Raw genomic sequence first — 64,209 nt, forward strand, 5'->3', positions numbered from 1 at the left:
TCAGTGAGTGAACGTGTGTATGTGTGAGCAGGTGTGTGTGTGTGCATGTATGTGTGTGCACGAGTGCGTGCGTGAGTGAGTGAGTGAGTGTGTGTGTGCGCGTATGAGCGTGTGCGTGCGTGAGCGCTTGCATCTATGTAAGTGTGAGTGAGAGAGTGTTTATGTGTGAGTGAGTGATTGAGTGTATGTGTGTGTGAGAGTGTGAACGAACACCCCCACCAGAGACTCCAATGCTGTTGTCAAGTCAAGTAATGGCTGGTAAAAGTGGGTGTTCAACAGACACTGCAGCTGTTGGGGAAAGTTTATTTCCCACACTACTCATATGTGTATCCACTTCTATTGTGAACTTCGACCTGTGGCTGCGTTCCACTCCACTTCCAGACACACACTCGTGAACTTCCCTAAGCACTTCCCCCTTCATGAAGTGGACAAGTTTATATGGACAGACCCTCGACCCCTCGATTTTGACAGAGGGAGTCTACTCCGATGTACTCTTCAAGCAGCTCTATATCCCACAATTCAACTTGATTGTGACGTCACAGCAGATCGCGGTTAACTGAAGTGCAGGATATATTAATTGCATTGAGATTTAATCGCATAATACTTGCAGCTAACTTATGTTCACAGTCAAAGTTTATACTACTGATATTTTTTTCCGTTTGTGCATGTTATTTCCCTCCAACAGCTCATATACCAATAGGATGTAATGTGGACTCATGCATTTTCTGTAAAGCTGCTTTGAAACGATGTGTATTGTGAAAAGCACTATACAAACAAATGTGAATTGAATCAAGGGCTTAGTGCGTCTCGTTTAAACCTCATGCAATAGCTCCGCCAGTAGTGGCCACTCATGCAACGTAAGCAATAATGCACATCCGAGTGAACGAGGGAAGTTCGTGAGTGAAGGGCATACTAATTGGGAGTGGAACGCAGCCTTGGTTCACGACTAGAGAAAAAGGAAGTAAAAACCTAGCAGGAAGCAAGTGACGTACCTTGATCTGGACCAGGAAGTCCCTGAGGTGCTCTTTAAAGGCAGCAATGTCCTGATTCAAGCTGAACAGACCCGTGACAAACACCTTCACCTGGGCGCTGAAAAACACCATGGAGATTAACACATGACACGAACACATCCTGAAGACACAGACACAAACACCATGTTGTGGGCTCTTCTTACTCTTGCAGGTGTGGGAAGGCCGTCTTCAGCAGGTTGGCCACGTACTCCTGCACGTAGCCTTGATTGTTGCCCGCGTTGCCTGCGTTCAGAGCTACGCTGATTTTACCCTCTTCCACCAGGTTGAACATGTAGGCGAGGATGGAGGCGTGCATCGTCAGACCTGCCCGTCACAAACCACACAGATCAGTCATCAAATACACACACACTCAATGAATCAATAATTAGCATTACAGCAGTACAATATTTTTAGTGTTTAATTTAAATTTAGCATAAATAAAAGGCAGTAAAACTTGCTTTAAATGTTATAAACTTTTTTCCTTTTTTTGCATTACGGTAATGAGAATTTGGGAGCAAAATATGTGCAATTATAATGATAATTGTAAAAATTATTGCCAAAATGAAAGGAAAAGAAAAACTTCCCTTCATATTTTGCTTAATTTTTTCCCCCTTTTAATTTTCGGTAAAAATGAGCTGATTGTGTTTTCGACAGTGTTTGCGAGATGTGAAGCCTTTTTGTGCAAAATAACAGTTCCATTAGTTACACTGTAAACATGTCATTATCTCTCTGCCTAGCAACTGACCAGCCGTATGAGAAGTATCCGTGACGACGGAGAAAATGTGCTGCAGGATGTCACAGAAGTAGGTTTGATAGAAGCTTTGAGCTGCTCCCTCCTCCTGTGCGATGTTCTGCAGCATCGTGAACAGGACCTGAAGCCCTGGAGACGCACAAACACACACAGACGCCTTTTTTATTTGTGTTGCATGTGACACGAGTAAACCTAATGTCAGAAACGTACTGAGCAACCACACAAATCCAGGGCACAAATCACAAATTGCATTCAGAAACATTTATGAATTAAGTGTAGCTAGAAGCCTTTTGCACTCACATAGTGTATAGTTGGTATATTTGTTCAAGCACAAATTAGCTAAAAGCTAAATGCAACTGTAGCCCTAACTCTAGTCCTCCACCCACCTGTGTCGGCCACATTCCTCATGGTGTGTTTGAAGGCCCAGATGATGGAGTCCAGGACCAGTTTGAACTGTGCCGGAGGGATGGACAGGAATGCTGGGAAACACTGGGAGTTGACGGCTTGCAGCAGGTAGAAGAAATGCGTCCTGTGCTCGGGATACTCCTCAAAGTTCTGAGACAGAGAAATAAAGATCATTAAAGTAGGGCTGCATGATTTCGGGATTCTACGGGCCCCATTGACTTCCATAGTATGGTTTTTCAGTCAAGGGCTCCATCAACTGATTGGTTACCCAGATTCAGCAGAAGAAACTCAAAGCATAAGGCGTTCTAGGCTAGTTTTTAACAGCATGTGGCGTTCTAGGCTAGTTTTTAACAGCATGTGGCGTTCTAGGCTAGTTTTTAACCCTTTTAAACTGGCTGTGTCGTCGCCGACACATACCAGCAAGCTGTATTCATTTTACTGTAACTCTTCAACTGTTTGCACTATCAAAACCATTCAAATTGCCCCTGACAGTATACGGCTTGTTACGGTAATTTCATTCTTTCCGTCAGCAAATGACAGTAGCTTTCTGGCAGAGTGGGAAGGAAGGATTTGAACAGAGAGATACGAAGCGCGGCTGGTTCAAGTGTTTTGGATTGAATAAAATAATAAAAGAAACGAACAAATACATGGCGAAAGAAGTGGTAGACAGCAGAAGAGGGGATTGGGAGGATTTTTAAAGGGTAACTAAACCCCTGGTCAGAGCCTGACTCCACCCACTGGCAATATTTGAAAAATGCTAGAAAAGTGGGCAGACCCCAGCGGAGATAGAGGGGATGAACCGTGAGCGGAAGGGCGTGCACCTGAGAACTGCTGTCAGACTCTCTAAAATAAAGAGTGACTCACAGGGTCGCAAGACGACGTAAAGTACATGATGCATCTGATGAGTTTTATCGAGTTGATGTCAATAGCGCGCGCTCTCTATAGGCATATTCATATTTTGCCGCTATGTGAAAAAATCCAGCAAAATGCGCCAACGCGTTTGTCGACCCCAGAGGATTAACTTTAGCCTAACCATAAATTGTGATTAAAATATATATAATCACTCACATCAAGACGCCGCTGCGGTGGTGGAGTCCATGCAGGATCGAGGAGCAGCGTTTGGCACTGCGTCGCTGTTCAGCGCGAGCTGTGTGGAGAAGCCAATTTCCACCTCTATTGCGTTGGAAAAGCAATTCCGCGTAAAATGCAGGTTTTACACTCACGGTCTTCCAGGCCAAGTGCATGCAAACACTGGCGCCTAATTTCCAAGTCTGCTGGAAAGCTATGCAGTCCAGCAGTGCAGTTGCACCCAGCAACAGTACACCTACCACTGTACTAAATACAGATAAATCTACGCTAGCTCATCCAAGGGCGTGGTGAGCTCGTACCAAGGGAGGGCGTGGTGAGCTGGAACCTGCCTACGTCACGCAGTACCGCTTACGTCACGCAGTACCGCAACATCCAATAGGAAAATTCAACTGCAGTAGCCACCGTTCAACCTGAAGAGGGCAGCACTCAGACGTTTTTACACCATATATTGTAGAATTAAAACACTTTATACCCAAATGTCAAAAAAGTTACTCGAATCAATGAACAGCACTAATAAAGCCCCATTCTTACAGATCATTAACTAAAAAAAGTTGGTTTAGGGTTTAGTTACCCTTTAATGAAACTTGGGAGGCGGATGGCCATTACTCTTTCACATATCTTAGCATGTGGTGTGTGCATGCGTATATGCCTATGTATGCATGCATTTGTATATGTGTGTGCGCATGTATGGGAAAAAAAGTGTCCTAAATGAAAACTGTGCAACCCATTGTCACAAAAAAAGACTTGTATATGAGTATTATAGTTCATTTTTTAACTTTAAAGTGTTAGTTTCTTTCGTTCATGATTTTTCAGTTTTAATGTAAATAAAAATCAGTAAATTTATTCTCGCTTTTTTATTTTTGTCTATTTAAATTCTAATTTACAATCTCACCACACACAGTAATGGTCAATAACTGTAATTTGTTGAAAGCTAATTTTTTTTCTGAGAAAGATGACACCTTGCACATGAAGATAGCACATTGTTTTAGAATTTTACAGTAAAAAAAAATCTAAATGTGTGAAAAACACTTATTTTAGCTTCAGGTTCTAAAAGGGTTAACCGCATGCTCAAATGCTCACGAAGAAGAGCGCTCGTGCTTACGGCTGAGTCTGAGAATGTACTTGCACCTCAGAATGCTTTTATGGCATGAGATTAATGTAAACAGCCCACTGCAAACACCCTTGTAATTCGCTTCAACCTTTTTGAACTTTATGAATGATTATTGTATAGAAGGTTCAAGTGGTGTGTGTAAGGCATTGGAAGCAAGCAGAGTACGGCTGTTTCTAGAGCACGCAGTGCCGTCTGCTGTTAAAAACTAAAGCTCAGAACCGTTTCGAGAGAAAAATTCGGAAAATCTCCGAATCGATCCAGAATCATTTCTCGATTCACGCTGCATCGATGTATTGTCCCAGCCCTAGTATTCACACTATCAGACTTGCATTGGGTTGATGCTGACAATCTGAGATGTTAAACAAAAAGACGTGGACTAACCTTATTGATCATGTCGAGGGTGCACTCGAACACAGCATCGAATATCTTCGGGATCTCTCCTGTTATGTGGGCGCCAAGCTTGTTGACAATGGTTGCCATAGTGCTGAGCACCTCTGGTTCTCGAGCGGCCGGGACGTTCCTTTGGTAGTCGATGAGAACCGCCTCCAGCAAAGGTGGAACGAAGTTCTCTCCAACCTAAAGAGACAATAACAACAATGCTTTGTACTGCTGTCAAACCCGGCGTATTATTGTGGCATGAGCGCACACTGATCCAGGATCAGCAGAACTAACCATCTGTGGGTCGTTGGAGCGGCTGACCCATCCTGAGATGAGCTTCAGAGTCTCTCTCTTCACGGTCCGCATGCTACGTATCAGAGGCTGCTTCGTCACCATCTCACCTGCAGAGAAACAGCAAAGAGTTAAACGTGAGCTATTATCGTTAACATGTTATTAACACTTCGGCACAGGGTATTTCTACACTATTCAATACAGCATGTTGGGCTGGAGGGTGAGCGCATGCGCAGGGTGCTGTTCTGTTGGTGTGTGTCGTAATGGCGGTTATGCGAAACGTTGCTGTGCACTAAATAAAGTGTGTCAACTATATAAACGTTGCGTTTATTTCGAGCAACAATTACGTGGGTCACGTGCTCCATGCCAGGTGTGCTTGGCTCACCGTTGCTCTGGATGGCAGAAGAGATGTTCTCGCTCAGGCACTTGTAGACGTTGAGCATGTCCAGGTAAATGCGGCCCAGCTGCAAGACGAAGGGGTGACCCACGGCTTTACACGCCCTCACGTTGGTCTTCAAGATGCTGCCTAGCTGACGCACCGTCTCCGGGTCCTTCAGGATGTCCACGTTCTGATTGAAGAGAGACATCATGTGCTTTGAGTTTTGAGGTGCCGTTCTGTTTCAATCTTAACAATGGAGCATAAACCCTTAAAGCCACAGTATGCAAGTTTCATTGCTAGAGGTCGTTTTCTTTTTTTCAAAACAATTAATGTGTATCTTGATGACGCAGTGAATGAGTGTGGAATCATGGGAGTTGTTGTCTTCACCTCCACAGTCAATGGAAATCAATCCGACGGGGAAGTTTTCCTGGCGTTATTGTGGTATGATCAGGGCGGGGTCGAGAGCCTGGGACATTTTACATTGCTCTTTTATAATTGCCTGAAAGCCCCAGTCAGTGCCACTCCTTTCATGTTTTGGTTTATTTGCGATTAAAGTTACGTTTAACATGCAAGCTCCTCCTTCCATGAACTTAAACTTTGGTACAGTTACATTTGATCACTTAAATTCACATTTTATTTCATTCTAATGAAATAGCCACAAGTGCTGAATTACTACTCGTACTGGTCAGTTTATCTGATGAATTGAAATTGTGGGGAACGCAGAACGCTGTTTTACTTGGTCACAACAATCATACTAAAATAGATTTGAGTGTTGAAAGTTGTTATAATGTTACTCTGTGTGTTCGCTCGGTGGCTGGTATGAGACACTACAGTATGCTAGATCGAAAACGCAAGATAATTTTAATAAAAGCTGAATGACTTGTGCTGCTAAATGGCATGCAATTCGTTTTAAAATATATTGTATGGTAGAGAAAATGCTGTATTACTGTCGCTACAAACAAACAAAGGTCTTTCTGATTTTGCTATGTTAGCCACTTGACAAAATAGTGTTGTCAGAGGCGTTGGTCAATGCAGTAAAATCAAGGAAACGAGAGGTTCTGTGTTGAGCTAAATAACGATGATTCAGTTTCTGTCGATAAAAGTGTCCAAACAGTTAAATAACCAGTCTAATAAAAAGCATAATATATATTAAAGCATCTTTGGTGTTTCCATGGTTTCTACTGAAAAAAACGGAAATCGAGGGTAGCGCGGATATGACATCACTGACAGGTGACGTAATGATGCGGTCCGTTACACTGGTTAAAACAGCTGACTTCTCTGTGTTTAAATATTGGGGATTACAAAATATATAACATGGTTTTTGGATATTTTAATTGTGCCTTTAAAAGTGCAAGAAAAAATCTTGTTCCCTTTTGGTTTGGAAAGATAAAATAAACACTATAATAGTTTCTCAGTGAGGCTAGAATAGCACTGCTTCTCACCTTGGTGGCCTGCTGGATGATGCTGTCCCACACCTGGTTGGGAAGGAGCATGTATTTCTCAATGAGCCGCTCCTGGACGGTCTGGTCCGTCTGCGCTCCGATCATGTAGCCCACGGCCTCGTAGAACGTGTGCACCTGCTGCGGCTGCAGGTCACAGATGATGGTGTTGATGTTGTTGAGGATCTCGTCGATGAAGGGCATCACCTCGCCCACCTGCACCTGCACAAAATGCCTCCGGCACTTCTGAGCGATCTTGATAAACGTGTCACAGGCCATGTCCTGCACGCCATCATGGGTCTCTGAAAGACAGAGAGAGACTTTCCAATTAACATAAACCTTCAGATAAAATGTGCACTTTAGCAAAAAACATGCATGACCAGACAAAAGGTCAAATACAAAGCGTTCCTCACCATGCATGAACTCAAAGAGCTTGTTGACGACGGTCTTGAGGAACTTCCAGTGGGCCCTGAGGAACCGTGGGTATTGGCCGACGATGTACATGATGTTGGAGGCGATGATGGCCTTGTTGTCTTTCCCTCTTTTCTGTTCACACAGACCCAGCAGATCCTGAGACAGAAATATATGGATTTTACTGACAAACATTTACGTAGACAAACACTAGGCATCATACAATTGCTGAATTTATAAATGGTTCATACACCTGCACGACTCTGGATAAACTGAGAATCACACTTTTTTTTTTTTTCAAATAGACATCACATTTCTCCCACGATTCTGAACAGACAATTACTGTTAATTGCAGTGTTTTTTTTATCAGTTTGAATGAATGATTAAATGACTCACTCATAAAGACTTCACTTGTTTCATTACTGAATGAATCAGCATTTTTGAACGAATTGTTGAATGAATGATTAATGACAAATAAACTTTTTACAGTCACTTGTCGCCACCTGGTGGTGTAACGATGCTACTTTCAAAAGGTGATTTGTTCTTTTAATCGCTTCCGTTGACAACAGTGTCTATATCTGAAATATAAACTTTTATCCAATACTTCTGTGATAATATGATTATGTGTTACACAGAAATAATGATATTGTGTGGTTGAAAAAGGTATAACAGACACAGGCAAATCGATGTCATTTAGGAATAAGATCGTGTGGGTGTTTGAATCAAGATTGCTTTGTTTTTTTAATGATTAATCATGCAGCTCTAATGGTTACAGAGAAATATTAGGCATCATTCTCTACCAGACCTTCAAATTATTTCAAACACAAACTCACACAGCCTCATTGCTAAGAGACACATTACAGATTAAACAAACGTGGATGTGCAGGAGATGACCACAGAAGTTGTTGTTGTGAAAAAGAAAAAGGAGCCAAGAGCATTTTTTGGATGGGTCAGTTAGAGGCGAGTGCCACAGTGAGTCAGATATTGAGGCTAATTTGTTACGCATGTTCTGTTACTTTTGTATTGTTATTATATTTCATTGCTAAACTGACAGATAGAGGACAGCTTTTTATCATAAACTATGATAAGAGTTCTAAAATCTAAAAACACATCCTCTGATTGGACGGAATCATAGTCTGAAGTAAAAAAAAAAACAATTAAAATCGGAATCTGTGCCCATCATACACTACGCGATTTGAAATCTTTATCCATGTAAACATTTCCTGATAAACTCAAACACATGCTGAATAAACACCTTAATGACGGTGACGAGGAACCTCTTCTCGTCCTCCTCATGCATGGCCCCACTGATGGAGCCGATGGCCCAGCATAGCGTGTTCAGGTTCCTCCAGGACCACTCGGTACCGTTCACCTGATTGTGAAGCTTCTCGGTCATGATCCGCTCCGTATCAGCATAGTCCAGATGAGTCAAGTAGACTGGACGAGAAAAAGAGATCATTATGAAGCTTTCTCCAGAAAGATAAGCCGCGTGCTGTTGACAGAAGCTGCATGTGGAATCGCATATTTCCCTACTAGGCCGAAAAAAAGTATGAGACAAAACAAGTATGTCTGAATTCACAGCACTCATTAGGACAAGAGTAGGCACAAAGAACCCGGATGCCTTCTGAAGAGTGCGTAGGATGGACACTTTACTATCCCATGAGGCAACGGGAGAGGATTTGTGAATGGCCGTGAAGTGACACGACTGATGCTGGTTGATCACATGATGACGACAACATGGCGAAAGAAGTACGTGCGGATTGCTTTCATTCTACACACATTCATACTAAACAGAACATACTTTTTTTAGCGCTCGCAAAAGTACGTACTTATTCAAAATAAGTACCTACTCAAGAGAGTATGTGATTTCATATGCAGCCCTAGACTTTTTTTTAAATGCATTATAAGCCCGTCGTGATTACCCAGAGTCTCTCTCATGTTTTTGTAGAGGTTAATGGAGTCTGTGTCCTTCATGAATTCTCTCACCACCTCGCCCTGATCGTTCTCCACCACCAGAACCTCCTCCGGTTTGGCCATGCGACTCACCATCAGCAGACGCACCTGAGACCGGTCAAGAACACAGACGGTTTTTCTCCTGCTACCAACATTTTGAGGTGCACTTGCTGTACACTTGAGACTGACTGACCTTGGAGAGCACAGGCAGGTAAAGGTGTCGGCGGGGCGGCACGTCAAAGTGTTGGCTGGTTGAGAGCATTGGAGAGGTAGAGGTAGAGAAGGGACTCTCTCTGTAGAGCTCGGCGGCCAGATGGTTCCAGTACTCCAGGCAGATCTTGAAGATCTCCGTCTCCTCCACCTCAGACACCAGCAGCATGTAATGAAGAGCCTGAGCACATGGGAGTCAATGCATGAGTGAGTGTGTGTGTGTGTGTCACAAGGTTATAATCGTTAACGAAAACGAACGAAAAAACGAAAACTAGGTGGGAAAAAACATTGTCGTTAACTGAAATAAAAATAAAAACGAGGCATTACAAAAAAACGATAACTAACTAAAACTGTAATGTGTGTTTGGCAAAACTAACTAAAATAAAATAAAATTATAGAGTAAACGTCCTTAGTTTTCGTCTTTGTCAAGGTCTTTAATTTTTTAACGCTATTTAAAACACGCAGCGTAATCTTTCAGCTGCATTTCCTTTCCCCATGCGTCTCTCTGTCACTCATGCGTCTCTCACATGCGCGCACACACACACACACACACACAGCCCCTCCCCTCCGTGCACACCGCATCTCCATGAGAACGTGTGTTCGTTCGACGTTGAAAGCAAGTTCGCGAAAGGTTGGTATCTCTATCTCGTGAACACCTTTACACAATCACACATTCAAAAGTGGTATAAAAATATTTAAAATTCTGAATATAATTCAGTGTGTTAATGTCGACCCGAGAAGCGATTGCGCCTTCTTTAGAAACTGAACTAGTCGCAAGTTTGAGGTAAAATGCACTTTTTGGTTGTGGTTGTCGATGTCAAAACAGTATAAGCTGTATTAAATAATGTTATGTCATTTTTTTACTTTTACACTGAATGTTTGCTGCTTCAATCCAGATGAGTAGGCTATTGACTGTATAGGGTAAATTTAGAGTGAAAATTGTACAGCTGTGGTATTTGTAGCTATAGGGTGTGAATTCTGTAGAAGATCTGTAGATTTTTGGTACGGCGTGTGGATTTTGTAAGAGGTAAAGGAATTTCAAATGGGGTGTGAATTTTTTTCTAAAATTGTATAATATTTTTGTTGAGTTATTATTATTACACAATACCTTTTCTGACCTTTTTGAATCTTGCCCCTGACAAATAACCCAAATTACAAAAAAAGACTAAAACTAACACTAAAACTAATAAAAACTAAACTAAAACTAAGCATTTTCTAAAAATAAAAACTAAACTAAACTAGCAAACCCACTTTAAAAACTAATTAAAACTAAACTGAATTTGAAAACAAAAAGTCAAAACGAAATAAAAATAAAAACTGATGAAAAATGCAAAACTATAATAACCCTGGTGTGTCACTATCACATCATCTCTATACCTTTCACTGTGTGTGTGTGTACCTCCATGAGTGTCTCTCTGAGGTTCAGTCTCTTCTCTATCAGCTGTCCGTGCTCTTTGAGGAAGGTGCAGAGGAACAGACTGAGGTTCTGGATGAAGTTCTGCTCATCGTCTTTCCCATTTGCATACGCCAGACGGATATTTGTGTTCAGTGGAAGCATCTGTCGAGTAGAATAATGAGGGTTTAGTTTAAAAACGAATAGTTGTAGGTTTGTTATAGTTTTTGTTTTCATACTTTGCAACACTCAAGCAGAAACTGCACTGTTCACAAAATAATCACGAGTTTAATTAGTGAAATTCAAGGCACATAATACTGCAGACTTTTGCATAGACGGCGTTGACATCAAGAGGTCATCCAACCAGATCTAGTAACATGGTCATGCGCTACCATTCAAACATTTGGCTATATTTACTTAACCAAAAATACAGTAAAAACAGTAATAGTGGAATATTATTAAAATGTCAAACAACTGTTTTGTAATGTAATTTATTCCTGTGTTGGCAAAGCATCATTACTCCAGTCTTCAGTGTCACATGATCCTTCAGAAATCATTCTAATATGATGATCTGATGCTCAAGAAACATTTCATTTCTGAAAACAGCATTTATTTGAAAAATAAATCCTTTGTAACATTATAAATATCTTTACTGTCACTTTTAATCAATCCTTGCTGAATAAAAGTAATAATTTCTTTAAAAAAAATTAAAAAATCTTCCTGCCCCTGAACATTTGAAGACTAGTATATATGCGTGCGAGCTGTACCTGTTTGAGCTGCATCATGGTGAGAGTGAACAGGTTGACAAACTGCTCCTCGTACTGACTGACACTGACGCCCGCGATCTCCGTCAGACACTTCAGAGTGACGTTCCGGAACATCGGAACATTCAGAAACTGTGGAATAAGTCGGAACACAAATGATAAACTTTCTGGAACACAAGACATGCGAAAGAGCATAAATGTAGGAGCACCAGCTCGGACACAAAGCCTTAAGGCAGAGGGCCCATGAGAACAGCCAGCGCTCCCAATCAATCTTCCTCTCTTTCTTACGCACTGGCAAGCTGAACCAATGACAGTGCGCCTTTGTGAGAGGAGTGAGCGTATCACACAATCAAATAATTACAATTTTATTTAGATGCTACATAAGAAACCCCTCGTGTCTTGTTACCTTGTACACCAGTGTGCTGATGAGTTTGGTCTCAAATATGTAGCCCAGAGGAATCCAGTTCAGGAAACGAAGGAGTGTCTCTAATGTGGCGTGGACCAGAGGGGCATTCTGGGAATTTTCCTGAAAAAACAAACAAAAAAAAAACAGAATGATATCCAGGTTAAAAATGACAGGCCGAAGAATACTGTACTAAACTTATCAAAATAATGACGGTCACTACTGTGATATTCTGCTTCGTACGTACCATGACAAACTGGCAGAGCTGGAATATTTGGGAAAATTCGTTGCACATACTGCAAGAGGTAAGAGAGAGAGGTTGAGTAAATATTACTGTAATCATTGTCCCAACTACACCTACAGCTCTACTGACACGGTCTGTAACGGTCACACGCGTACCTGTCCTTCAGGTGTTTGGCTTTGACCTGAGTCATCTGGCCGCTGGAGAAGTCAAACACCTCCTCACTGAGGAGCTTCAGGATGATCATGTTGTTCTGACACAGGCTCTCACTGGTGCGACTCGCTCCCACGATGTCACTGATGAACGTGGGCCAGTGCTTCGGCCACTCCTGCTTCAGGATCTACACACAAACAGGAACACAGTGAGCCATACACCGTCACAAAATCATGACAACAAAAAAAATCCTGAAATGATGCTCACCTGCACCAGGATCATGTTGAGCTTTGCTATGTAAACCCCCTCTTTCTGTAAGAGCAAAAACACGAGTCGGTAAGGATGCGTTCAGTGCCGTGACAAGTACAAATCAGGGTTATTACAGTTAACTAAAATTAAAGGTATAGTGGAGGATCTTTCCGAATTTTAGATAAGACCCGCCCTCTCCACTTTTTGAATAAGTTTGATTGATTCACCAGAATGATTGACAATTAGGAGGACCAATAGTATAAGTGATCCACCCGGAAGTAAAAAATCCTCCATTATACCTTTAATACGTTTAATATGGGTTTTAAAGTTTTCATATTTCTTCAAGTTGTTCATTTCATTGAATCAATTGAAATTGACTAATTAATTGAAATGAAAAAAACTGAATTGAAATGAAAACATGAATTGAAAAAACTTAAACCTATATTATAGGGATGCACGATATATCGGCCAATGTCAGTATCAGCTGATATATGTAAATTTTGAAGAAGAAAATTTGGCGGATATATTAAAGCAGATAAATAATGTATTATTTCAGTTTTGAATTGCTTGAAATATGATTCAAATCACTTGAAAATACAGTTCAGTGCAACATGTGCAGCTACCGGCTACATAAAATCACAATGAGAACATTATAATTGTGTGCTTGGGACATGGATTTTAATAGTACGACTTTTGTTTTTGTAATCAGGCTCTCAAAAATTATATTACATTTTGGATTTAGATTTATCGGCCAACATATCGGTTGTCGGCTTTCAGATACGAAGAATTATCGGTATCGACCAACATTTTCATATCGGTGCATCCCTACTATATTTCAGTCAGTTTGTCAAAGCAACATTTCTCATTTTTGTTTAGATTAAGTTGAAGTACTACTTCAGAAAAAAATTTTAAATTAAAAAATTAAAAAATAAATAAAACCTTTAGTAAAATGAAAAAGGAAAATTACAAAAAACCTTTTTTTTTTATATTTATAAAACCATAATAGGACATTATACTTAAATAACACTGGTGCAATTGGTAGAAGATAAAATATCTGAATATCTAATATCATTTTTATTACCTCTACGCTGTTGGCATCAGAGGAAGTCTTGATAATCAGCCCAACGACATATTTCTTAATTCCTGTGAACAGAAAGAGCTGTCAGTTTTTTTGTGCAGTCCTTGCGCAAGAAGTCATAACGTTTTCATATGACAGTATAGTCATATAATGTGGAGGGGTGTGGTAGATTCTCCACAGAGCAAGGGTCCTCAACTCTGACCCTCGAAATCTACTGTCCTGCAGAGTTTAGCCCCAACCTGGATCAAACACACCAGCCAAATAACTTCCAGAAGACCTTGATTAGCTTGTTCAGGCGTGTTTGATTCAGGTTGGAGTAAAACTCTGCAGGAAAGTGGATCTTGAGGGCCAGAGTTGGGATAGAGACAAAGATCAGTGTCGTCACACATTCCCTCACCTTCACATTGGTTTCGTGGAAGAATCTTCCAGCGTGTTTTGATCACTGTCTCCAGTATCTGAAGGGCGTAGTACTGCAATACAGATAACAAAATGATTAAACAAGAAAAGAAAAAATTACCATTTTTGACAAACACAGTCATCCACACACACACACACACACACACACTCCCCATGTGAACTGTGAGCCTAGTACTGACAATAAATCCAAAAATGTATATTTAAAAATTCTGTATGTAAAAAAGTTGGTGAGGGACGGATATGAAAAGTTTGTAATACAATGAACAAAGTAGCACATTACATAGAAAAAGTGGCAGGTCTATTATTTTGCATATGCACTCCAAGACTTGACGCACATATTGTTTGACATACAGTCTCAGAACAGTACTAGAGTTCACACCATATGTAGACTTGGGTAATGTTCGCAAATGCGCACCCGAGTTCAGAAAGCAGCGTTCACATCATCCAAACAAGCTGAACTCTGACGTCAATCAAACCTGTGCGCGCACCACAAGTGCCACCCTATGGTTGACATTTGCCTGGCAAAATGTAGAAAGGCATTAGCGTTGACATACTTTTGTCTTCATGTTCTGTGAGAACTCCAGTATGGTGTCCACTCTGGTCCAGGCATCTGGGTGGTCCTTCAGGTTGGTGAGAACTTCTTGTGCAAGCCTTTGCTAAAATAACGACAAGAAAGCACTTTTGATGCACTGTACGTGTCTGGCAAACACCAAACAACGACCTGAAGTGTTCAAAACTTCAGAAATTAACACATACCTGAGATCCCACATCATAGTACATGGAGTTGACGACATTGTCCAGAAGGTTGATGTCTAGCTTCTGACTGAAGTCCAGCAACTGTCGTGCTGTGTGATCCGCCAACATGGTCATGTCTGCCGGCATAGAGCTGCAGGAGACCGGGAAACAAGACGGGCCACATCTTTTAGATATCAAACGTCGAGTGACAGTTCTTTGACTCCTCATCCCATTACCAAGTTGATCATTTCAGTTAATGAAAATTTTTTTTGGGTAGTTTTAGCTTCAATTGACTGAAATTGGTTAGTTAACTGAAATTAAATACTATTTTATTTCAGTTAGTTGTCAATGCCATGTTGCTCATTTTCGTTTGTTTAAATTGAAGTACTACTTCAACTCCTAAAACTCGAAAAAATAACTAATAAAAATGTCAAAAACAACAAAAAAATTACTACAATTTTAACTAAAATGAAAAAACTACAGTTTTAAATATGAACAATGTTTGTTCAATGATACACTGGTACAAAATGAGTACTAATATCACTACTAGTTGATTTCTGATATTAAAAGTTAGACACTAAACCAGTGGCTCACACCACGTGTGTCCACAAAACATGCATTTTACACTGAAATACAACCTATAATGACACCGAGTGCAGTTTTGCTGAGATCACTGATATTAGTTCTCCATGCAAAAGAAGTGCTAACATGGCAGATCAACATATTAACTGTGTGTACAGCTATAAAAATGAAAAAAAATTAACAATTTGAATTAAAATATCATAATATAGACTCGTTAAACTTTTTAGAAAGCAGCCCACATGGATTCAAGCTGAGCTTCTGCAGCTATGGGCAGCGAGAAGGAACAAAACGCGTTTTTGTTTCTGTTTCACATCAGGCAATGTCAGCAAACTAGCACTTCATTCAACTCGCGCTTATCTTAGTTGTTAATATTTATAACACATAACCATCTCACCGAACACCTTTAACTTACCTGTTTTAATCAAAACTCCTCTTTTCGCTGAAAACAAAACAAAACAATGCTAACGTGGTTCAGGAACCTGGAACTGGGTTTAGTGTCGTGGAAATTTGCGTCGCGTCAAAACAAGATCAAGACGTCAGGTGTAAAAAAAAAAAAAAAAAAAAAAAGTATGTTTGATCTATCTCATTTTAAACGATAGCGTGTGTACAAATATTCAAAAGGCAATCTGAGTATAAAGCAAGTTCACTTTAAATGCTAACTAGCTGGTTACCTCAATGTATAGTCATACACACTACAGTGCAGAGAAAACGATACATGAAAACCCCCCGAAACACACAATTTCGGTGTTATTTTTAATTATTGTCTTCAGTAATTGAGTCCGGGTCCTCTTTCAGTCAGCAGCTCGTGTTAGTTCATCTGTCTCTCTGTATGACGGTTTACAGCTCGCTTTAACAACTCAGTCCGTTTTATAACAACAGCATCAAAGCAATCGTTAGTTTATTCTTTTGTCTATTGCAGAAAAAAACGTTGTTTTATATCAAATATCTGCGAGAGACTGTGACCCAGCTCCTCTCCAGTCTCATGCATCACACGCAAGACCGGTTGAAACCGGTTCAGACTGGCATATTCCATCTCGGTTTAGTTTTCAGCCCGTAGCGCCGCGTAAAATTCGGACTGTGGACACGCCCTGCGCTGCAGCTGATTGGCTGGAGGGAGAGCAGGGCGGACACCTTGCTCGCATGTGATTGGCTAGAGTTGCTGTCCGTCAGGATTGACCCCTCCCAGCGCGCATTTTGCCCTTGGTCTCATGTATGAGGCGGGTTTTGCATCACAGCGTGAGCGTGAGGTGGGCTGGACCGCGTGGAGCATGGAAAATTACTGAGATGTTGCCCGTGATCTACAAACGGTAACTGACCATGCTGTGCGGTTTTAGGCTGTGGCTCATGTTTGAAATGCTCTATATGCTCGTATTTATAGTTAAAAAGTAAAAAAACAAACACATAAATATTAGAATTGTAATAATAAAGTTTATTTTCACATATTAAGTTTCATTTTCACCCATTAATAATCACACACATACAAACACAGTCATTTAATTTGTAACATATTCAATAATTTAGTGTTTTGGGCCCTTTGTTAAATATGTCTGACTAGGGGATAGACATTATGTCCACATGTATGCAACATTCATTACTGCTTATTGAATAAATGTCATGTAAACATGTCCAGGTCACACTCTTCCTAATATAAACAATAAGAAATTATACATTTAGCAAATTAAGATCATCATTAAGATTTGTTGCATTGCATGATTATTTTCAAGATAATTCAGCAAATTCCCTTTACTATAATGCATATATTATATTTTTGAGGGTTTTTCTTTTGTTTTTCGCTAAATCTCTTTGTTGTCAGTGGTGATTCTCAGTAGGCCTACTAATGTTTTTTCTTTTGGTTTTTTTTTTTTACAATTTTAATATGTTTTTTATTATTATTTAATGTAGGCTACTTTAAGACTCCTATGATGTATGAATACCTAATTTAATTTAATTTAAATATAAATATAAAATATACATATATATAATAGTTGAATTTAGAAAATTTTATTTTACATATTTTTATTATTACTTTAAGGTGAAATGTGACCTGGACATGTTCTTAACAAGGTTTTTAAGATTCAATCTATTATACATGTATCCAACAACAATTTACTATGGAGGTTTGCTCAGTTCAAAAACACATCAAATACCCAGAAGCAAATGACATATCTTAGGAAAATACCAGTCTTCTCCACTAGGGTCATTTCTGTTTCTCATCACTTCTCTGATCTTTTCATTTTTCTTAGTGAATTAACTAATTAACACTACCTGTTCTGCTCCTGTTGCTATGCTGACTGCTATTACTTTCGCTACCCCTTCTGCTTTGGCTGTGCTTACTGATGATGTCATCGTCCTCATGACGTTCATCCTGTTCATCGTCATCCTCAAAATCCAACTCGTCACCATGTGAGTGTCCTTCATCATTGCCCTTTTCCTCATCACTGTCATGATACACATTGAGTTTCTCATCCCCATCTCTGTCTATGTGTCCTGCCTCCATGTCGTGGTCATACTCCTCATAATCATCTGGATAATCATCGAGAAGAGAATCCCGCGAGTTTGGAAGGTCCTCGTGATCTTCATGTCTGCTTTTACTATGGAAAAATGAATGAAAACAATTCAGAGGCTCTGAGAAAGATAATAATTCCTTTAAATATGCTCTTAAAATGCATCACAGAATAGGTTTTATGTCGAACATCAATGAACAAACAGGAAAACAGGTCTCATTGCATCCGCTTGAGGGAGAAAGTGTAAACGGCAGTATGAACTGATGGTGATATCTATGGACATATCTATCAGTCTGCATATGTGATGGACATCGGTTATGCTCATCTTTGCTCGCTCCTTATATCTTGAGTAAAACAGCTCTATATATAACAAAGCATATACAACAAAGATGGAAGTGATGCAAACTGTTTTACAGAATACGGAAGTTTATTGCACATTCCTGTATGTGTCACACCTCATACCTGTGTGTGAGTGATATCTCACCTGTCATACCTGTATGTGGGAGGAGTCTGGCTGCCAGAGTGGGCAGGGCTTGGAGTCTGTCTGTATGTCCAGGCTTTAGGAGCTTTACTGCTGATGAAGGACTCACTCAGACCACATCCATGCAAAGTGGCAGAATAGAGCTTTTCTGCTGCTCTCTTAGCATTCATCTGAGAGAGAGAGAGAGAGAGGGAGCTTTACATTATAATTTTCATCAACATAATTTGTAGATATCTTTGAGATGCTTGTCCTCTCACTTAATATTCAACAGTATTATTGATCTGACTGTACTGAATCTGAGCTGGACGATGGCATAATTTTTTGCAGAACTGCTTTATAGATGAAATGAACTAATTTAATGTTTGATGATCTTTACAACGGAACTGAATCAACACTGAACTGACTTCAGCTGAGCAACAGCCAAAATGCATCTTTTACCAGTTTATCACTGTAAAGCTGCTTTGAAACCATCTGTATTGTATAAAGCGCTATATGAATAAAGGTGACTTGACTTAAAGAGCTGCACAAAACATTTCCAGAAAATGTATTAGTAAAAAAAATAATTTATTAATTTATTAGTAAAATAAATTAATTATTATTTTTTAAATAATCAAATCAAAAAAATCTGCACAAAAAAAAATCCAAAAAGGAAACTTTTTCTTAGTCATTTTTTTTAAATGTAAAAAACAAACAAACAAACAAACAAACAAACACGCGCTCTTCACCTGTGCAACCTGCTCCAGTAGCAGAGGTCTTCCCTTCACTCTTTCCTGGATTCCTCTCATCTCTTGCTGGAACTCTCTCTGTCTCTGGAGATCTTGTTTCCTGGTCCCATGAGCACATGTACAGTATATAAGCATTGATATGAATAAATGCAAATTTCAAGTCCTGAAAAGTGAAGCCAAAGCCCCATGGTGGCTGGCTGTGGTATAGGTCTTAAACCCCACCCTCTCCATGTAATTCAATGGGAGACCAAAAAAAAAAAATCCAATTACATGTCAAGTATTATTTTCCCAAAGATTCAAAAGTATTTTTTTTATGAATATACTTCATAAAAAATAAAATGGTTTCTGTCAATTTAGGTAGTTTTCATCATGTGGACATATGTTCAAGTGGTCAATTAGTATGGGTATATACAGTAAATGCATAATTCTGAGCAAAACCTGTTTTGAAATCGGTTGCACTTTATTTGACAGTACATGCACTTACCTAAGAAAGTACTTGGTAATAAGGTAGCTACATGAGTTAAGGTTAGGGGTAGGTTAACAGTGGGGAGAACAAGTATTTGATACACTGCCGATTTTGCAGGTTCTCTCACTTACAAAGCATGTAGAAGTCTGTAATTTTTATCATAGGTACTCTTCAACTGTGAGTGACGGAATCTAAAACAAAAATCCAGAAAATCACATTGTATGATTTTTAAGTAATTAATGTGCATTTTATTGCATGACATAAGTATTTGATACATCAGAAAAGCAGAACTTAATATTTGGTACAGAAACCTTTGTTTGCAATTACAGAGATCATACGTTTCCTGTAGTTCTTGACCAGGTTTGCACACACTGCAGCAGGGATTTTGGCCCACTCCTCCATACAGACCTTCTCCAGATCCTTCAGGTTTCGGGGCTGTCGCTGGGCAATACGGACTTTCAGCTCCCTCCAAAGATTTTCTATTGGGTTCAGGTCTGGAGACTGGCTAGGCCACTCCAGGACCTTGAGATGCTTCTTACAGAGCCACTCCTTAGTTGCCCTGGCTGTGTGTTTCGGGTCATTGACATGCTGGAAAACCCAGCCACGACCCATCTTCAATGCTCTTACTGAGGGAAGGAGGTTGTTGGCCAAGATCTCGCGATACATGGCCCCATCCATCCTCCCCTCAGTACGGTGCAGTCGTCCTGTCCCCTTTGCAGAAAAGCATCCCCAAAGAATGAGGTTTCCACCTCCATGCTTCACGGTTGGGATGGTGTTCTTGGGGTTGTACTCATCCTTCTTCTTCCTCCAAACACGGCCAGTGGAGTTTAGAACCAAAAAGCTCTATTTCTGTCTCATCAGACCACATGACCTTCTCCCATTCCTCCTCTGGATCATCCAGATGGTCATTGGCAAACTTCAGACGGGCCTGAACATGCGCTGGCTTGAGCAGGGGGACCTTGCGTGCGCTGCAGGATTTTAATCCATGACGGCGTAGTGTGTTACTAATGGTTTTCTTTGAGACTGTGGTCCCAGCTCTCTTCAGGTCATTGACCAGGTCCTGCCGAGTAGTTCTGGGCTGATCCCTCACCTTCCTCATGATCATTGATGCCCCACGAGGTGAGATCTTGCATGGTGCCCCAGACCGAACTTGAACTTCTTCCATTTTCTAATAATTGCGCCAACAGTTGTTGCCTTCTCACCAAGCTGCTTGCCTATTGTCCTGTAGCCCATCCCAGCCTTGTGCAGGTCTACAATTTTATTAGGGCTGCACGATTAATCGCAATAAAACCGCACGCGATTTGGCAAAGGCTGCGATTATTTTAAGCGCAGCTTGTCAGTGGAGTGCGGCTGATCGGTAGTAAACACTGCCCCATTTGAACACCAGAGGGCGCTCTCACGCAAACACGCTAAATATGCCCCGCCGCAGAAGTACAATAACGGCGCATCATTCCAGGAAATCCCTGTCGCTGTAGCTGAATAGTGAGAAGATTGAAACGCTTTGATTAAACATGACTTATAAATGCACAACTGCCTTATTCTGTGTCAGAAGCTCATCATCTCACAGAAGGAGGAGCTCAACTGTCCTTATGAAGTGAGTTTGGAGTAAATGCATGTTATTAAATGTTGCATGTTATTAAAACGAGGTTCATAAATGATTCTCGTGTTTGGAAAGATATTTGACTCTTGTTGTTTTTTTCAAATGCACGTTATAAGTGACTCAAACTCACAGTGCTTTCAGATGGAGCAGCGTTTACAGAGCCGTACATCAATGACAAACTGCGCATAAAAAATAATCGCAGCCTTTGCGATTTTAAAATCGCGATAAGCGATCTCGATTTAAGTGCGATTACATGGAAATTGCGATTAATCGTGCAGCCCTAAATTTTATCCCTGATGTCCTTACACAGCTCTCTGGTCTTGGCCATTGTGGAGAGGTTGGAGTCTGTTTGATTGAGTGTGGACAGGTGTCTTTTATACAGGTAACGAGTTCAAACAGGTGCAGTTAATACAGGTAATGAGTGGAGAACAGGAGGGCTTCTAAAAGAAAAACTAACAGGTCTGTGAGAGCCGGAATTCTTACTGGTTGGTAGGTGATCAAATACTTATGTCATGCAATAAAATGTAAATTAATTATTTAAAAATCATACAATGTGATTTTCTGGATTTTTGTTGAAGTGTACCTATGATAAAAATTACAGACCTCTACATGCTTTGTAAGTGGGAAAACCTGCAAAATCAGCAGTGTATCAAATACTTGTTCTCCCCACTGTAGGTTATTATACCCAGTTATTGCAATTATTATAAGTAGTACATAGTATGTACATGGGGAACAGGACTGTAAAATAAAGTGCTACCATTTAAATGAATCATTTGATACAATGCACTTATTGTGTACAGACATAAATACCTGAATGTAATTACAGCTGTGTTTACCTAAACTCTTTTAGTTTGGACGGGCAGGTCTGAGCCAGGGCCACATGCGGATCGTTTGCCTGGGCTCTCTTTGTGATCACTTTTTGCAGTCTCTTCTCTCTTTGTTTTTGCTTCTCCTTCCATTTCTCCTCTTCGTCTTCGGTCTGCTTTCTTTGCTCGAGAACTTTTCTACTCGTAGGAGTAAAGAGCTGTCAGAACTGAACTTTTGAAGGAGGGACTCCACTCATGGGATGACGGCGCTATGGGAAGGGACAGGGTTTGGGCTAAATGCTGCCTTCAAGTCACGTCACAGTGACTGTATTTTTTAACATGCACACACATCTGTGCCACCATTATGTAATGCTTTATAGTGGGAAACTCTTTGAGTGCCAAAATAAGTGCCAAACAAGTTGGGAGTTGTCAATTGATTGGACATTGTAAATAGTCGATTTACTGATTAGTTTTGTACTATTGATAAAGAGTTGCTCTAAAGCTTGCTAGAAAGTACTACTTATTTACCTGGATTATGAATTGATGAGCTTGCATGACAAAACTACACGTTCTCTCATTCCCTCTGCATTTCCATCATATCATTTGTGCTTCATTTTGTCTAAATTCATAAAAGCATGTTACTCTTATTAGTATTAATTTTTTTTGCCATATGGCAGCAATAGAGTCCGTCAGTGGCCGTCCACTTTTTCAGCAGCCTTGGTTCCAGAAGTATTTCTCCAATAGGGATTTTAAAAAAGTCTTTGTGATTTCTACACTTTGGACCAAAATCAATCCTATTGAACCTCCTAGGAGGACTTGAAGGCAGCGAAAGGATTCAGGGGCATCTACATCTCAGTAAAGTCTTTTACTGTTCATGGGGTTATTAACGGGACACACACTGGCAGGGAAAGTCAAATTCCAGCTTTGGAATTCCCAAAAGCCGGAGACACAGGATTTCACTTGGAAAGCTCTAGCGGGATTCGGGTGTAAAGCAGGGTTGGGCATCATGGTTACCTCACAGCTTCTTGCCGTTTCTTGGCTGTATCCGTGATCTTAGCGGTCAAGCACTCCTGGCTTCCGGACAGCGAGGAGCAACGGGATGAGGAAGGCGAGAGGACGCGTGGGCTCACAAACGGCCAGCGGGACAGTTTCGGACTCTGTATCTCTGCTTCGATTTCTGCCACGATGCGTTCTTTGTGCGAGGCAATGTCAGCCGTACGCAGCTGGAAGGGTTTGCATGCCGTCACGGGCCGCACTTCTCTGGTCTTCTCCAGCTGCTTACGAAACCTCCTGTAGCTGGCGTCAAAGTCTGGAACTTCAGTGTTGATTTTGGGTTGGTGGGCCGGTTCGTTGTCCTGGACGGCCTTCGACGTCTGTTTCTCGCTGAGATGCCGTGCTAGCATGCTAGGAGGCATGGATGCGTTGTGAAGCAGTTCTCTCGCCCGCATCTGCATCTTTATCGCCCTGTAGAGCTCCTCCTCTTTCTGCTGCTCACCCGACGCTGCTTCCCTGACCGCCCGCGGGACGGGTTTAGCCTTAAACGGGCACTTTTTCCTCTCCTCTTCCTCTTTGACGTGCTTGAGCATTTTCTCGTGGAGCTTGGCCTCCTTCCGCTCTTTCTTCAGGCGCTCGCGCTCCAGGAAGCTGAAGGGTCTCTGCGAGGCGTGTAGGCGTTTCTGCTCCATGTCCCGATGGAGCCGCCGGCGCTCCTCGTCGCGCTCCTGCTGTTCCTCGTAGAGCGCGAGACGCACGTGCGCGGGCATCGGACTGGCACGAAACTTTCTCTGGCACTCGGTAAGCTCGTCTAACTGGCGTCGGAGATCCTCGTTCTCTCGTTCGATCTCAGAGCGGGATTTCACGCCCTTCTTGCGCAGTTCAAGCTCACGAAGGGTCATCTGGAAAGGCTTGGGAACCGTGACTCTCGGATGCGAATAATCGTCTGCGGTTTGCTTGCGTTTATTTAGCCGTTGACCCCTAATCGTTCTTTTGGGTTTGCAGTCAGTCTGGCAGTCAGCGGGCAAGCTCCGCAGGGATGATGAAAACGGCTGCCGTTGAGGCGGAGAAAGATTTTTGACACTGAAGTCATGCCACATGTTCTTAATGTGCTCTTTAGGCGAGACAAGAAGGCCTTTCTCTGTGTTGCCATCTCTTTGGCCGTTTTCATCAATGCACTCTTCATCAGAAAGGTCAGAGGAGTCTGAAGTCCTCCGCAGCTCTAGAGCAGACTGGGCTTTTTTCAGACCACCGGTTCTATCTGGGGAACTGTATAAAAAAAATCTGAATAAATATCTCATTTTCATTCTGTTAATAAGCTGAAGGAATGTTGTGTTATACACTACTATTTAAAAATTTGGGGTCACTACAAATGTATTTATGAAAAGATGTATAAACTCACAGATTGATCCGATCAGTGTTGTCCGCATCGCTCACCCCTTTGAGGTCCAGTTTCTTGCGATACATGTGTTCGAGTTCAGCCATGGTTTGGAGATGAGCCGTCTTCAGCTGCTCTAGTTTACGGTAGTACTCCTGGTTTGAGAAGTAGAACTCCCTGAGGTCGATGTGATCGCCCGTTACACGGTAGTCTTTGATCAGCAGAGCATTGCTGTCTTTAGCTGGAGCATCATCAGCCAACAGCTCCGATCCAGAGTCATACTCCATCTATCAAGATACACACAACGACCACTGGCTGATTTGCTTACATACATCTTCTCACTGAAGTCCATATAGCAGGTTAAGAATAAATGTAAATACATACCTATTTCATTGATATTTGGGGCAAAAAATACTTTTTGGTAGGCCTACTATATGCCTTGCTCTTACATAGAGTTAATGTAAGATATCTCGCCAATTCTTAAAGATTTTGATCCTTTGACTGACAAACAAAAGTGTATGCTTTGAAATCAAGGAGTGTAGATTGAGATTCAAGTGTTTTCATACGTCAGACTCTTTTTCATGAAATTCTTCTCTGGAAAACAGTTGTGTGCGGTCGGTATAATTGTGTGTGTGTGTGTAAGCTGTTAATCTGCAGGTCTGTCGTCTTTAGGGCCAGATGGCAGATTGTTCTTCATTCATGCATTATATTGTCTCACGGTTCTTCACCATATTTGAGAAGAAACCTACAGCATATTACACATGTGTAGCTAAATTAGGACATGTATGTTGGCTTTATTGCAAAAATAAAAAATAAAAAAATAAAACGTTTACTTGTGAATATTTGTTCCCCTTAAGTGTTTATTTATTTAGTATACTTATACAAGTAAATTCAGTCATAACAATCACATCAGGTCAATTGATTTTTCCTACTGATGTCCTTAGCATAACATGCTTATTGAACCTCGATACAACTAAAGGAGGTTAATCTCTCTTCTTCATCATTAGTGAGATGCTTAACCACCCCCTAGTCTGTTACACAACTATTACTTTCAACATTGTGTAAATAAATAATGTTTAAGCCCAAACGATGGATATTGCCAGGAAGACATTGACTGAAAACCTCTGAATTAGCGTGTTTCGCTTTGTGAAATATCTCTAATGTATGTTGTGCAATATTGGCCCTAAAGCAAAACCCCAAAAATATAATTAAAAGGACTTTCTTTCATACTTTAGTCAATAATAAATGCAGTTCAGTATGTTTTTTTAGTCACCTCTTTCTCATAGTGCCTGTTGTCCAGTGCTCGCTCCCTCTCATACTGGGCTAACGGGACTTTAGTGTGCGGGTCCACCGGCGTCTTCAGACAGGACGTCACCAGGACATTCGTTCGGTGGGACTTCTCCATATCTGTCTCTCTTCCCAGACTGGTAGATTTAATAACAGTATAATTTAACAAGTAAAGACTGACTGCTTCCCTGACTGTAACAGGTGCGCGTCTCCTTGACGACCGCGTAGCGTCGGGAAGCCGCAGTGACGTCGCTGAGCCGCGGGAGCGCGCATCTAGAAAAGCAGTTTATTTCTGAGGCTTGAAAACAGAGCGATGTGTTTGAGTTATACGTCTATTTACATCTATCTATAAATTACAGAATGGTCTGTCTGTCTGTGTGTCTGTGTGTGTGTGTGTGTGTCTGTTAACCGCATATCTCTCGAACCGTTAGTCCGATGGATTTCAAATTCGACAGGTGTCTTGCCACGGGCACGAGTAAGTGCAGTGCCAAGTTTGATGTTGTTTGGATGAGAAATGCAAAAGATATCGTTAAATATATCATTTTTATAAGGTTGTGGTTTAAAAATAAACATTCTGACATTAGAGGGTTGAATCGGTCAAAGAAGCCCCAATAAGGTTGTGGTTTAAAAATAAACATTCTGACATAAACACTCAGTCAGCTACACTGTTTACTTCTGAATATTATAGTTTGGTTCCAGAACGTGATAAATCCATTTTGATTAATTTGAGTAAAAATGTGTTTTCTTTACCAAGAAAGTGGCAAGATGAAAACCACTATTTTCTGTTTCAAACTTTCACATAGCATCTTTAGGTTATAATAACATAACAAATGCAAATATTTTTTTCCCAAAAAATGCAATAATTTCCCCCAAAAAATGCAATAAATTCATGACACTTTTTTTTTTTTCAAAATGCAATTAATCCATTGAATCAATATAAAAGTTATTTTTTATCATATTGAAACTGTTGAAATCAGCCATCACTAAGAAATATCTTCTGAACTTTTTTGACGGCAATCAGCTCACAAAAACTGATTTTGCACGGGCACTTTGCACTGCTCCCTGAATCGAGGCGCTTATTCATTTGTGGATGTTAAGTGAATCTGTAAGTCAGCTATGCTGTTTACTTCTGAATATTATATTTCATTCTGGTGTGCTTAACGCTATCGCTACTGTGTAAACTACTAAGCCTATGCTATTCACCAACTAAACATATCCTATTCAATGCGTTCACAGTCTCTTTCACGGGCATCATTTGTAGTTGCCTATTCACAAACTGTTTGCTCAAGCATAGCGTTTTCTCAGAGTTCACTTTGTGCTTTCTACCATGCACAAATAAAATTGTCACTGAACTTTTGCTGTGTAATTGTAACAATGAGCACTCAAACACACCAAACCAACAATTACTAAAAACACACACAAAAACTGATTTTTCACGGGTATTTTGCACTAGTCTATCTATAAATTACAGAAACGTCTGTCTGTGTGTGTGTCTGTTAACCGCATATCTCTCGAACCGTTAGTCCGATTGATTTCAAACTCGACAGGTGTCTCGCTACGGGCACGAGTAAGTGCAGTGCCAAGTTTGATGTTGTTTGGATGAGAAATGCAAAAGATATCGTTAAAAATATCATTTTTATAAGGTTGTGGTTTAAAAATAAACATCGGTCAAAGAAGCCCCAAGAAGGTTGTGGTTTAAAAATAAACATTCTGACAATCTGTCAGCTACACTGTTTACTTCTGAATATTATAGTTTGGTTCCAAAACGTGATAAATCCATTTTGATTAATTTGAGTAAAAATGTGTTTTCTTTACCAAGAAACCAACAATTACTAAAAACACACACAAAAACGTACTCGGTTACTAACGTAACCTCGGTTCTCTCTAGAGAGGGAACGAGTATTGCGTAAGCTAGCTTACGCTGCGGGAAAGTCTCCTTTCACGAGATACTGAAGCCAAAAATTATCCAAATTTTTTTAAAACTTGTCAACGCAGTGCGGCAGCCTGCAGACCTAGGGCAAGCGAATCGCGTGCCCATTGGCTGCTCTGCGGCAACTGCAGCAGCCTATGGCTGAGCCTTGCGCGTGACGTCACGTCCAATGAGCGCGCTTGGCGCGCTTAGTGCGTCACAGCCCGTCATTAGGGGTGTGGCTTAGCGTATATAAGCAAGGAACAGAGGCTGCTTCGCTGGTTTCTGTCGCATGAAGCGAAAATGAGCTCGTGGCGAGAGCACGGCGGGTTACGCAATACTCGTTCCCTCTCTAGAGAGAACCGAGGTTACGTTAGTAACCGAGTACGTTCTCTTACGAGAGGTTCTCTCGTATTGCGTAAGCTAGCTTACGCTGCGGGAACACCTTTGTCAACGCCGTGCGCGCGCCCAGCATCCTGAATGAGTCCCATGGGGAGCCCAGGGAACGCGAAGCGGAGCTGGGCGGCCAAGATACCACAGTACACAAGCACATAATATGGGGCAGGGAGCGGCACAGCCGGTCCAACTAACACTTCCATATAGTGCAGCTCAACCAGTAGAGCTAAATCAGCAGCGTAGCCCGCGCACAGACAGTGGGCTGGCTTACGCGAGACTTAGACTGATAGCACTTCGGCCTGCAAGGCGGGAACTTCCAGGTTGTAAAACCTAACAAATGTGGAGGGGGAGGCCCAGCCTGCCGCTGCACAAATGTCATGAATGGGAATCCCACTGGACCACGCCCACGATGAGGCCATGCCTCTGGTGGAGTGTGCCCGAATGCCCAAGGGGCACTGCAGGTTTTTAGATGCGTAAGCAGCTGCGATAGCATCGACTATCCATCTGGACAGAGTGTGTTTCGAGGCGGCGAGACCCTTGGTGCGCCCACCAAACGAAACAAAAAGCTGCTCTGAACGCCTGAAGGCGGCGGAGCGCGAAATATAGCTTCTCAGCGCCCTAACTGGGCAGAGGAGGTGACTATCTGCCTCGCAGCCAGTATTCGGCAGGGCTGAAAGGGAAATGACCTGCGCTCTGAAGGGAGTGCCCAAAGTTTTTGGGACGTACCCATGCCTCGGTCTGAGAATAACTTTGGAGTCATTGGGTCCGAACTCGAGGCACGCAGCGTTAGTGGATAACGCGTGAAGGTCTCCCACACGTTTTACTGAAGACAGTGCTATCAGAAAAACGGTTTTGAGCGTGAGGTATTTCATATCCACAGTTTCTAAGGGTTCAAAGGGATGTGCTTTCAGTGCGTCTAAGACCAGTGAAAGATCCCACATAGGAACCGAAGGGGGTCGCGGGGGGTTCATCCTCCTCGCTCCTCTAAGGAAGCGGATGACAAACTCGTTCCTTCCTAATGCGCGGCCCGGCTCTGAAACAGAGAGCGCTGAAATGGCCGCGACATAGACTTTGAGCGTGGAGGGGGACCTGCCCGCGTCCAGTAGCTCTTGAAGGAAGCACAATACTTGCGAGACCCCACATGTCTGTGGATTGAGCCCTTTGGTAGTGCACCATTTGTTAAACACAGACCATTTAGACGTGTAGAGCCGCCTCGTGGAGGGGGCTCTAGATTGTATGATCGTGTTCATCACCCCTTCTGGTAGATCAGCATGTAATTGTTGAGGCTCCACGCATGCAGAGACCAGTGCTCTGGGTGGGGATGCCAAATCGAGCCGCGGGCTTGAGAGAGAAGGTCTCTCCGCACCGGAATCGGCCAAGGGGCTGAGTCTGCCAATTGTATGAGTTCCGGGAACCAAGCTTGGTTCTCCCAGAACGGGGCTATGAGGAGCACTGTGTGGCGCGCTTTCCTGACTCTCTCGATAACCTGAGGCAGCAGAGAGACTGGTGGAAAGGCATATAGCGGGCCGCTGGGCCAAGACTGGGCCAGCGCGTCCTCGCTCTTTGAAAAGAACGCTGGGCAGTGCGCGTTGTCTTTTGACGCAAAGAGGTCGACTTTCGCTCTGCCAAAGCGGCGCCACAGCGACTGGACTGTTTGGGGGTGTAGAGACCACTCCCCAGGGGGAACATTGTCCCTGGACAGTCTGTCGGGGCCCTCGTTCAGATGGCCAGGCACATGCGATGCTCTCAGAGAGCGCAGAGAGTGCTGAGCCCATACGAGGAGGCGTTCCGTCAGGGCGCAGAGTTGCTTTGATCTGACACCGCCCTGGCGGTTCACATAGGCCACTACTGAAGTGTTGTCCGTGCGGACTAGAACATGGTGACCATGGAGGAAAGGGAGGAAGTGTATGAGCGCTTTCTCGACCGCGAGCATCTCTAGACAGTTTATGTGTAGGAGATTCTCCTGGTCTGACCAGTGGCCAAAGACCGGTCTGCCTTCGAAGAGCGCTCCCCAACCTAGGTTGGACGCGTCTGTCGAGACAACTTTCCGGTGTGAAACCACTCCCATATTCACTCCTGTGTGATACCATTCGGCTGCTAGCCAGGGCTGCAGGGCTGAGACACAGACCTGAGTCACTCTGATTAGCGAGCCGCCGGTCGCCCAGGCTCGATGGGATACGCGCGTTCTCAGCCAGCGTTGAAGCGGGCGCATGCGCAGTAAACCCAGCTGAAGAACCGCTGCAGCTGAGGCCATATGCCCCAGAATGCGCTGGAATGCCTTCAGGGGAACCCGGTTGCCTTCTTTGAAGGATGCAGCGAGGCGCTGGATGCGGCGCGCGCGCTGCTCCGACAATCTGGCCGTCATCGCCACCGAGTCCAGTTCTATTCCGAGAAAGGAAATCGACTGCCGGGGCGAGAGCGAGCTCTTGGTCCAGTTGACCGCTAGACCCAGACCCTCCAGGTGGTCGAGTAACGCTGTTCTGTGAGACACAAGTTCTGTCTCTGACTGCGCTAGAACGAGCCAATCGTCCAAGTAGTTCAGAATTCGCATTCCCTGACTCCTCAGGGGAGCGAGAGCCGTGTCCATGCATTTCGTAAATGTACGGGGTGCTAAAGACAGGCCGAACGGCAGGACTGTGTATTGATAAGCTCGACCGTCGAAGGCGAATCTCAAAAATGGCCTGTGACGGGGAGTTATCTGGATCTGGAAATAAGCGTCTTTCAGATCGAGAGAGATAAACCAGTCTCCTGGGCGAATTTGCGCGAGGATCTGTCTGGTTGTAATCATCCTGAACGGCCGTCTCATGAGAGCCTTGTTCAGATGTCTCAGATCTAAAATAGGTCTTAATGCTCCGTCCTTCTTGGGAACGAGGAAGTAACGGCTGTAAAAGCCTGACTCGCTCAGGGAAGGATGTACCTGTTCTATGGCCCCTTTTCGCAGCAGCTTTGTTATCTCTGCTTGAAGCAGATGTGCTGTTTCCAAACTCACTTTCGTTTCCGTCTGCGCTAGAAAGCGCGGAGGGCGACGAGCAAATTGGAGCGAATAACCGTGTCTTATGGTGTTGAGCACCCATTCTGACGCGCCCTGAATAGCCTCCCATGCTTTTGCATGCATGGCTAGGGGTCGAATGGTCTCTGGGTTCAGATCGCCGCGTTGCGCGGGATGGGGAACCTGTATCAGAGAAGACGGGGCGGCGCGCGCGCCGCCGATGCTCGGACACGAGGGCAGAAGAACAGGGCTGGCCGACTGTGCAGAATTTAGTAGCTCGATCTCGGACGATGGAGCGTGAACTGCTGTCAAACATCCCAGGCGCGAGAGCGGCGTGGGGATTATGGTGTCTGAAAGTGGACGCGCGTGCTCGTGAGCTGGCGCGGGATTTGCACTTATGACACGGCCAGTGTTTGGGGGCTTTATGAGGTTTGCAACCTGTCTGGCAGAGCGGGCAGTGGGCAGGTGTGAGCACAGGGCTGTGGGCACATTTCCTACACTTGATGCTCGAGCGGAAAGTTTCCGCTTTAAGAGATAGCGCTCTGGACGCGTTGCCATGGGAACCTGGTCTGTGTGAGGCAGTGAGCACACGGGAGTGGGCACTTTTTCTATACTTAATACCCCTGCGGCTTGAGCCGTGGCAAATTGAGGTAACTGAGTGACAGAGCGAGCAGCGAGTAGTTGTGAGCACGGAAGTGTGGGCACATTTACTACATTTAGAACTCGAGCGGTGTGTGGCCGCTTTATGAGAGAGCGCTCTGGGCGCGTTACCATGGGGATTGTACTTGTGTGAAGCAGTGAGCACATGGGTGTGGGCACATTTTCTACACTTAAAGCACTTATACTCTTTTTGAGATTTATCTGGGTCGCCGTGAAAACGGCGTTTGTGTGCAGGCGAGCGAGTGTTAATACTGGCTCGTTGGCTGCGGTGTGTGCTGCTGCAGTAGCCTGAACATAGGGGACTGACAGAGCTGTGCGTTTTGATGGCGGTCCGGCCGTAGCGGGACTCAACCATCTTTTCCTCCTTGCGGATGCTAGGAGGACTTCGCGGGCTCGGGCTTCAACACGATCTTGGACCGCGGGCCCCGTGGGGGCGGCGGTCTGTGACGGCTGGTCGAGCGCGACCTGGGGCGATTGCCCTGGCGTCGCTGCGAAGCGCTGGGAGGCTTGGAAGAGCGCTGGTTAGAGCTGCGCACAGGAGGCTGAGTTTGAGGGCGGCCTGTGGCTGAGCTCGAACGGCGGGGCAGGAAGAGGTCCATCGCCTGCGAAGCCTTCTGTACTTCAGAGAACCGATCCACAATTCCGCTGACCGCAGGGCCAAAGAGGCCGGTGGGCGAGAGTGGTGCGTTGAGAAACACAGCGCGCTCTGACTCACTCATGTCCGCGAGCGTCAACCAGAGATGTCTGTCGATGACGGTGAGCGCGGCCATGGATCTGCCGATGGCTTGAGCAGCGGTCTTGGTAGCGCGCAGCGCGAGATCCGTAGCGCTGCGCAGATCGGTAAAGGCAGACTGATCCGAGCCCTTCTCGTCCAGTTCACGGAGGAGGTCGGCTTGAAGGATCTGAAGAATAGCCATTGAGTGCAGGGCGGAAGCAGCCTGGCCGGAGGCGGCGAAAGTGCGGCCGGCGAGAGCTGAGGTGGTCCTGCAGGCTTTAGACGGCAGGGCAGACTTTGAGCGTCATCTAGCAGACGGCGGGCAAAGGTGCGTTGCCACAGCATCCTCAACGGCGGGGATGCCGTTATAGCCGTTCTCGGCGGCTCCGTCCACCTGGGAGAGAGCCGAGGAGACTGGCGAGCGGAGTCTGGTGGAGAACGGAGCGTTCCAGGACTTAGAGAGCTCGGCGTGGAGCTCAGGCAGGAAGGGTGCTGACCTAGAGGCAGGCGCAGGGCGGCGGCTAGGCAGAAAAAACCCGTCGAGGCGATTGGGCTCCGGCTCCTTAGGTGGGGACCAATCCAGTCCCATTCTCTCGACCGCTAAAGTGAGGAGGCGGAGAAGCTCTGCGTCAACACTAGCGCGGGTTCGAGAAGACTCCAGAGTCGAGGGGGCGGAGCGGTGCGAGCCCGACCACTCCTCGCTGTCAGACGCGAGCAGAGAGCAGCTGTCAGCGGCATCATCTGCATCGTCCCCCAGGGCGACGGCAGTGCGGGCAGTGGCCGGCCGCTGCGCGTCGGAGAAGGGTGGGGGGGAAGGAGAGAGCGAGGCTCGCGGGAGAGGTTCCGGCGAGCGCTCAGCTGTAGCGTCCAGTTCCGGCGGCCTTTGAGAGCGACGTTTCTTCTTTCGTGGCCCGGAAGAAGCGGCCGGAGAAGATGGAGTTTCTTCAAGTTTAGCGAGTCGAGCCCGTAGGGTCGACATCGGTAACTCCTCACACTGTTCGCAGCCGCCCTCGGAGAGAGCGCGAACAGCGTGGTCAAAACCCAGGCAGAGAGCGCACAGCACGTGGCGGTCTCCGTCGCTGAGCGAGGCTCTGCACGAGCCACAGGATGTGCGAGGCATTTGAAACAACGCCTCGCGCTCTTTTAGATGCAAGTGTGTCGCGGCGGACACACACACACACAACACAGAGCAGAAAAGGATATATGTGCCGGATGGCGCAGCAGGCAGGGAAGGCTGAAGGCGGCGAGCGGCCGGCGTCCTCAGGCTGAGATCCTCGGCGTGCTGGTCGCTGGATTCAACGGCGGCTTCCTCGGAGATCAGCGATGCGAAGAGCTTCGCTGAAGAGACAGAAATCAGCGAAGCAGCCTCTGTTCCTTGCTTATATACGCTAAGCCACACCCCTAATGACGGGCTGTGACGCACTAAGCGCGCCAAGCGCGCTCATTGGACGTGACGTCACGCGCAAGGCTCAGCCATAGGCTGCTGCAGTTGCCGCAGAGCAGCCAATGGGCACGCGATTCGCTTGCCCTAGGTCTGCAGGCTGCCGCACTGCGTTGACAAGTTTTAAAAAAATTAGGATAATTTTGGGCTTCAGTATCTCGTGAAAGGAGACTTTCCCGCAGCGTAAGCTAGCTTACGCAATACGAGAGAACCTCTCGTAAGAGAACTGATTTTGCACGGGCACTTTGCACTGCTCCCTGAATCGAGGCGCTTATTCATTTGTGGTTGTAAACTGAATCTGTAAGTCAGCTATGCTGTTTACTTCTGAATATTATATTTCATTCTGGTGCGCTTAACGCTATCGCTACTGTGTAATAGTAGCCTATGCTATTCACCAACTAAACATATCCTATTCAATGCGTTCACAGTCTCTTTCACGGGCATCATTGTAGTTGCCTATTCACAAACTGTTTGCTCAAGCATAACTTTTTCTCGGAGTTCACTGTATGCTTTCTACCATGCACAAATAAAAATGTCACTGAACTTTTGCTGTGTAATTGTAACAATGAGCACTCAAACACACCAAACCAACAATTACTAAAAACACACACAAAAACTGATTTTGCACGGGCATTTTTTGCACTAGTATATCTAAAAAGGCAGATGGTATTTTCCATTATTAGTGTACACATTATTTCCAGCTCCTTTTTAAGCAATATAAGCAAAATAAAAATAAACAGTTTTTTATATACATTTTTTTTTTTGGCCTGTTCCAGCTTAAAGGTCCTGACACTCATGACTGTTTTAATCCTTAAATGCATGAATGTTTCACCAATCATTTTTACATATTCGGGTCTTTGTCGACCTGGATCTATATCTAACACGGATGGATCTATACCTGTCGCGATAATATAAAACTGATAATAGAGTAACAATTGCAGAAGAACAAAATCAAGCATATTTTGTTACCTTTTGGTGCTTGGAAGGGTTCAATTTGAGTAGATGTTTTATACCATCATCACTGTCCTCGTCAGAGCTCATTTCCTCAATACATTCAGCATCTGGCTTATATTCACAATCTCAAACATATTCTCAAGACTATCATTCTCAACATCTCCAAAATCAATATTTTGATCGCTGACAGCTTCTTCACCAGATCCATCAAGTGACAGTGACTCTAATATTTGATTGCGTTCAGTACTTGCTCTGCAGTAAATCACTGAACCATTTCAAGTTTTGCTGATGATTCTTCCTATTCTTTTGTTTTCTGCCTGCGGTGATTATGAGTGAAACTGAAACGTCTCTTCATCATTGTGTATCAGACATCGCCACCTTGAGGAATAAATGTGAATTGCACTTATTCAGTCGTCAAAGATTCAATTATTGTTGTGCAGAAAAGATATATTTACACACCTCAGGTTGTTAGTGACCCTATACAATTTGTACAAAAAATTTATGGGAAAACATGCATTCTTTTAATTTTTACTTGTTATAGGTTGATGTCTTTTAAAAAATGAATGACGAGGAGGGTAGTGAGGTGGGCCACTAAAGACCCGAGGTATGCGTTTAAGTTAAGCAAAATCATAATATATAATGTCAAATGTTGACAATGTTGGTTGTAAAAACAATACCATTTTTATCAATACAATTTGTTTAATAACCAAAAGCGTAATCAGCTATGCCCAAAAACGTTAGCATGCAATTTTATGGCATGATTTTATCCCATTAATAGAATGGAACATTCCATAAAATTAACGCCAAGGAAATTACAGTATAATATTGAATTTTTAATCAATTTTAACACAATTTGGATCATTGCAGCAGGTGCATTCGACAACACTGATATCATAAGTTGTTGATCTTCTTTTTAGTTGATAGGTAATACAAGTTTTTCACTCAATTTAACTTTAGTGACCCAGTGTCCCATTCTGGTGTATTTTTTGTGTGCTACAATACTGGGTTTTAACTCCGAAGGTTGTTGATTAGAAATAAGGATGGTCAGCCGTTGATCTCAGACTTTCTCAGGCCTCACAGCAGAGCCCTGTCTCTGATCACATAAGCAGATTAGCTAATAAGATTAAACTTCCTGACATGCAGTAATGCACTGGCCTCAGCAACCAACCACCATGTAAATAAATTATTATATGCACCACATATCAAAGACAAAAAAAAACCCCAACAAAAACCAGTTACCGTGTCAAAAAACATGCTTTATTAAATTACTCCAGGTAACAGCTACAGACAGCGACAGATCAGTTGGTTTTAACAGGGTTCTTGCGAGGACTTGGATCTTCCTTCACTAGACACATTCGCTTTATCGTGTGTTCACCTGCAGAACAAATGAGACGTCATTAATGTTTGAGCGTTCACAGTCAACAATCAGCACTAATTATGGTCCTTTACGGCAAGATACTACAGAAAAGCGTCGGTTTTCATGCACTGGTCAATTTTAAGTTTTTGTGCTATTTGGCTTTTTATAAATTGGTTTAGACTAGAAAGAAAACCCATTTTATTGCACTTTATCTATTTGAGCCTGTCATTTTGATCACAATACATATTTTTTTAAAGGCAGTTTTCTAAAAATTAGTTTTTTCTCCTTCACTGAGCAAGATATCTCCACATACACCCAACTTTACACTTTTATTCCCATTTATATTCTGAAGGTTCGTCATGTCTTTTTTTTTTTTTTATGTGAAAATGTTGACAGTATTTTCTGATTCATGGATTGAAAAAGTGGAAATCCAAAATCCCATCTGGAAAAACTTTTGACTAGTATGTGAACAAAATGAAACAGCAAATGTTTTGCACATTTATGCAAATTAGTATACATATGTAATTAGATAATATATCATCTGCAAATTAAACAGTTAATGGTCCTTATTGACTTGCATAGTATTTTTTTACTCATTAGACATGAATCACTCACGAGATCATCAATCTTGAGGATGCTGCGGACCGTTTCCGTGGCCAGGGTGAGTGCGCTGACAGAGACCAGCAGAGGCTGAACTACCAGCTCCTCCAGGATGTTGGAGATCCCACCCTGAGAGACCAAAACACATGTTAAGCATTCATTTTCTGATTGCCATTACAGCTCTCAGTCCGTAGATGGCACTATTGAGCGGGTGCTTGAAAGCCACACCTTGCGGACGTTAATCCCGGCTGTCTTCTCTCCCTGAGCGTGTCTGTTGCGCAGCTCCGTGACAGTGGAGATGGGATTAAGACCAGCGTTCTCTGCCAGAGTGGAGGGAATGACCTCGAGGGCGTCGGCGTACGCGCGCACACAGTACGCCTCCATGCCGGCCAGACTGCGGGAATATTCTGCCAGCCTCAGAGCCAGCTCAATCTCTGGAGCGCCACCGCCAGCAATCAGATATCTGCAGATGCACAGGGAGACGAGTTCACAAACAGCTTCTGCTGACTCAAAAGTAAAGCACTTATACACTCTGTCCTTAACCGGATGAATTTTATTTTGCTCCACTATATAATTAAATCTGCGAAAGTGAGTGCATTCAGTAACACTTTACAATAAGGTTTTATTTGTTTACATTAGTAAACATACACTAGCAATCAACAATAGTTCTACAGCACTTAAACTAAGATTAATATCTCGACATTTATCAATACATTTTTGTATCTGTTAACATGAGTTTATGCACTGTGAACGAACATGAACACTTCTAATAAGTAACATTAACAAAGGTTATTAAATACTGTAAAAATATATTGCTCCTTGTTAGTTCATGTTAGTTAATGCATTATCTAATGTGACATTGAAACGTTTTAACGTTTAATCAAATTCGATTAGAATGAGACAATAGTTACCAATCAAATGAAATCGGTCAGTACTAACAAAATCTTAACAGAACCTTCATCTGAAGTAGCATTTAGATGCTTTATACAATGCTTAATGCAGCTCAGAGGTGGCATGAACACAGTTACACTGCATAAATAATCCTATGAGATTGAGTATTTGAATATAAACCTACTTAAAAAAAAATAAAAAAATTAAGTAATACTTTAAATGTGAAACTAAAACTGCCAGTTTATGTGTTGAGAAACGCATAAAAACCATCGGAGTCTCTGTTACCTCTTCTTGACCAGACAGCGGATGACGCAGAGGGCATCGTGGATGGATCGTTCGGCCTCCTCAATCACCAGCTTGTTGGAACCACGGACGACAATACTGACCGTCTTTCCGGGATTTACACATCCTGTGATCTACGAACACAAACACACCGCTGTCGTTATCCAACACGGAGAGAACGAAAACATCTGAATCTCTGCATTGAGTACGTGTACTCAATATGTTTAACTAAATATGAATTCTGTTTCTCATCCTGTATGCATGAGAAAAACAAAACATGTTCAGTTGGAGATGCATCTATGCTATAAAAGGTGGGTTACCTTCACTAGTTTGCCAGATCCGTCCAGGCTAATCTCTTCTGCTAGCTCGGCGGTTCCCAGCATCTCTGGAGTGAACTGGTCAATATGAGCTATAGGTTTGGTGCCAATAGTCTGATGGGAAAGAAGAGGCATGTCCACTTCAGAATGTGTATTAGATACTAAAAAGCATTTGGTTACACTTTATTTAAGGTGATTTAGTTACATAGAACTTATTTGAGTAAGTACAGAGCAATATTAATGACCTGAATAGGGTTTGGTTAAGGGTTAGTTGCATGTAATTGCGCATAATTTACTGTTATTACTATAGTAAGTAGTAATGTGTAACTACATCACCTTAAAATCAAGTGTTAGCAAGCATTTAATGGTTTCACGACAGTGCTGGATCTGCTGGTCTCACCTTACAGATGAATTCGATTTCCTCCCTCTCAATGTCTTTGATCACCATGATCTTCATCTTATTCAGGAAGTGAAGGGCCAGATCACTCAAGGCATCTCTGAAACACACAGGGATTCACAAACTCGTTGAGACAGAGGCTGATACATTCCACTGGAGCTCTTCATATGCACTGACCAACAAGCTTGAGAGCTCGAGTAAAACCGCTTCTAAAGGCCTTATGAAGAATGTCAGTAACCACAGTTTTTTTTTCCACTATGGATGTCAATGGGGTCCATCAACTGTCTGGTTACTGACATTCTTCAAAATATCTTCTTTTGTGTTCAGCAGAAGAAATAACCTCATACAGGTTTGAAACAACATGAGGGTGAGTAAATGATGACAGGATTTTCATTTTAAAGTGAACCATTCCTTTAAATGTCCAAATTGACCTGAGGCCTAATCCTGGCTTAATCTAAACCGTGTCTGTGAAACCAGGCCTAGGTTTAGTGTATTCATCCCAATATAACATTCTCCCCATATTTTGATTGTTTAATTATCCCCTCTGGACATCATTTCCGGCCACTACTGTATATAGAAAGGTTAGTGTTTCAGGTTTCCTCCCTGTCAGTGACTGTGTGATGGAGGTTTGTGGCGATTTTGTACCTCAGGATGGATTTCTGGATGAGCAACACAGTGCAGCCGGCTTTCTTAATCTGTTTGATCAGGTTGAGGATGTAAGCTCTCTCCTCACGGAGCACACGGTCCATCTGAGCGTAGTCTGACACCACAATCTGATTGTCCATCTGTCCCAACAAAAGCATCATACAAACACATTAAAACAATGACTACGATCTCGACCAATGCGTGCTATAGATGCAAGAAGATACAAGTTCTTTATTTTAAAATGCATTTGCATATGACCACGTACATCAGTTTTGGGAGGAGACAGGCAGAACTGGATGAGGCCGATCTTGGCCTTCTCCACACGGGACACCGCAGTGCTCACCCTCTGAGTCAACACCAGACCATCCACGAGCTCACAGTCATCAATGGTTCCTCTGCAAACACAAACACACCCATGAATTTGCTTTTGCAACCTCAGACTGTCTATAACCTGCCAACATATGAAACAGAATAAAGACGGGAATATTTGTATCCCTTTCCATGCGTCTCAAGCGACAACCTTCCTGTCTCTTTCTTGAAACCAACAGAAGTGACTTAAACTGTAATTCATCGACTGGCCACTAGAGACAGGCTCCAAAAGAGAGTCAATCCCATAAACCCCCATGTTAAAATGCCCAACTTTACAGCAGAAAAAAACATGTTTACAGCCTGGTACAAAAAGTGGTTCTGGTCTATAAAGCTAATTTTGCCCTTCATGACAACTGTGAGGGGGGTGAATTTTTTTATAACTCATCCGTTTAAATTATATTAAGCCTTAAAGTTCTGCATAATTAAGGGCGTGGCCACTTGAGTGACAGGTGGATTGCCGCTGCTTCACTACTAGCCGTTTGTCTGCTGTCTGTTAGCGTCACGTCACCTCAGATAATCCCGCCTCTTTGCCCATTTTCATTTATCCGGGAGTGACGCGCAGCCAAGATGGCGAAGGTCAGCTCCGCCCACTTTGGGCTTCAAAAATGCTCTTCAGAAACCTACGGGTGACGTCACGGACACTACGTGCATATGTTTTTACAGTCTATGGTGTGCCTTCATTCTCAAAGTTAACCGTATCTGCCAGGTTTTACACTTATACTGCGTCTCACCCGAGTTTCTTGACAATGTGGATGTTGCGGAGATCAACGCTCGTGGCGGTGGCGGGGTCGATGACCTTCATGACGGCATCGACGCTCATGGGCGCAAGCAGGCTGGAGTACTGAGACACAACCTTAGAGCAGAGCGAGGTGGTGGCGCTGTTCAGAAGCGTCTCTTTGTCACTGAGCAGCACCGGCTGACTGATGGAGGTCAGGATCTCCACACCTTTATCCACGGCCTTCTGGAAGGACTCGGAAATGATGGTCGGGTGGATTCCTGGCAGGAAAAACAGACCATTTTTTGTCATCATAAATAAACACCACTATGACAGAATAATGAAGGTCAAAGGACACCCCAAAATGGCTTTTAAATACAGTTTTTAATGTTGTTTTATGTCTATGTGGTGTTTTTAATATGCTTTAAGACAAACGATGTGTAAATTCATAAGTCGACACCATTGCTGAGCATTTTCTCCTTAAAACTGCAGACAAAGACAGTCTCAAAAACACGGTTTGAAATCGCTGGTGTTTCTGACGTCACAAACTACCTTGTAACCAATCAGATCAACGTGTAATCGTCAACGAGCGGATCTCTGAGCTGAGTGAGTGAGTGGATGCGAGGCTCATTTGCATATTCATAGAACTGTATATACTTAATGAGGCAAGAGTATAGAGTTACATACAAGCTATTTTAAGGTAAAACATTTAAATATGTCATTTTGGTGATCAAAGATGAGATTTAAGGGATAAAATGATCGACTACAGGGAGACTTAAAGCTCTGTCCACTGAATGACATCATGCACCAGAGGGTTATAATTTGTTTAATTTTATGTCCAACATGTTCATGCATGTATAAAAAAGTACACTTATTGAAACTAAAGCTTACCTTTCTGTAGCAGTTTAGAGCAAGCATCAAGAAGAGCTCCAGCGATCACCACCACTGATGTAGTGCCGTCACCAGCCTCGATATCCTGAGCTTTAGACAGCTCCACCATCTGAAACACACGCAAATACACCACATGATACCCCAGACGTGACCCTGGACATGCAATCATTTGGGTGGGAATCATTTAGATGTTCAATTCAAAATCTGTTCTTGATGGGCTGCTCTATTGATGTCCGCCTTTTTTGTAATAATAACAACATAACATCAACATTTAGAAGATTTTTTTAATTCAAATTGATAGAAAATTTAATCGCAATTCATGTGTGAATTTCCCCCCAAACCCTTAGCAAATCATATCAATCTAAAACAAAAACTTTCATTCAGCACCTTCAGGTTATAGAGATTAATGACGTACCATTTTGGCCGCAGGATGAAGCACCTGCATCTGTTTGAGGATTGTGGCTCCATCATTGGTGATGGTCACGTCTCCCTTCCCATCCTGAATCTGCAGAGAACAGAAACACTCATTCAGTGCACAGAAAACACAGTTATTGATACACAGCCAAGTCAAGTGAAGCATAAAGCTTTCATATTATATGATGAGATTTATATCAATGAAAAACAGTACCATTTTGTCCATGCCCTTAGGGCCCAGACTTGTTCTGATGGCATCTGCGACAGCTGTCAATCAAAATACAAGATCAAACATTAATCATTACACCTGCTGCCATATTTAAATGGAAAATTTATAAAGAATTTAAAATCTAATATATAATATATATAAAAAAAAATTTAAATATTAATTTTAAAAACGTGTATATATATATATATATATATATATATATATATATATATATATATATATATATATATATATATATATATTCCACCGCACGCATATATAAATTTGGTAACTAAAATGTGCATTATTAAAAAAAAAAGAATATATATTATATATACACAAAATTAATGATAAATGCATGCATATATATATAAAATTAAATATATAAATAAAAAAGTTTAAAAACTTAAAAATATATAAAAACATGTGATAACTAAAATGTAAAAGTAATAAAAAAAAACATAAAAACTTATTACTTTGCATTTTAGTTACCTCATATTTTATAATACATATACACACACACTATTTTAAATAATGTTATAATTTCTAGCAACAATGTAGACTTTCTTAATGAATGAAATGTGACGTCGTTTTTTTATTTCCACTAAAATAACAATATTTATACTTTGATTATATTCATACGTACATATTCATGAATACTCATTTAGTGTCCATGACTGTAAAAGTCATCATGTGTTGTCAAAATGAGGACCACACCTTATATGGACGCCAGTGTGTGTGTGTGTGTGTGAGTGAGTGAGAGAATGTGCGTTATTGTGATTATAATGACCATACATGGCGACATTTTCCTAATGCTTTTAAACACGGTCACGTTTGCAGAAATGAAAGCGTTGGTGCAGATATTGTCATGTTTATAACGGTACGCGACTTCTCCTGACTCACGCTTCCACTGCACATCATGAGGTGCAGCAATTTAATAAAACAAATCCCTGTCAGTGTTTCTGTCAGATTTAATGCGGATCTCCTCACCTTTCCCGGCGCTGATGTTGCTGTAGCGGATCTGCGCGGGTTTGTCCCGGTCCACATACGCACCTCCTTTGTTTTTATACCCGCTTGGAAACGCTCCGACTTCAGGCATGATGGCTAATATTTATGCCGTTTTATTCCACGGAATTCACAGACGCAGATGGACGTGTCCCGGTGTCTCTAGGCCGTCTCTGCGGTTCGGATGGGTTCAGATAACGTTCGGCTCGGATTCCCCAAACAGAACCTTCCAGATCCACCGGTCGCGACGGTAGCAGAGAAAGGACCCCGAGCGTGACAGTGCGGCGCGTGAGGATGACGTTCAGGGGTGTCTTAAAACATGCCTCGCGAAGATGCAGTGAGGAAATATGCTGTAGGTGGTCTGCAACGCCCCCTTATACACATGTCTGAGTATTTTGTGTATTGTAATTGTGTGATATATGATTCGCGCGGTTTCTATGCTTTAGGATGAAATGAGTTTAATATAAAGCGCGTAGTTCAGTGACACAGCGTTCATAAACACATGTGGTATTGTGCGCGTTCGCGCGTGGAAGCAGCACCGGCTCAACTCCACTGTTTTCCTCTGAGAATTGAAGTGATCCAGTGAAGGTAAGCAGGAGGATGAGCATGTTTAGAGAGGGGTCATTCTATGAAACAAGTGTTGTTTGTGTTTGTCATATAAATCATGTGTGGTGCAACTGATGAAAGCTTTTATAATACGTCCATTTTTATAATTATTTTTTCGATAATATTCCCACTTATTTTGTCCTTATATCATCAAGATGATGTTTTTGCCCCCATCCTTGTCCTTTCAACTTCCACTTTATGTATTAGTAAATATGCAACACATCTAACGTTAATAAAAGCATCGTAAAAATACATTTATGGAAATACAAGGTAGCATTTTGTCTTTATTAATAATAATTAAAGCAAAAAGAACATTAATGACATCATGTAGTTGAGCGAAGCGTTAGATAGGACTTTGTCTCTCAAAATAAATAACAACTAGGACAATTTATTTTTATGCATTTATTTTTCTTAAATGTTCAGATTGCATTTTGGGTGTGTTGCAATAAAAATAAATTACTGAAAAAGAAAAAGATCTGTTTAAAAAATATATATATATATTTTTAGATTAACTATAATTTTTCCATAATGTATATGAATTGTTTTGGACAGATGCTACATGTTTTAATATGTTAAATTATGCATTTAATCTTCATCACGGCGCTACTCTGAATTTTTGAAACTATGATTCTCGTTAAAGTTGTTTGTTTGTAATAAAAGCACTTTAAGCACCTTTTACAAACCCTGTATATAAACCAATTACACATTTGTCATCATCCTATCCTGACACACTGTGACATGTGTTGCCGTGTTCCCTCAGTATGCTGTCCCTGAAAGAGAAGGACCGTCCCGTGGTGAGGAAGCTGCTGAGCGCTGGCTGCTGTCTGAGATGTGTCCTGCGCTTCTGCTGTGTGGGAAGCAGCTCCGCTTACAGACGCTCATACGAGGTCTTTCACACTCAACCAAAAAATTCTTACATGAATGTAAACTATGTTTTGAATTGATTGAAATCATAATTATTTTTGATTCAATTGAAACCTTTGATTGCCATGAATATAGCCATTGCTGCTGATTTGGCGTTTAATCATAAACAAATAAATTCACATTCAAACGCTTCCCCAAAATCACTGTTTATATATCAGGCATTAAAGGGGTGGTATAATGCCCTTTTCACAAGATGTAAAATAAGTCTTTGATGTCCGCAGAGAGTGTATGTGAAGGTTTAGCTCAAAATACCCCATTGATATTTTTACACAGCATATTAAAATTGTCACCTTTTTGAGGGTGTCATAGATTTTTTCCTAAACCTAACTAAGTCTACCGGGGCCGTCTCCAATCGACGCTCTCCCTGGGCCGTCTCCAATCGACGATCCCTAACGTCTCCAATCAACGCTTAATAAATACCTGGGCCGTCTCCAATCGACGCTTAATATACACTCACCTAAAGGATTATTAGGAACACCTGTTCAATTTCTCATTGATTAAGCAATTTTGAGCGTGGCATGGTTGTTGGTGCCAGACGGGCCGGTCTGAGTATTTCACAATCTGCTCAGTTACTGGGATTTTCACGCACAACCATTTCTAGGGTTTACAAAGAATGGTGTGAAAAGGGAAAAACATCCAGTATGCGGCAGTCCTGTGGGCGAAAATGCCTTGTTGATGCTAGAGGTCAGAGGAGAATGGGCCGACTGATTCAAGCTGATAGAAGAGCAACTTTGACTGAAATAACCACTCGTTACAACCGAGGTATGCAGCAAAGCATTTGTGAAGCCACAACACGCACAACCTTGAGGCGGATGGGCTACAACAGCAGAAGACCCCACCGGGTACCACTCATCTCCACTACAAATAGGAAAAAGAGGCTACAATTTGCACGAGCTCACCAAAATTGGACAGTTGAAGACTGGAAAAATGTTGCCTGGTCTGATGAGTCTCGATTTCTGTTGAGACATTCAGATGGTAGAGTCAGAATTTGGCGTTAACAGAATGAGAACATGGATCCATCATGCCTTGTTACCACTGTGCAGGCTGGTGGTGGTGGTGTAATGGTGTGGGGGATGTTTTCTTGGCACACTTTAGGCCCCTTAGTGCCAATTGGGCATCGTTTAAATGCCACGGCCTACCTGAGCATTGTTTCTGACCATGTCCATCCCTTTATGACCACCATGTACCCATCCTCTGATGGCTACTTCCAGCAGGATAATGCACCATGTCACAAAGCTCGAATCATTTCAAATTGGTTTCTTGAACATGACAATGAGTTCACTGTACTAAAATGGCCCCCGTAGTCACCAGATCTCAACCCAATAGAGCATCTTTGGGATGTGGTGGAACGGGAGCTTCGTGCCCTGGATGTGCATCCCACAAATCTCCATCAACTGCAAGATGCTATCCTATCAGTATGGGCCAACATTTCTAAAGAATGCTTTCAGCACCTTGTTAAATCAATGCCACGTAGAATTAAGGCAGTTCTGAAGGCGAAAGGGGGTCAAACACAGTATTAGTATGGTGTTCCTAATAATCCTTTAGGTGAGTGTATGGTCTACCTAACTAACTTGCTTCCATAACCAGCTTTCTTCCTGCGCAGGAATAATTGACAAACAGACCTCAGCAAATGTCCTTTAAATGCTTTAATCACGGCCAGGAGATCTTCCCGAGCAGTTCTCAGGGAATCTCTCCCAAGAAGCAAGGCCGGAGGATCTCAGACAAATTCCATTGAGAATCCCACCAGCTAAATGAATACAACAGTTTTTATAGAATAAGAGGGTATGGCAAAAATGTCATGCTGCAAAAACACAGGACAGGACATTTTAGTACATTGTGTTTCAAAGTGTTATCATGTTAGGCCTGAAAAAGGAAGTACGGTTAGATGTTAGAAACATGGTTAGTTTAATATACAGTTTACTATTTTATCTATTAAATATCCACCACAAGGGTGAGCAAAAACACACTGTTTTTTGTGTCTGTCCCTTTAAATGCAAATGAGCTGCTGCTCCCGGCACAGGGGGCGGAGCTTCAACAGCTCGTGTCCTTTTACCTCACACAGACATGCACTGAAAATTTCAACAACTTTTAGCTTTTTATGTTCAAACCGGAGTCAGACAATGATGGAGAGACTCAAGAAGAAGTGACAACATGTAGAATCAACAGGACACTTCTGAATGTTTAGTTGATGAATTTATGTAGCTTATGTGTAGTTATCTTCTAGTCATTGATTAGCATATTCTGTCATGATAATCTATAAATCGTGTTCAGGGGGCGGGGTTTATGTAAATTTTAGGGTTTGTGATGTCACTAACCCAGGAGGAATGTGGTGTAGTCTCTACCAGCCGTTTGTTGTAGTCCTTAAAAAGGAATTTCTTTAAAAGCAAATATCTACCTTTGCTTTAAACTTTGAGCGTTGAAACTTGATGTTGTTTATGCTCAAACAGCAACATTACACACTAACTAAAGTTAGAAAAGTTAAATCATAATCAGCCACCCCTTTAATGAGCATTTCTGTTTGTAGGACATGCACAAGGAGCTTCTCGCCTTCGTCAGTGAGGAAAACAGCCCGCAGTCCCACGATGCCTCTGGTGAGGGCAAGACTGACGACCCGCCCAGTAAACGCATGAGAGTGGATGAGGATTGCGTTACGCCCGCTGAGCCGGACTCAGACATCTGTCCCGTCTGTTTGGGAGTCCTGCAGGACTTCTGTCATCCCACTTTTGCTAAACAGGTGTGTCTTTTTATTATCATTTTGGTAATATCTACAAAGAATCCCATCACACAGAACGTTTTTAAGATTAAAAGTTGCATCTGTTAAAATGAAGGCACTGTGAAGAAACACAAATGGGAACATTTTTATTAACTAACATGAGCAAAGGTTAATAGAAGCTGTAGAAATATATTGCTCGTTGCTAGTTAATGCATTAACTAGCGATATCTTATTGTAGAGTGTTACCTATATTCTTTAGTTTATGGTATGTTTTTATATCTGTATTGTGCTGCTGTGTGGCTGTAATGTTTAGTGTTTTCATCCACAGGTGTCAGATGCTGTGAAAAAGCAGCAGTTTGAGTTTGACAGTCTAGTGCTGACCGTATCTCTCCCTGCTCAGCTGTCCGTTAGAGAGGTGAGTCCTGCCCTCCACAGATGATCTGTTTATCATCTACTTTCATGATACTAATCTGGACAAAATGTGTTTCTCTGTGCATTTTTAAAGCACTCCTGCTGGTTGCATGTCAGAAAGGAAGTCAGGTATGTGAGCAGCACACATTTCCCATCATTCCTAGCAACCGCATCTGTTTAAAGCAGGGGTTCTCCTCTGTCCTGGGCTGCGTTTAACTCCACTTTTGTGTTTCCAGGGAGAAGAGCATGTGTTTAGGGAAAGATGATGTCATCCAGGTGAAGGACGCGTTCAAGTGGGCCGTACAGGGAAAGATTGGCCAGGAACTGGGAGCTGCTGTCCTGGCCAATGTGAGTCCTCCTCCTGCTGGGAAACTGCTGGCTTTCTGTCAGGAATTGCCTGTTATTTAATCTCTGATCTTCATTCTGTGATCCGCAGAGTCCGTGTGAAGTGAGCGTCGGGTTTATACACCCAGAAACCGAGGAGGACTGTCATTTCTTGTAAGTGGGTCAATGACCATAAGTGTTGGTTTGATGGCAGGGTCGAATGGTTGAGCTTGACTAATGCAGGTGATACTGCAACTTGCTGCACAATTTTGAATATGGAATTAGAGTATTTACATTTACATGTTACATTTATGCATTTAGCAGACGCTTTTACGCATAAATGTAAATATAATCGTCTTGTCATCATGTAGAATGGGTCCAAATGATGTCACTTTCTGATTAACATGTTTGTGTCTTTCTTTGGGCAGAGCGAACACCTGTCCAGACTGTTTCAAACCCACCAAAAACAAAGCGGTAAGCTTTCCCATTTTTCCCATATTGTGATTGCAGTCCTCAATCTGCGTTCCCGTTTCTCTCCACTATCCTTTAAACAGGACCTATTATGCACTTTTTCAATTTTTGGTGACATTGTTGCAGCTCCTCTCTTCCCAGTCTGTCTGTAACGCTCTGTTTAGTTCCTGTCTCTATGAAGCCCATCCTTCTGAAAAACACACTGTGCTCTGATTGGTCGGCTGGACCAGTGTGTTGTGATTGGTCAATCGCTTTGAGCGCGTTTGGGAAATGTCACGTCCTTTACCATAACCACGAGTTTAACACACTACTAACTCACTCAACCAGGTCCCGCCCCTTTATTTAGTGTATGCCTTTGGCGGGAATTATTTAAATGAGGAATATTGTGACGTGTTTGTTCCTGAAAGGAAACTCAAGACTACAATAGAGGCGTTTCAGGGAGTTCAGAAACAGTGACACTGATATAGAGAATAACTCCTGTCGGAGTGACTTTGTAACTTTTCAGACCTTTTTCATGCTCAAACAGCAACATCACACACTAAAGAAAGATGAACATGTAAAAAAGCATAATAGGTCCTGTTTAAAGTTCAAAAGTGCCTGTTTGAAATATAAAAGTAGTGTAATTGTAATCCTCTGGGTCTCTGTCCCTCAGTCCATCTTCACCAGGATGGCGGTGGTCAAAGCTCTGGAGAAGATCTCTGATGAGAAGTTCAGCCGGTCAGTGTCTGTGGTGTTCATGCTCGCTTGAGACAGCTTTTGGTGCTTCCCTTTAAATGTTGGATGTTGTGTGCAGGAATTACCCATGTCCCCCGAAGAAGCCAAACACCAGATGTACAGCGCTGGACACCTCATGTCTCCACACGTCTGTCTTTATAGCAGGTACGTCCAAATACTTACTAAGTTAGTAGGACTGTCAATTGAATTGTCCATTTTAGTGTGATTTTTATATATATATATATATGGGGTTGGTACGATTTTTTTATTTTTTCTCACCAAGGCTTTATTCATTTGATCAAAAATACAGTAATATTGGGAAATATTATTTTAATTTAAAATAACTGTTTTCTATTGTAATATATATTAAAATGTAATTTATTCCTGTGATCAAAGCTGAATTTTCCGCATCATTACTCCAGTCTTCAGTGTCACATGATCCTTCAGAAATCACTCTGATATGAAGAAACATTTCTGATTATTATCAATGTTGAAAACAGTTGTGCTGCTTCATATTATTATTGATATTTTTTTGGGGGGGGATGTTTTGATGAATAGAAAGTTAAAAAGAGCATTTGTTTGAAATAGATTTTTTTTTAGCATTATAAATGTTTTAATTGTCACTTTTAATGAGTTTAATGCATCCTTGCTGAATAAAAGTATTATTTTCTTTAAAAAAAAACAAAACAAATCTTACCGTCTCCGCAGGTCGGTACAATAAGTTTTCCCGGGAGCTCCCGCAGACGCCGTGGGTGATCGATGGAGAGAGGCGGATGGATGGATCCGTGGAGGAGCTGATCGCCGCTCCGCTCCTGTCCTCCTTCAGAGCTGACGGTGAGTGTGTGTCGGCACGACGTATATGATGCACATGATATGATGTGACGTATATGATGCACAGATCGATTTCAGACCTGCGATGTTTACCGGTGAGTCTTTTTTCCTGTCTCATCCGCGTAGGTTTTAACTTCTCATCTTCCGGACGAGAAGACGTGGATGTGAGGACTCTGGGAAACGGTAAAACACACACTCTACCTTTTTTCCACACTAATTTTGCCTTATATGCGACACAATTGAGGTTTGTGTCAAAGCGGTCATGTGTTTGCTTTAATTGACGTGTTGTTTCTCAGGTCGACCGTTCGCTCTGGAGCTTCTGAACCCACATCGAACCAAATTCAGCAGGACTGAGATCAAACAACTACAGGAGGTGTAGTTTTACTGCTCTTCGGGAATCTTTAGTATCAGTAACAGTCATGATTACTCGTGCATTTATACTTGCAATATATTAAAGCCTTTTGAAACGGTTTGGTACTGTTCTGTCCTCTCACAGTGTGTCAATTCCTGATATTTTGAAAGTATAATTGGTCCCAAAATGAGATCATGTATTGTCAGTCAAATGCATATTGCTGATAAAAATGTCAAGATCTTTTTCAAAACTCGCAATCTGATTGGCTGGCTTTATATCATTTCTGGGAATAAGGATGGAAAATGTGAATTTTGATTTCTGTTCTCTCCTGTCCTGCAGACGATCAACCAGTCGTCTGACAAAATTAGAGTACGACACCTACAGATTGTTACCAGGTGAGTGTGTGAGTGTGCATACGTGTGTGTTGTCTATAAGCACAAATATAAGATGTAAAGATATGAAGTCGATTCAATTCCGGTTTCCATTCAATATCGATGCATTTGGATATATATCAGGTACAGTACATGGCAAGTACACACTGTAAACTATACAGGAAACCCCATACTATAATATTGAGGGCTAAAATTAACAACTTATTTGGATTTATCAATCAATATCGGTTGATCAAAATGAGAATCGAGAGATCAACCTTTTCGATCCAGCCCAAGTAATTTCAAGTGTATTTCTGCAGGGATGCAACAAGCCGCATGAAAGAGGGCGAAGAGGAGAAGACCAAAACCTACAGCGCCCTCATCTGGACTCAGAAAGCCATCGACGACACAGATCTGGACTTCCTCAGAAACATCAAGGTCTTTCTGTGCTGTGTGATCTGTTTGAGTAGGAGGCTTGAGAAGAGACGTCCTAATGAGTGTGTGTGTGTGTTTAGGATCTGAAGATCGCTCAGAAGACTCCGCTGAGAGTCCTGCATCGCCGGCCGCTGGCGGTCCGACAGAGACTCGTCCACTCCATGAGCGCCGTTCACCTCGACACACACCACTTCACCTTGAAGCTGTGCACACAGGCCGGGACGTATCCTTCCCAAACACACATTCACAACATAGTTCTTATGTGTGAGGTACTGACAATTACTACACAAACATCTACACTACTGCTTCAAAGATTTTTTTGTCTCTTCTGCTCACCAAGACTGATAGAAAAAAGAAAAAAAAACAGTAAAAACTAGGGATGCACCGATATTAACATTTTGGCCGATACTGATAATTCTTTATATTTGAAAGCCGATAACAGATATATTGGCTGATAAAATCTAAATCTAAATCTTTATGTAATTTTTGAGAGCCTGATTACAAAACCAAAAGTCATGTACACAATTATAATGTTCTCATTATGATTTTATGTAGCTGATATGACAGACTTGTGCTGCACATAAGATGTTTTTTTTTTACTTTTTTGAAGTGATTTCAATCATATTTCAAGCAATTCAAAACCGTCATGTTGAACAGTGTGAATCTGAAGTGTCTCAGCTGAAGGACATAATACATTATTTATCGGCTTTTATATATCAGCCAAATTTTCTCATCAGGCCGATACCGATAACATTAAAAATGACCATACATCGGCCGATACCGATATGGTGGCCGATATATCGTGCATCCCTAGTAAAAACTGAAATATTGAGAAATATTATTAATATTAATAGTGTTCTTCAGTGTACTTTTAATTGTGGTGGTTTCCCTTCACGGACGTCACTGCAGTTACATTAAAGAGTTTGTGCACGGAGACTTCGGCCGCACTAAACCCAACCTCTGTGACCTCATGAACACCGACGCTGATATTCTGGAGCTGGACGTCGAGGTGCGTCTCATGAAATATGCAATATCACGAGTCACAGATGCACGTTATCTCCAAAATCTCTAATATTCCCTCCTTCCTGTGTCTGTGTGTTTCAGTCCGTAGACGTCGACTGGCCTCCTGCTATTCCGGATTGACTTTCGGGATTTTGAGAATTAGTTTTTGTATGTCAGGACTAGCCTATATATTTCTGTCATACGTTTTTTTGTTAGTTTGATTAGTAGTCATTTGGTTGAATTAAAGCAAACCCTTATGCACTGACTGAACTATATGCATTTTCCTTAATAAATCAGCCTAATTTTGTTTTTTTTGTTTGGTATTGTCATGTTCCTGTTTTATGAGTAATTTTATTCATTATTTATGCTTCTCTTAAAAAATTAACTATTATCCTTTGTTAAAAATGATAGAGAGAGAGAGAGAGAGTGAGAGTGTGTGTATATATATATATATATATATATATATATATATATAGACAAGTATATAGATGATGCAGCATTAAAACATCACAACTTAATTACAGAAAAAAAAAAATAATACCACATGGACATACTGGGAAATTTGAACATTTTAATATAACTTAAAATAAATACTACCAAATGGCAATGCAAGTCCTCTACATGGCACTTGCCCTAATGTTTTGGTATGAAACAAAACAGGCAAACGACTAAAGGAAAGGTATAAAAAATAATGAGGGAGAGAGAGCACTTAATTAACGCGGCCGACAGCGTCCTTCTATGGAGGGATTATTGGGTCAGATTTAAAACGAAAAGTCGAAAACTAAAAGTCTAAGTCGAAAATGAATTTGGTATTTAGGATTGGGCATTTGGTATTTAGGATTGGGCATTTGGTCATTTAGCCATTTAGGATTGGGCATTTAGGGATTTAGGATTGGGAATTTGGTATTTAGGATTGGGCATTTAATCATTTAGCCATTTAGGACTGGGGATTGGGGATTTGGGGATTTAGGATTGGGAATTTGGGGTTTTAGGTTTGGGCGATTGAGGATTGAGGGGTGTATGCAAATAAGGAGGCGAGTGCAGAATGAATGGAGGTCTATGGCGAAAAACCCTCAAAATCCACTTTTCTCAGGATATAATTTTTTGTCTAGTAATTTGAATGTTGTATTCGAAAGGAGATGCAAAGAAATTACACATTGCTGGGTGTTAGATTTTTTAGAGCCACTTATTTGGTTTAAAAAGTCTTTTAAAATGTCATTAGCAGAATGCTAGCGTGTTATGGGCAACAACAACTCAACCTGTAAGACATCGAAAAGAAATAAGTACTCGTTCATTCAACTTTCGACCTATAACCCATGTTGAACTTGCAAAACCTACAATAAAATCTGAGATTTCTCAATGGCAATCGGGTGAAAGAGACACATTTAGCCGTCTAGCCCCATAGACTCCCATTCAGTCTGCACTCGCCCGCGATCACCTCCAGTGGAATTCTGATGGAACTGCAACCAAGATCGATACAATGGGGCTAATAGGAAGTGCCAAGGCTCTCTGTAGACGGGCTCTGGTTATACTTTGCAGCGTCTGTTATCAAGAAATAACAGACCGCATTCTACATTGGAATTCAACCAAGCCAAGTAAAAAATATATATATTTTAACGCAACGCATCAGAAAAAACAAGGTTAGGAAACAGTAACTGTACGTTCACAACGCCGCCGACTTGAGCTGCAAAGAAGCTCTGGCCGCCCTGTCAAGGACGCTTGTCAAAAAGTAAGGGGAAGCTTGTTGACGCTTGTTGACAATGACAACGGTTGTTGTTAGTGAGTGCGTGCGCGCGCAGATCTATTGTAACAGTACACAGTGATATTGTGAAAGCCGTGGCACGAGACAAGCAGCTTCTTTATTACTATACCTGTGTGCTGTCTATTACAACTTATGCTTAAACAGGTGGTTCCTATCATTATCGGATTAATTGCACAGTTTAACCATCATAGAGTGAAAGTTTATCATTTGCATGTCAGTTTAACAAGGGCGGGCTTGACAGGGCATATATATATTAAGAAGAGAGAGAGAGAGCCCCGGCCGCGCGCGCGCACTCACTATTAATAATAATAATAATAGTTATTCTCGTCGTCAGACCGATAGCTCTCCTTTCACTGGTGACTTTGTGTGTGAGGCCACATAAATGTTACAACGCTGTCATTAAGTTGAAGTTATCACATTATAAAGTACAGTACTCGCTCCAGCCCTGCTCACTCGCTCTGTTTGGTTTCATTACAGTGTGCTCCTTAGCACTGGAAGCTCCCTCTGCTGTCCATAAGGTGCCTCTGCGCGCCAGCCATTTCAAACCCAGCCTCCAGTATTTGGGCCACGCCTCCTTATTTGCATACACTCCTCAATCCTCAAATGCCCAATCCTAAATCCCCAAATTCCCAATCCTAAATCCTAAATGGCTAAATGATTAAATGCCCAATCCTAAATACCAAATTCCCAATCCTAAATCCCTAAATGCCCAATCCTAAATCCTAAATGACCAAATGCCCAATCCTAAATACCAAATGCCCAATCCTAAATACCAAATGCCCAATCCTAAATACCAAATTCATTTTCGACTTAGACTTTTAGTTTTCGACTTAGACTTTTAGTTTCAAATTTAGACTTAGTTTTCGTTTAAGACTTTTAGTTTTAGACTTTTCGTTTTAAATCTGACCCAATAATCCCTCCATATCCTTCATCCCAACATACGAAAATAAATACAACTAAATTACATCTATAGTACAAAAATACGCTGAAACCAACCAAAAACAAAAAAACAACATTAGAAAACCTAATGAGGATTTCTCGTCAGCCTGACCGAATGCGTCACAGCGTGAAAATAACAACTGAAACTTCAACGAACAAATCACTCACACTCATATCATTCGCCATGAAGAACCGCAACAAACACCGGCAGTTTCCAAAACGTTCACTGGATTGGGTACAAACAGGATGGGATTGAAACCATATAGTCGGGGAGCCAAAGTCTCAAAAATGGGTTGAACCTGACATGGTCTGTTATACTTTTTATTTGTGTTTTTTCTGTTAACTTTGACCCTAAGAACCAATAATTGGAGGGTCTGCTCTGCCGGAAATATCGCGAAAAAAAATTGTGGCCATTTTAGTGTATGCACCCTTTATTTTTTATCAGAAAAATGTGAAAAATGATTTTTTTCCCTCAAATCCTCAGTGGGTTTGGTAGGCTGTCAATAAATGCACTCCAGATACAAAGAACACATTTGCTGACAACATCCACTGAAAAAATAACTCTTAAAACACATTTCTACATGATTTTGCATCAATTTAATGCAAAAAATTAGGCGTTTTCTCACTTTTTTCCAATATTTTCATCTTTACTTCATTGGCAATCAACTATTCCCCCAAGTTATGACATCAGTCAATATGTCATTCTTTTCACCAAACAGTATACTCACTCCACAGAAAAAATCATAAAAATCCAACCAAAATCAATGGATCTGTCATGATTTCACTAATAGTTGATCAGCAGGCTCAGAACCTCAATAGAATTGTAGGCTACTCTCAAAATTCCGAAAGACATGTAGTCCATGAGCCAGGGGGGTTGATCGGTATCATCGGGGGAAAAAATGCTATCATTGTTATTTGGCAAGGTATACACCCCTTGTATTAGAAAAATCACTATAGCAGTGCAGGGGTGGTAGCGAAATCACTTTTTTCAGCTCATGAAGTTACTAACCCCCTAAGATAAATTCCGTTTTTGAAATCTGGTGTATATCTGGTTTAGGCTCATGCTAGGGATATTGTCAATATTCTATAATATGGTGCTTGGTATTGCTGGAAAGGGGACCTTTTAGGCTTTCATTTAAGCCCAGTACTGAATCTGTCTGACAAACACAGAGGTCACATGACTTCTTTAAACCAGAAATAACACACATTTTTTCACAATTTCCGCCTAAACTAAAAATCCGCCTAAAATCGCTGTGCCATGAAAGAACACCACGGACACAAAACTCAACAACTTCAATACTCAAGGCACTCTGATGACTCAGAAAATGTATAATATACCCATACTATTTATTTGTGAGAGCCTTAAATTAGACTTGTGCAGCCAGCACAAGTCTTCAAAATAGAATAGAGCCAATAGAATGGACAAATAGAATACCCTAGTCCAGGGCCAAATGTTGTAATAAAAACACTTGTAATTGGTGTAACAAAATGTTTCTATCATGTATTTTGATATTCACCCACTTTCAGTTAGAATGTCAGAATGTAGCTCATGCACTGAATGTTGATGGATTTTGACAAGGTTTTGTCAGTTTTGTGAAAAGATTGTTGGTTCAGTTGACTGGTTATAACAACACTATAACTATACCATCTTTAATCAACATCCATTGAGTTCCAGGGGTATTCAATGTAAGTACAAAATACTTTTTCTCTTGTGCTTGTGAATTGGTGGGGAATAGTAGCAGTAGCTAATGTAAGCTTGGTGTTTTTCACACTAAGTATACTTCTTTTAAACTTAAAATAAGAAAGTATACTTTCAGTCTACATTTTATGTACTTCTCAGAAATATACTTAAAATTACACTTCAGTGTACTTGATGTATACTGAGAGAAAAGTCCAGGGCCCGTATTCATAAAGATTCTAAGAATCCTCTCAGAAAACTCTTAATTTTGCTTAAAGGAGAACTCCGGTCAATTTTAACATTGAGCTAATTTTTTTGTCAATTTGGAGTGCTGTCAATACAGAGAACAATGACAAAAATCAGTGTTGCCTACACCATGTTATCCTCTTTTTAAAATTTGCACCCTGTTGACTTCAATGGGGCAATATTTAAACCTGCTTTTAGCCTCTTAACATCCTTGGTGTGTCATTACAAGTGCACAGCCATGTGAGCGCTGGCTGAATTATTATCATTTTTATCCATATCTTTCACATCTACTGCAGTCAGATTGACCCGCGTTCACTCTGAAGGAATCACTCACATTGGCTGTGCACTTGTAATGACACATCAAGGATGTTAAGAGGCTAAAAGCAGGTTTAAAACTTGCCCCATTGAAGTCAACAGGGTGCAAATTTTAAAAAGTGGATAAAATGGTGTAGGCAACACCGATTTTTGTCGTTGTTCTCTGTATTAACAGCACTCCAAATTTACAAAAAAATAAGCTCAATGTTAAATTTGACCGGAGTTTTCCTTTAAAAACTTTTACGTAGGAGTCTTAGCTTAAGAGCGATTCGGGGCCAATCTGAGAACAACTCTGAGCAAGGAAAAGACAAAAACTTTCATCTTAGTGAGGAGGCGGGGCTGACCCCGTTGCTATGTATGACACAATCTTTTGAAGACTGTGATTGGCTGGTAGTCCAAGAAGGAAAAAAATTGTGATTTGTCTATTCTAAGCCTTCACTTTGAAATTACATGCGACTGTGTACATTACACACTGCTGCATTGTTGCATTTTCCCAGTTGCCAAATATCGTAATGTAGTGATTACTTTCATTTCTGGCGCTATTGCATTTCTGCGCTGTCGGAGATGTTAGCGCGTCTCTAAGATCAGTCACAAACATGATCCATGCACGATCTAATCTTTAGCGTCTTATTAACTCACTGTCATCCATTGTCTGCAACAGATTTCTTCTCCTTCTTCTTTCTGCCATGTTCTCCTCTGCTGAAGAAAGTCTTCAGCCTCTTAAAAGTCCTCGTCCGTGCTCCTAACAATTTTGACCTTAAGACCTCTTTTAAGGGTTAAGATGCTTTCTGAATTACTTTTTTCTTTACTGGGATTTTTTTCTTTAATTTTAAGAGTAAACGGCCACATTTCTAAGAATTTTCTTAGAATTTTGTCACTAGGAGCGACTCTTTGCATTAAGATTCTTTATGAATACGGGCCCGGGTATATTTGGCCTGTACTTGAACTCAATCATTTGATCCAGATATACTTAAAAGCAGGGTTCACCAATCTCGGTCCTGGAGGGCCGCTGTCTTCAGAACAGCGGCCCTCCAGGACCGAGATTGGTGAACCCTGCTTAAAAGAATAATTAAGAATTCAAAGTACTGTATACTTGTCTTGTAGTTGTGTTAACTCTTTTGTAGGCTAGTCCACTGGTCGTGTAAATCAATTTACTCTAATTCTACTTTTTTGTTTAAAATGTTGCCTTTCTTTATGAAACTTACTGACATTCAAGTGTTAAGATTAAAAAAGGATGCATGAAGCTAATAACATGTTTTTAAATTTAAAGTACAGTTAAAGGTATTTTTCAAGTGCAAAAATAATAATGTTACATGTTAAGTGCAAAGTATAATGTTATGTTTACTTAAAGAAAACTTACAAGTACACTTGCAGTATAAACTACGAAACTAGTAGTTTACTGAGAGTACACATCAGTGTGTACTTTCATAAACTAAAAAAATTACTACTTGTATTAAAACAGTAAACTAGTATACTTATAAGTTCACTTGTAGTACAGATGCATTACAAATGAGAAACCTAGTTGTGTACTTAGTTTACTACTCTTACAAATACTAAAAATACGAAAAGTGAGCCAATTTAGTCCCAAGCAGTATTGAAATAGTACACAATTTTACTACAAGTACACATTGATATTAGTATACTTACTACATAAAGTATACTTAAAAATATACTTGAAAATTACTTAAGTATACTTCATAAAATGAACATGAAGACATGCACTTTTATGATGAAGAGATGCACTTTTAGAATGGACAGATGCACTTTTAGAATGGATAGATGCACTTTTAGAATGGACAGATGCACTTTTAGAATGGATAGATGGACTTTTATGATGGAGAGATGCACTTTTATAATGGATAGATGGACTTTTATGATGGAGAGATGGACTTTTATAATGGAGAGATGGACTTTTAGAATGGATAGATGGACTTTTAGAATGGATAGATGGACTTTTATGATGAGAGATGCACTTTTATAATGGATAGATGGACTTTTATGATGGAGAGATGGACTTTTATGATGGAGAGATGGACTTTTATGATGGATAGATGCACTTTTATGATGGATAGATGGACTTTTATGATGGAGAGATGGACTTTTATAATGGATAGATGGACTTTTATGTTGGAGAGATGGACTTTTATGATGGAGAGATGGACTTATGATGGATAGATGCACTTTTATGATGGATAGATGCACTTTTATAATGGAGAGATGGACTTTCATAATGGATAGATGGACTTTTATGATGGAGAAGATGCACTTTTATAATGGATAGATGGACTTTTATGATGGATAGATGGACTTTTATGATGGAGAGATGGACTTTTATGATGGATAGATGCACTTTTATGATGGATAGATGCACTTTTATAATGGAGAGATGGACTTTCATAATGGATAGATGGACTTTCATGATGGAGAGATGGACTTTTATAATGGATAGATGGACTTTTAAAATGGAGAGATGGACTTTTATAATGGATAGATGCACTTTTATAATGGATAGATGCACTTTTATAATGGATAAATGCACTTTTATGATGGAGAGATGCACTTTTATAATGGATAGATGGACTTTTATGATGGAGAGATGGACTTTTATAATGGAGAGATGGACTTTTAGAATGGATAGATGGACTTTTAGAATGGAGAGATGGACTTTTATAATGGAGAGATGGACTTTTAGAATGGAGAGATGGACTTTTATGATGGAGAGATGCACTTTTATAATGGATAGATGGACTTTTATGATGGAGAGATGGACTTTTAGAATGGATAGATGGACTTTTATGATGGGGAGATGCACTTTTATAATGGAGAAATGGACTTTTATGATGGAGAGATGGACTTTTAGAATGGATAGATGGACTTTTAGAATGGAGAGATGGACTTTTAGAATGGATAGATGGACTTTTATAATGGAGAGATGGACTTTTATAATGGAGAGATGCACTTTTATAATGGAGAGATGGACTTTTATGATGGAGAGATGCACTTTTATAATGGATAGATGGACTTTTATGATGGAGAGATGGACTTTTAGAATGGATAGATGGACTTTTATGATGGAGAGATGCACTTTTATAATGGATAGATGGACTTTTATGATGGAGAGATGGACTTTTAGAATGGATAGATGGACTTTTATGATGGAGAGATGGACTTTTATAATGGAGAGATGGACTTTTATGATGGAGAGATGGACTTTTATGATGGAGAGATGGACTTTTAGAATGGATAGATGGACTTTTATGATGGAGAGATGCACTTTTATAATGGATAGATGGACTTTTATGATGGAGAGATGCACTTTTATAATGGATAGATGGACTTTTATGATGGAGAGATGGACTTTTATAATGGAGAGATGCACTTTTATAATGGAGAGATGGACTTTTATAATGGATAGATGGACTTTTATGATGGAGAGATAGACTTTTATGATGGAGAGATGGACTTTTATAATGGACAGATGCACTTTTATAATGGATAAATGCACATTTATGATGGATAGATGCAATTTTATAAAGGAGAGATAGACTTTTAGAATGGATAGATGGACTTTTATGATGGAGAGATGGACTTTTATGATGGAGAGATGGACTTTTATAATGGACAGATGCACTTTTATAATGGATAAATGCACATTTATGATGGATAGATGCAATTTTATAAAGGAGAGATAGACTTTTAGAATGGATAGATGGACTTTTATGATGGAGAGATGGACTTTTATGATGGATAGATGGACTTTTATAATGGATAGATGCACTTTTAGAATGGATAGATGCACTTTTAGAATGGATAGACAATAACAGATTTTTACAGCGATTGATTCCAACAATCTTTTCACAAAACTGACAAAACCTTGTCAAAATCCATCAACATTCAGTGCATGAGCTACATTCTGACATTCTAACTGAAAGTGGGTGAATATCAAAATACATGATAGAAACATTTTGTTACACCAATTACAAGTGTTTTTATTACAACATTTGGCCCTGGACTAGGGTATTCTATTTGTCCATTCTATTGGCTCTATTCTATTTTGAAGACTTGTGCTGGCTGCACAAGTCTAATTTAAGGCTCTCACAAATAAATAGTATGGGTATATTATACATTTTCTGAGTCATCAGAGTGCCTTGAGTATTGAAGTTGTTGAGTTTTGTGTCCGTGGTGTTCTTTCATGGCACAGCGATTTTAGGCGGATTTTTAGTTTAGGCGGAAATTGTGAAAAAATGTGTGTTATTTCTGGTTTAAAGAAGTCATGTGACCTCTGTGTTTGTCAGACAGATTCAGTACTGGGCTTAAATGAAAGCCTAAAAGGTCCCCTTTCCAGCAATACCAAGCACCATATTATAGAATATTGACAATATCCCTAGCATGAGCCTAAACCAGATATACACCAGATTTCAAAAACGGAATTTATCTTAGGGGGTTAGTAACTTCATGAGCTGAAAAAAGTGATTTCGCTACCACCCCTGCACTGCTATAGTGATTTTTCTAATACAAGGGGTGTATACCTTGCCAAATAACAATGATAGCATTTTTTCCCCCGATGATACCGATCAACCCCCCTGGCTCATGGACTACATGTCTTTCGGAATTTTGAGAGTAGCCTACAATTCTATTGAGGTTCTGAGCCTGCTGATCAACTATTAGTGAAATCATGACAGATCCATTGATTTTGGTTGGATTTTTATGATTTTTTCTGTGGAGTGAGTATACTGTTTGGTGAAAAGAATGACATATTGACTGATGTCATAACTTGGGGGAATAGTTGATTGCCAATGAAGTAAAGATGAAAATATTGGAAAAAAGTGAGAAAACGCCTAATTTTTTGCATTAAATTGATGCAAAATCATGTAGAAATGTGTTTTAAGAGTTATTTTTTCAGTGGATGTTGTCAGCAAATGTGTTCTTTGTATCTGGAGTGCATTTATTGACAGCCTACCAAACCCACTGAGGATTTGAGGGAAAAAAATCATTTTTCACATTTTTCTGATAAAAAATAAAGGGTGCATACACTAAAATGGCCACAATTTTTTTTCGCGATATTTCCGGCAGAGCAGACCCTCCAATTATTGGTTCTTAGGGTCAAAGTTAACAGAAAAAACACAAATAAAAAGTATAACAGACCATGTCAGGTTCAACCCATTTTATTGAGCTTTTGAGACTTTGGCTCCCCGACTAATAGCAACTCGTCGTTCCTCCAATGATTTTGTGTCATTTCAGGAATTTTTTTTTTCTTTTTTCTTTTTTTCTCAATTCATATTTTGTCACACACGATCACCGTCACGCGCCTGTCGTCACAAACAGAAGGCATTGCATATGTACATCACACAGAGAAGGGCTCCGGGGTCAAGGGTCATTCACACTGGTATTGCATGGCTCAGTTGCACATATAATGAGTCTGTGTTCTGACTTGGTATTGATTCCAAACGCAGACGTCACACGTCCATAAGATTTCCACAGCTATGGAGACAGCTCTCGATGGAAAAATAAAGTAAAATAAAAATAAAGAATGATGCAACAATAACGGTAAAAAGAGAGCGCGAGGTTTGTATTTACATCTTCAGGAATAGTCCAACATTAGGCTTTTCTCTCTCTGTGGTGAGAAGTGAGGGTCAGTGGTTGATCGGTCTCTCTCTGTGCTGGTGAGAGAGACACACACCTGTTTGCTCTGTACAGTAAAGGGGGAAACGCCACCCAAAAGGAGTCTTTACGCGTTTGTCCTCGATGCTTCTCGGGTTTGGAGAGCGCAGAACGTTTAAACACGGCCCGTTCAGCTTGTCAGAGGGGAGCAGTGAAGGACAAAGGGATAAAAATCACATTTGGGCAGATTTCACCCCGTCGGTGGGTTGATTTATGAGTGAATCTCACGAAAACATGCGCAGCTCATATCATCACCCCGAAAATCAAAATACAAAAATAAGAAATTAAGTCTAATAGTAAGTCTATTTTTTTTTGGACTATTATAATTTTTTGCATCGGGACATTATTTGTATGGTAATTATGCACCCGCAAAATCTCATTACCATTGTCGGTACACGATCCGTTCCACCTGCACGATCCATTTCACGCATGCGCGTAATAACGTACGTTAAATAACAAACGGGTTATTATGGACGTATTTTGTTATTCTGTGCCGTGATGAAGACAGAAATATTATGTCGGTGCCTGTAACAGTTTTATACACTGCTGTCACGTTATTTGAGCTGTTTCTAGATGAAGGCAGACTGCTGACAGTGAGTCATGTTGACAGATTTCAGGGAAAACTTCCTAATGTCAAGTTTAAAATGAATACGCGCTTAATGTACACACCAAAAGATTTTTTACATCTTATAAGATTTTCAAAATGTGACAGACCACAAAAAAATCCTAGATTTAAGCGTTTTGCTCCTTTAGTGTGTGGTGTGCCATGATGTGACAAAGACAGCACACCACACACTAACAGATTTTCAACCAGAGTCTCGACTGTGAACACAGGAAATCTCGCAAAATCTCGCGAGACTTCAGAAAAAGCATGACGGACAACATGCAGGAAGAAATTGCGATAGTGTTTGGAATGATTTTCACAGAAAATTCACGTGAAAAAAACATTGTACCTACCATTATATATAACCTTTTATACAGAAATATATTCATTCTTTATTGTCTTTATTTATTCTTTATTGGATTTATTGTCTCTTTAGAAAAAGTTATTTAATCCCTCTATAGAACCTCACTGAACCCTTCACTCAGCTTCTTCTTTTTTTTTTTTAATCTTTTTTTTTATTGATTTTAAGAATGACAATTACAGTCAGGGGGTACAAAGAGTAAAGCCGATAAACAAACATAAAAAGACATATACATAAACAGTGACAAACTTAAAAGTTAAACAAAAATTTGAAAATGTTTACAGATTGAAACGCACTTTGCAGCTTTCTTATTTTTCAAACTCAATATTGTGTTTAGGTATTGTAAAATTTCTGCACTTAAAATGAAAAACAAATACTTGTTTCCTCGAAATTTACACTTATGAATAGGCCTACTTTATCTCAACATTAAGCTTCCTGCAAGTGTGTGTGTGTGTGTGTGTGAGAGAGAATGACCGTGTCTTCCATCATCTCGCTTTCTGATTGGATATTGTTTTGTTTCACGTGATAATCTCCAGAACGTGCACGCGTTTGTCCTCGGAGTTCCCCCCACACATCAGGATTTATGATCGTAAATATTAAACATGTTTAATATTTACGATTCGCGATCGGAGTGGCTCCGACGTTCTTCCGA

At 41.3% G+C, this 64,209-nt stretch overlaps 4 protein-coding genes across 6 annotated transcripts in view; 1 reads left to right on the forward strand and 3 right to left on the reverse strand.

The window, feature by feature from the left end:
- xpo1a (exportin 1 a) overlaps positions 1 to 16,463 on the reverse strand; it is a 19,816-nt gene extending 3,353 nt beyond the window's left edge. The window contains exons 1-24 of one of the 2 annotated variants that reach the window (XM_084402042.1): positions 16,114 to 16,237; positions 15,855 to 15,881; positions 14,882 to 15,011; positions 14,680 to 14,781; positions 14,106 to 14,178; positions 13,712 to 13,773; positions 12,649 to 12,693; positions 12,387 to 12,568; positions 12,235 to 12,283; positions 11,991 to 12,110; positions 11,588 to 11,716; positions 10,827 to 10,985; positions 9,411 to 9,608; positions 9,187 to 9,325; positions 8,520 to 8,701; positions 7,267 to 7,423; positions 6,857 to 7,155; positions 5,421 to 5,604; positions 5,039 to 5,145; positions 4,748 to 4,942; positions 2,148 to 2,316; positions 1,756 to 1,890; positions 1,175 to 1,334; positions 993 to 1,089 (exon numbers count right to left, since the gene is read on the reverse strand). In XM_084402042.1, the coding sequence (XP_084258168.1) occupies positions 993 to 1,089; positions 1,175 to 1,334; positions 1,756 to 1,890; positions 2,148 to 2,316; positions 4,748 to 4,942; positions 5,039 to 5,145; positions 5,421 to 5,604; positions 6,857 to 7,155; positions 7,267 to 7,423; positions 8,520 to 8,701; positions 9,187 to 9,325; positions 9,411 to 9,608; positions 10,827 to 10,985; positions 11,588 to 11,716; positions 11,991 to 12,110; positions 12,235 to 12,283; positions 12,387 to 12,568; positions 12,649 to 12,693; positions 13,712 to 13,773; positions 14,106 to 14,178; positions 14,680 to 14,781; positions 14,882 to 15,007 (3,069 nt within the window). In that variant the 5' untranslated portion in view covers positions 15,008 to 15,011; positions 15,855 to 15,881; positions 16,114 to 16,237. Of the gene's footprint in view, positions 1 to 992; positions 1,090 to 1,174; positions 1,335 to 1,755; positions 1,891 to 2,147; positions 2,317 to 4,747; positions 4,943 to 5,038; positions 5,146 to 5,420; positions 5,605 to 6,856; positions 7,156 to 7,266; positions 7,424 to 8,519; positions 8,702 to 9,186; positions 9,326 to 9,410; positions 9,609 to 10,826; positions 10,986 to 11,587; positions 11,717 to 11,990; positions 12,111 to 12,234; positions 12,284 to 12,386; positions 12,569 to 12,648; positions 12,694 to 13,711; positions 13,774 to 14,105; positions 14,179 to 14,679; positions 14,782 to 14,881; positions 15,012 to 15,854 lie in introns of both variants that reach the window. The other variant, XM_084402043.1, reaches the window with a different exon arrangement.
- Positions 16,464 to 17,471: 1,008 nt separating this feature from the next.
- Positions 17,472 to 26,126, reverse strand: fam161a (FAM161 centrosomal protein A). 2 transcript variants are annotated; one of them, XM_084402702.1, is made up of 7 exons: positions 25,669 to 26,126; positions 24,420 to 24,682; positions 23,039 to 24,286; positions 22,055 to 22,222; positions 19,153 to 19,252; positions 18,440 to 18,597; positions 17,472 to 18,033 (listed from the first exon to the last, which is right to left on the reverse strand). In XM_084402702.1, exons 1-7 carry the CDS (start codon positions 25,798 to 25,800, stop codon positions 17,694 to 17,696), a joined length of 2,409 nt encoding a protein of 802 aa, XP_084258828.1. In that variant the 5' UTR covers positions 25,801 to 26,126; the 3' UTR covers positions 17,472 to 17,693. The 2 variants fall into 2 exon arrangements, with proteins under 2 accessions (XP_084258828.1, XP_084258827.1); XM_084402701.1 differs by having other exon boundaries at positions 18,431 to 18,597.
- Positions 26,127 to 35,981: 9,855 nt separating this feature from the next.
- Positions 35,982 to 43,155, reverse strand: cct4 (chaperonin containing TCP1, subunit 4 (delta)). The gene is made up of 13 exons (XM_084403258.1): positions 42,823 to 43,155; positions 41,839 to 41,891; positions 41,626 to 41,715; positions 41,211 to 41,319; positions 40,336 to 40,600; positions 39,501 to 39,630; positions 39,236 to 39,375; positions 38,594 to 38,690; positions 38,197 to 38,307; positions 37,880 to 38,010; positions 36,932 to 37,166; positions 36,719 to 36,832; positions 35,982 to 36,121 (listed from the first exon to the last, which is right to left on the reverse strand). Exons 1-13 carry the CDS (start codon positions 42,929 to 42,931, stop codon positions 36,107 to 36,109), a joined length of 1,599 nt encoding a protein of 532 aa, XP_084259384.1. The 5' UTR covers positions 42,932 to 43,155; the 3' UTR covers positions 35,982 to 36,106.
- Positions 43,156 to 43,283: 128 nt separating this feature from the next.
- On the forward strand, positions 43,284 to 52,300 carry LOC311286845 (tRNA pseudouridine synthase Pus10-like). The gene is made up of 18 exons (XM_084403259.1): positions 43,284 to 43,425; positions 44,204 to 44,330; positions 46,892 to 47,101; positions 47,409 to 47,495; positions 47,586 to 47,620; positions 47,728 to 47,839; positions 47,928 to 47,989; positions 48,244 to 48,289; positions 48,939 to 49,003; positions 49,080 to 49,165; positions 49,709 to 49,834; positions 49,958 to 50,014; positions 50,128 to 50,204; positions 50,523 to 50,578; positions 50,875 to 50,992; positions 51,070 to 51,212; positions 51,899 to 51,998; positions 52,094 to 52,300. The coding sequence occupies exons 2-18, from the start codon at positions 44,205 to 44,207 to the stop codon at positions 52,130 to 52,132; spliced, it is 1,545 nt and encodes a 514-aa protein (XP_084259385.1). The 5' UTR covers positions 43,284 to 43,425; position 44,204; the 3' UTR covers positions 52,133 to 52,300.
- The last annotated feature ends 11,909 nt before the right edge of the window (positions 52,301 to 64,209 follow it).

The sequence above is a fragment of the Rutilus rutilus genome, assembly GCF_951802725.1.
Source record: "Rutilus rutilus genome assembly, chromosome: 2".
Classification (NCBI taxonomy): Eukaryota; Metazoa; Chordata; class Actinopteri; order Cypriniformes; family Leuciscidae; genus Rutilus; species Rutilus rutilus.

Bases quoted from the DNA above. Each gene is read 5' to 3' on its own strand.
- fam161a (XM_084402701.1), bottom strand. From the start codon at position 25,800: ATGGAGAAGTCCCACCGAACGAATGTCCTGGTGACGTCCTGTCTGAAG. The intron at 22,223-23,038 runs GTAACCATGATG...TCCTACGAGTAG, and splicing joins AAACGGCAAGAAGCTGTGAG to AAAAGTTCTCGAGCAAAGAA. The intron at 18,034-18,430 runs GTGAGATATCAC...ATTTTTCCATAG, and splicing joins CCCACATACAGGTATGACAG to TAAAAGCAGACATGAAGATC.
- cct4 (XM_084403258.1), bottom strand. From the start codon at position 42,931: ATGCCTGAAGTCGGAGCGTTTCCAAGCGGGTATAAAAACAAAGGAGGT. The intron at 39,376-39,500 runs GTACGTGGTCAT...TTGTTGGGACAG, and splicing joins TGTCTCCTCCCAAAACTGAT to ATGGACAATCAGATTGTGGT. The intron at 37,167-37,879 runs GTAACAGAGACT...GTGCATCTGCAG, and splicing joins CGCTGTCTGGTCAAGAAGAG to ATATCTGATTGCTGGCGGTG.
- LOC311286845 (XM_084403259.1), top strand. From the start codon at position 44,205: ATGCTGTCCCTGAAAGAGAAGGACCGTCCCGTGGTGAGGAAGCTGCTG. The intron at 49,004-49,079 runs GTCAGTGTCTGT...TGTTGTGTGCAG, and splicing joins TCTGATGAGAAGTTCAGCCG to GAATTACCCATGTCCCCCGA. The intron at 50,993-51,069 runs GTCTTTCTGTGC...GTGTGTGTTTAG, and splicing joins ACTTCCTCAGAAACATCAAG to GATCTGAAGATCGCTCAGAA.